General features: G+C 61.7%; 1 protein-coding gene and 1 long non-coding RNA gene across 5 annotated transcripts; both read left to right on the top strand.

The window, feature by feature from the left end:
• Window positions 1-5,646: 5,646 nt before the first annotated feature.
• On the top strand, window positions 5,647-33,466 carry TPCN2 (two pore segment channel 2). Of its 4 annotated transcripts, none has more exons than XM_044260016.1 (25): window positions 5,655-5,786; window positions 8,961-9,025; window positions 9,727-9,803; window positions 10,172-10,349; window positions 12,094-12,210; window positions 15,952-16,058; window positions 16,612-16,684; window positions 18,153-18,252; window positions 19,203-19,268; window positions 19,890-19,954; window positions 20,422-20,522; window positions 21,070-21,151; window positions 21,370-21,456; window positions 22,383-22,502; window positions 22,624-22,683; window positions 24,538-24,666; window positions 25,435-25,484; window positions 26,850-26,949; window positions 29,057-29,128; window positions 30,199-30,272; window positions 30,759-30,840; window positions 30,929-31,011; window positions 31,659-31,740; window positions 32,106-32,200; window positions 32,760-33,466. In XM_044260016.1, the coding sequence occupies exons 1-25, from the start codon at window positions 5,690-5,692 to the stop codon at window positions 32,836-32,838; spliced, it is 2,241 nt and encodes a 746-aa protein (XP_044115951.1). In that variant the 5' UTR covers window positions 5,655-5,689; the 3' UTR covers window positions 32,839-33,466. The 4 variants fall into 4 exon arrangements, with proteins under 4 accessions (XP_044115953.1, XP_044115954.1, XP_044115951.1 ...); XM_044260015.1 differs by having other exon boundaries at window positions 18,150-18,252; XM_044260019.1 differs by lacking the exons at window positions 25,435-25,484; window positions 30,759-30,840; window positions 30,929-31,011; ... (1 more) ...; window positions 32,106-32,200; window positions 32,760-33,466 and adding an exon at window positions 30,434-30,547 and having other exon boundaries at window positions 5,650-5,786; window positions 18,150-18,252.
• A 7,339-nt stretch (window positions 33,467-40,805) lies between these two features.
• On the top strand, window positions 40,806-42,576 carry LOC122914606. Its single transcript, XR_006385807.1, has 3 exons — window positions 40,806-40,890; window positions 41,003-41,155; window positions 41,752-42,576. It is a non-coding gene; the product is annotated as an uncharacterized LOC122914606 (long non-coding RNA).
• Window positions 42,577-65,369: the final 22,793 nt, after the last annotated feature.

The raw sequence follows: 65,369 nt of genomic DNA, 5'->3' as shown, positions 1-65,369 counted from the left end.
AGAACAGGGTTTCCCAGCCCCAGCCCCAGCCCTCTTAAGGCCCAGGAGTGAGAACACATTCGTGCCAGGAAGCCCCCGGCACTAGTCCCAAGTGATTCCCAGGAGGCCTCTGGTCTCCTGATGTTGGTGGGGGGGCTGCTTCCTGCTCCCTCTAATCCACCACCCCAACGCCAGCCCACCACCCTTCAAAAGCACAAACCCCATCGAGTCTCTTTCCCTTGCCTAGATCCTCCAGCAGCCTGCCTTGCTTTTAGAGTGAGATCTGTACCCCTCAGTATGGAAGCCCGGCCAGGTGGGTCTGCTGCTTCCCCCTCACTTTGCCTCAGACCCCTCCTCTCAAGGTCCCTGTCCTCAGCCTGCTGTCACCTACGTGCTACGCCACCTCCTGCCCCAGTCTGTGGCCAGCTCCTTCTTATCCTTCAGAACTCAACTAAAATGTCACCTCCTCCCAGAAGCCCTCCCTGACCATCTCATCTGAAGATGGCCCCACTATGGGTGTGCTTTCTAGAATGGAGATAGAATTCACCTACTATAAAATTGACCCTTTAATTTATTTCTTTTGAGAGAGAGAGAGAGCAAGAGCAGGGGGAGGGTTGCAGAGGGAGGGAGAGAATCTCAGGTGCGGGGCTTGATCTCATGATCCCAAGACCATGACCAGAGCCCAGACCAAGAGTCAGATGCTTAACTGAGCCACCACCAAGCACCCTTTTTAAGGCATAGAGTTTGGCGGGTTTTAGTATATTCACACGGTTGTGCAGCTACCATAGCTGACTGGTTCCGGAACGCTTTCATCACCCTAAAAGAAACTTCGAGCCCATTAGCAGTCCGTGTCCACCCTGCCTCTTCCAGGCTTTGACTCCCCTAACCTGTCTCCGTGCACTTTCCTGTTCTGGACATTCCCACAAGTGGACCTGGCTTCTTGCCCCGAGCGGGTTTGGCATTTCATCTCTTTCTCCAGCTGAACACCATCCCCTTGCTCCCGCACGCTGCTTTTCGTTTATCCGTCCTTCGCCCCTTTGTGCAGAATGCCCTGGGAGCTCCTGCTGTCCCCGCGTGCTCTCCTCGTTTCCCATCTCCTTGCTGGGACACCACCTCTGGGAGAGAGAAGGCCTGGGTGCTGCTGGCTGCACCCGGAGCCAGCACAAGGGAGTGCCCAGCGAGCAGGGGTGTGCATGCCCGTCACAGCGGCTGCCAGTGGGGTGGTAGCATCCGGGCTCCTGGGTCTAGGCAGGCTGGTGCCTCCAGGACCGTGCCCTCGAGCGGCCCCAGCCAACGGCCAGTGTTGTGGGGCAGTTGTGGGAACACCGGGCTTCCTCACCCCTAGAGGGGCTTCTGGTTCGAGGTTCCCACTGGAACCGAGCCCGTTGCTGTCAGCTGGAAATGTGCCTTCTATGGCTTCTTTCCCGTCCCTGACCTGCTTCTCCGCTTGCGTCTGGACAAGCTACTCCAACTCCATGCCAGGGACTGCACCCCGGGCTCCCCTCAGGCCTTCACTGCAACCCTGCGCTCCAGGCTTGGCCTTCAGCTCCACGCTCGCCTGCCCCTGCCCCTGCCCCACTGACCCTCAGCCCCCCACCATCCCTCCCTTGGCTGCCACCCCAGGCAATTCAGTTCCCAACAGGACAGATGATCTGGGTCTCCCCGGATTCTTGTTGCTTGGGTCACGTGTGAGAGAACTGAAAATAGCAGGGGCAGCCTGGCCTGGGAAGTATCTGGTTTTTCCAGAGGGGGTTGTCCCCAGGGCGCTGCGGAGGGGTTAGCTCACCAGCGCCCCTGCAGATGGCCCCAGGCTCAGCTCTCCCTGGCTCTGGCCAGGCTTGGCAGCCCCTGTGTCCCACCCACCTTGTGACCGCAGACGGAACGCGTGGCCTCTCTGAGCCTCAGTTTCCCCAAGCACACCAGGGAGATAATTGCTGCCTTGTCCTCAGCGGTAGTTTTGAGACTGAAGAGTGACACGGGACTTGGGAATCCTTCGTGACCTTCAAACACTGTTGTTTCTCACAGACGTGTAATACAGGGACGTTGGAAGAGTGGGAACGGGGACTGAGGCCCTGTTGTGTGTCCCTTCTCCCTGCACACCTGGGAGTCTGCACTGGCTCGTTAACCCCACGTTATGGGTGCGGAAACCGAGGCCCAGCAAGGCGCCACTGAGCTCACGAGGTCGGAGCTGTGGAGGGATACGAGGTCAGACTTGAACGAGCGCCAAGCACCTTTGGTGTTCCTGGATGGTGCCCAGGCCCGTCCTGCATGCTGTCCGTGCTCCGTAGGAGGGATGAGTGAACGGATGCAGCAAAGCCACCTTTAGAAAGACTGATGTGGGCGCATGCTCACTGCCCGTGTGGCTAACGGGGAGCCCCGCCCTGTGGTGGGCGGTGGGCCGGAGGTAGCCAGAAAAGCAAGGAACATGACCCAGAAGCATCTAGAGCAGGCCCAGGGAGTCTGACCTGTGATGGAGGGTGTCTCCAGGCTGCAAGGACATTTGGGCCCCTCTTGGGATCGCCCCTACACCCCTGCAGCCTCCCTGTGAAATCAGTTGCCTGACACCTTGCCCAAAGTCACAGAGCACCCCCTCTACTCCCCGGCACGTGTTTGGGAACCGAGGGGACATTTCTGACATTCAAACCAAGTTTCAAGCCACCCCCGGTTGGGGGTCTTGGGAGAAAATGCTCTCTGTTGTTGGTGTAAGCCTCCCACAGTGGCCCTGGTGTGAGAGGCATGAAGCGATCCTTGGGCTGAGCCCGAGTCAGTGTCCCCACCAAGAGGACGCTTTCTCCACTGCAGCTTCCGGGGAGCACTGGCAACAAAGAGACATTGGAAACACAGCTGTGTGCTGGTGGGTGGGCTTTTCAATTCCGTGAGTGGACGGGGAGGAGGGAGCAAGGAGGCTGAGGTCCCCTGGTGAATCTCAGGTTTGTTTTCTTGCCTGGAGTTGGGCCAAGCACCCCCTTTCTCATCTACTCTGCACACTACCGGCTCTGACTTTGCCCGGGGGGCCTCCTCGGGGTAGGTCTCGTTTTACAATCGCAGCCGTGCCAGGGCCTAGCGTAGCCTTGCCCCAGGCCTGGTGTGCCGTGGCCTGCCCACCCGGTACTCCTTCCTCTCCTGCCTGGGGTTCCTGTGCTCAGGGATGGAGTGAATGGCTGGTCAGGGCTGTGTTCAGACATGGAGCTTCTAGCCCACTGGGTGAAGCCACCTCAGGAGGAATGCCACTGCCCCCCCCTTCATCCGCCAGCGAGGGGCAGTGACAGGTGTCTTGGCCCACAGGACGGACATGAGGACAGATAATTGTGGTGTGGGAGATGACCTTATGGGCACAGGAATTAATGTTAAAGCCTTGTCCCCTATCGCAGCAGGCATCCTTCTCATTAGAGAGAGAGGGAGCGTGAGAGTGAGCGGAGGGGCAGAGGGAGAGGGAGAGAATCTCCGAGCAGACTCTGCACTGAGCCAGAGCCCAGCTTGGGGCTTGCTCCCAGGCCCTCGACCACAACCCCAGCTGAAGTCAAGAGTCAGACACTTAACTGAGTGAGACAGCCAGGCACCCCAGCAGGCATCCATCTAAGATGACCCCCACAGAGCCCCTCCCCTTGAAGGTGGGCTGACCCCGGTGACTCGCATCTCACCAGTGAACACAGCAAGGGTGAAGGGACTGGGCTAGACGGGATATGACTTCTACCTTGTTAGTCCTCTCTCTCTCTCTCTTTCTGGCTTTTCTCTCTTGTCTGCTCTGATGAAGCTGGCTGCCCTGGCGTGAGCTGCCCCAGGGAGAGGACCACATGGCAGGGAACCGAGGCCCTCGGTCCAACCGCTCCCGAGGAACTGAATCCGGCCGACAGCCACTGACTGAGCCTCGAGATGGGTGCAGCCCTGACAGACCCAACTGCAGCCTGCGGGAGACTCAGTCTTGGAGGCCCCTGGCCAAGCTGCATTCAGGTTCCAGTCTAAGAAAAAGTGAGAGGTCACTGATGTTCTTTTAAACCAAGAAGTTTGGGGATTATTTGTTACCAGCAGTAGACAACCAACACATGTATTTACTTTAAAGGGCCTTAGAAAAAAAGCGTAAGTAGCCCATAGTTTGGGTTTGCAGACATTTATTGATTGATTGCAATGAAACTCAGGAAATGGGTCCGTTTTAATCAGCTGGAAGAAAACCTAAGATAAATAAAAGAGTAAAAATAATAGATAAGAGTGAATGGAGGGGGATTGACAATGACCAAATTTTGATAAGAATTAAGATATTGATGGGACAATAATTTCAAGTCCTTTGTTCCTTTCCCACCTAAGGAGGATGTAATCTTTTTCTTAAAAAAATTTTTTTTTAAAAATAAAGATTTTATTTATTTATTTGCCAGAGAGAGCAAGCGAGCGCACAAGTTCAAGCAAAGGGAGAGGCTGGCAGAAGGAGTAGCAGGCTCCCCACTGAGCAGGGAGCCTGATGTGGGACTCGATCCTAGGACCCTGGGATCATGACCTGAGCTGAAGGCAGACGCTTAACCGACTGAGCCACCGATCAGCTTCCTTCCTGATTTTTAAGAGCCCTGGGGAGGCGGAATTCTGGTTCCTGGTACCGTCAACCTCCCAGCGTCATCCAGCATTGCACGGGTGGTTAAGGTAGGATAGCTGGCAAAAGGATTTGCAGATGGAACCAAAGTTACTAATCAGCTGATCTTAAAATAAGAGTGTCCTGGGTAATCTGATGCATCCACTATACAGGAACCCTTAGAGGGAAAGAGATGTGGCGGAGGGAGAGGCTGGAGAGGTTGGAAGCATCTGGCTGCCTTTTGAAGAGTCTCACTGGAAGCAGGAGAGAGGTTCAGTGCGCCCTTGCTGGCTTTGATGACGGACCGGGCCACGAGGGAAGGAATGTGGTGGTCTCTAGGAGCTGAGAATGACCCCTGGTCGACATCCAGCAAGAAACGGGGACCACAGCCCTAGCCAGCCCATGAGTGAGCCTGGCCCTGACAACTTGACCTTGGCCTTGTGAGGCCCCGATGTGAGGACCCAGTCTAGCCGCTGGACTTCTGACCCCCCGGGACTGAGAGATGATACGTCGAGGGTGTTTTTGATGTATTTCCGGTAATGTGTTACTGCAGCAATGGAAAACAGCTGTATGTGTGCTAATGTTGGAAACACTTCATGTGTATGTTGCAAATATTTTTTTTTCAATTGTGTGTGTCAGTTGTCTTTAAACCTTACCCTTAATTATATTGACTTTTACATAGTTCATTACCAGAGGGTAAACTCAAGTTCCATTTTTGGGGGGTGTCCTTTGCTCGTGACCCCCATGTACCTAGTGCTTACAAGCAAAACACAGATTCCTGGGCTCTCTCCGGAGTTTCTGATTCAGCAGGGCGGGGAGGGCCCAGGAATCTGCCTTTCTAACCCGTGCCCAGGAGCTGCTGACGCGGGTTTTTGAGAAGGCGTTCCTCCCACCCCAACCGTGTCCTTAGAACCCCTCCCTGCGGGTACGAACCTGAGACCCACCCCCTGGGAGGCAGGGCCCGGGAGAGCCCCGCCTCCGCGCCAACCCTCCGTTCCTATTGGCTGGTGGAGAGGGGGCATTCCCTAACGTCACAGCGCCATCAGCTCCTCCTCCGACCTCCAGGGGCGGAGCCGCCACGCCTGCGCAGTGGAGCTCGTGCTGGGCATCCGGCGCTCCCCGCAGGGTTCGAGCGGCGCGCGCGGCGGTTCCATGGCGGACCCCCGCGCGGAGTCGGAGCCCCTTCTGAGCCGTGCCCGGGGCGACGGCGGCCGCGACTGCCCGGCGGGCTCAGCCTCTTGCCGCCCTGGTGAGCGGCTGCCTGGGAAGGGGAGCGGGCCGCGGGGGTGGCGCACGGGGTCCTGTCCGCGCCGTTCGCCGTCGCCACTGCCGTCGCGCCCCGCGGGCCAGGGTCCGAGCGGGCGCGGGGAGGGCAGCCGTGCTCCGGGGGACGGGGGCTGCGCCCTGCGGAGTAGCGGGAGCCCGGGCCGGCCACGCGCCGCAGGGTCGCGCCCTGCCTCCGACCAGCCGGCCCGAGAGGCGTCGCCTAGCCGGCCGGCCGTGCCCCGCAGCCCCATGCAGCCCCCTCGATGAACCTCGGGTGGACCCAGGCCTCGCTGATCGCCTTGGGGGCCCCTAGGAGGCTGCACTTCCGTTTTCTTCCCGGTTATGATGGGGGAAACTGAGGCACAGAGCGGGGTGTTCCCCTGCCCCAGCAAGGTCACACAGCCGGGAAGTGGCTGGGCCGGGGTTCGAGCCCTCCTGGGGGTAGACTGGGCAGATGTTGCAGTCTCCTCTCTCAGTCTCGGTGCTGGACTGTCCCCAGAGGCTGGTCCCCCTTCAGTTTGGGGTTCGAGGGTGGGGGCAGGCCTCCCCAGCCCAGCCCAGCCCAGCCCAGGGAAGCTTCCTCCGTTTGCCCTCTGCAGCTCCCTCTTGCCCTTCCTGTTTACCAGCGGCGCTGCTGAATCCCGAGGCAGCCGCTGGCGGGAGGGAGGAGTCCATCTGTCTCCTGCAGAAGTCCGGCGTTGGGTGCTGGGTTAGGGGTGGAAGGGCCTCAGCCTCATTTTGCTGAGGAGAAAACCAAGGCTCAGAGCGACTCTGGGACCTGTCCAAGGTCAGTGCTGGGCTGCCCTGGGGCTGCTGCTGGTATCTTACTGGGTGTTCCTTCCGGGAGCACTTTCCTTTTCTGGCTTGCATGCTTTCTCTGTCCTGGAGGGGCCCATAGCGTGGGGGCCGGGAATGGCTGGCCTGCCCTCACCTCCCACGGGGGCTCTTAGGTGGGGCTCTGTGCACTGGGTGTTCGAGCGCTGCAGTCGGATCCTCCTCCTCACGGGTCGGGGCACTGTGCTGCTCCGTGCCCTGCAGATCCTGCAGTCAGGTCCTTCTGACCCAGCCTCTCCTCATCTCCCCCAGGGGGACAGTAGCTGTTTCCTCCTCTCATTCCTGGTCGGGGAGTCACCCTCTTTCTGGTCATGGAGAAGTCAAAGGACAAGGGAGCGCCACACTGTGGAAGGGGCTTCTGGAATAAAAGCATCGGGAGCTACAGCAGCCCAAGCAGTCTGCACAGCCCTCCGGTTGTGTCTGACCTATGAGGGGGAACTGAGGCACAGAGGGGAAGCGGCCTGCCCAGAGTCATCAGGGAGCTCGTCGGGGCTCCAGGCAGGTCGTAAAGGGTGGAGCCTGGAACAGGAAGGAGAGGGGGCTCGGGGCAGAGACTGGCCCTGGGCTGCTGGGAGACACAGTGTTTGAACCCCTGTTGTCCTCTGCTGTCTTCGGCAGACGTTCTGCCCTGACGCTCTGACCGGGTGTGCTCGCTGATCCCTGCTTAAGGGAAATAGTCCTCCTGGTAGGGCCACCAGCCTGAGCCAGGGCTCGGGGTCTTGGGAGAACTTGGCCTTGGCAGAACCGCCTGGAGGGCTTAGGGTGAGGCTTCGGCAGGACGAGTGGTGGGTGGATGAGGTGGGCACCGTAGTGCCAGCTGGGGGCAGTGTGGACTTTGCCCAGGAGCACTGGGGACTCGTGGGAAGCTGTGACGTGATCACAACTGCGGGTTTGTGACAAGGTTCCTCTGGCCTGCTGCTGTCAGAGTGTGCAAAGCAGGTAGGGAGGCCTTTCTGAGGTTTGGGGCTCCGAGGCCCAGGCCAGAGGTCTGATGTGTGCGGGCAGTTCCCAGGGCACCTGACACCCCTGGCCGGTTACGGCTTGCCTGGACCTGGCCCCTTCAGTGGCACCCCGCGTCTGTGCCTAGAGCGAGCCCACAGGCTTTTCTTGTCCAAGAAGCTTGCGTGCTTAGATCTCTCCAGGTGGCGATCTCATCTTCTCATCTGGGGTTTGGGTAACTCTGGGCCCCTTTTGGGCCCTCAGACCCCCCTGCCCTGGAGCCCCCCTCAGGGCTATTCACTCACACCATAAGGAAGCTTTGAGGACACGCTGTGCTGACCCCTGCATGGTCCCGGGCTCTGTGGGTACAGCAGGGAGCGGACCAGTGGGCCGACTGATCCCAGTTCCCGGGATGCTGTCAGGGGAAGCAGGGTTCGCATCCTCACAGCCTCCCTGGGAAAACTTATAGGGCTCCTCAGGGTGAGCGCGGAGGTTGTACGTGGGGGGAAACTGAGGCATATAGATGTGGGTGTTTGCTGTGATGGCAGAGCCAGGCTGGAGTCGTGCCTCCTACTTTTGTCCAGGGTCCCCTGTCTCCTGATTGCCAACTCCCCCCACCCCCCTTCGCCAGGAGCCCTGAGGATGGGGGCAGCTGCTTCCCCGGGGATGGGGGCGGAGTAGACAGTGGCCTGCCGCCTGCCCTGCGTCTGGCTTCGGTAGCTCTGCTCTAGAGGCGTGCATGAAGCTGCTTCTCCCCGTCCAGAGCTGCTGACGCAGAAGGACCAGAGGCGACAGGAGGATGTTCAACAGAAACAGCTGCCTGGTTTCGAAGCCCCGCCCTGGGAGCTGCTGGGGGCTGTGTGCTGGCTCCCCCTGACCTCCCCCAGGGCCTGGGCTACCTGGGCTGCACCCTCTCTCCTAGACCGCAGGCCGTGGAGTTCCTCTGTTGCAGAGGTGGCACTTGGCTGTGAGCAGTGGCTGGATCCCAAGGCTGCGAGGACTGACCTTGCAGCCTTTGGCTCCTTGATGGGCTAGGGGTGGGGATGCTCGGATGAGGCTTCAAGCCGCCCAACTTGTCCCAAAGACCTCTCGTAGTCGGGAGCCTGTGGGGCACATCCATCCTCCTGTGCCCTGACACCCCCCCCGCCGCTGGGGGGTGAAGACGGCAGGAGGGGGCCACAGTTGCCTGCTCACGGAGCACACTCTGTGTGCTGGGCCAGGCCTGGGGCCGCTCCTGTGTGGACTTGGTGCTGGGCGAAAGGCGTCTCACTGCAGAGCCTGGGAAAAGAATGCCTGCAGGTTCTTTCCTCGGTCTCCGTGGTCCCGTAGCAGGTGAGCATCCCGTGGTCCACGTTGTCACCCAGTGTGGCTTCTCTCCCCGCAGGTGCTGCGCCTTGGCGGGACCTCTGCTTTGACCAGGCTGCTGTCTTCATCGAAGACGCGATCCAGGTGGGCGGCTCCCGCTCCCAGTCGCTGGGTCTGGGCTGCTCTCCAGGCGTTTGTGGGCACTGGGTGATGGCCGCCCTGCTGATCCCCACCTTGCTGTCCTGGGGCAGGGGCCTTGGTGGCTGAACCGTGTGGTCATCATAGCCGTGACAGTGGGGCCTTTGGGGATGGGTCGCTTGGAATCCTCCCTAAAGTAGGTGGGTGCCAGGTCCTAGAATCGATCACTTATTTTGTTGAGTTCCCTCCTGCTGAGAGCCTGGCCTGTGCCTGCCTCTCCCAGGGCCTATGGAAGACGCCCAGGGGTGGTCAGACCATGCCCCCTGCTGGAAAACAACATCCAGGCTCGGTTTCGGAAATAGGATATGGAAGGGGCCATGTGGGGGCTAGGTGGGGGGGGGCAGCCTGGAGAGTGACACAGTGGGGGGCCTTGCAGAGCAGAGTGGGGACCCTCACAGGCAGGCAGCGGGCGCAGCTGTACGTTAGGAAGTGGGCGTCTGGGCGGGGCCGTGGGGCTTCGGGTGCCCTGCGTGGTCACGAGACAGACCTTTGTCCATGCGTGCCACAGAAGTAGACTCTGGCCTGCGGCACGTCTCTCTGCCTGGGGGCTTGTCGTGGGGCCAGTGGGTGCCCAGTCTGGGGCTGGCCATGCGTGTGGCTCCGAGGGGACCCCCGCTCACACCCCCCCGTGTGATGTTCACTTTCAGTACCGCTCCATTAACCACCGCATGGACGTCAGGTCGATGTGGCTTTACCGGTTGTATTACTCGAACGCGTGCCAATGGTGAGAAGGCCCACGCGTGCGGCCTGGCCGGGTGCGGGGAGGCCGGCCTCAGGGTCCACGCGGGTTCCCCTCCCTATGGCGGAGAAGGAGCCTCTTTCCCCACCTTCTGGGAACGGACCCCCGCCCGGGGAAAGAGGGGCTCTCCCGGGGGTGAGCTCCAGGCCTGGCCTTCGAGCTGTGACCCGAGCACTGGAGGTGACCGCGGGAGAGCGGGCGCAGACCGGGAGACGTGGGCTCTGCCTGTCGAAGCCGTGGGGTCTGTCCTCGCTTCCCGGGCATTCCTCCTGCAGATCCAGTTTTGGCCCAGAGCCCTGCTGGTGCACGCATTTTAATTAGTTTTTGTTGGTTTTTCTTCTCTTTTTTTTCAGGATATTGAGCTTCACCATTTTCTTGATCCTGTTTTTGGCCTTTATCGAGAGCCCTTCCTCGCTCACTAGCACCGCGGACGTCCGCTACCGCTCGGCCCCCTGGGATCCGCCCTGCGGCCTGACCGAGGGCGTCGAGGTGCTCTGCCTGCTGGTCTTTGTGGCCGACGTCTCTGTGAAGGTGCGGTGGGCGCCGTCAGGGGCCAAAGCCCAGGGGTCAGCGCCCTCCTGGCCTGTCCGCTGCTTTCCTGATTCATTTACCCTCCCGGAGCCAGCTGCCTTTTTCTCCGACGGCACTTTGACCCCCTGAGCAGAGGCCTGGGTGGGTGGAGAGTTCTGGTCGCTGAAACAGAGGCTCTGTCTGCGTCCGCCCTCTCCAGACCAGACTGAGTCTTGTCGGGTGCACAACCTTGCGGGACCTCTGGGGGTGGCCGAGGGTCTGGCGGTGCCCTTGTGAGGAGAGACTCCAGTAGAGCAAGGCAGGGCCAGTGGTCTCTCTCTTGCCCAGCCTCCCACCCCCAAGAGAAGAGGAACAGGGGAGGAGGTGGGCGTGGGGCGGAAAGGGGCCTGTTGCCACGAGGTGTGGGTCTGAGTCTAGATTCTGTCTGACCCGAGTCCTTCCAGAAGCTGGAGGTGGGCCCAGCCTCGCTCATTTGAGGTTCTGAGCCGTGTCAAAGGTCGAGAGCCCTAATGGTTTCCCTGTGAGAGGAGCCGGGTCTGGCTGCGGGTCTCGGGCTGCTTTTATCAGACAACTCTGGGGCTGGGCCCTCGGGACACCGCTGGCCAACAGTGCGTGGGGCTGTCCCCAGAGGCCGGGGTGCCTTTGCCCGGCCCCTGCTGGGCTGTCCCAAAGCTGACGCTGAGGCCGTGGGCAGCTTTGCCTTGTTTCTTCAGCCCGTGATGTGTTGAGGGGGTTTGGGGGGTTTTTAAAACTGGAACTGAAAGTGGTAAGACATTCTCATTAGTGCTTTTGAACGGTTGGTGCGTTTGGGAAGTCTCAAAAGTCAGAGCAAGCGTACATTTTTATCTGCGTGCAGTGACATCTGGGTGGCCTGCTGTCCGTGACGTAGCTGGCCAGTTGGCCACAGAGAGAGACCGGCCTGGTTGATTTTTACTGGTTTATTTAACATTTTTTAAAGAAATATTTTATTTATTTGTGAGAGGGAGTGAGTGCACAAACAGGGAGGGGCAGAGGGAGATGCAGATTCCCTGCCGAGTGGGGAGCCTGATGTGGGGCTCAATCCCAGGACCCAGGATCATGACCTGAGTTGAATGAAGACAGAGGCTTGACCGACTGAGCCACCCACGTGCCCCTCAGGCCTGGTTTACAGACGGTTCTGGGTGTGGGCCGGCTCTAACCAGAAGTGGACCATGGGTGGTGTTATAGCCCCTTTTCCAGAATGGTTCTTTTTTTTTTTTTTTTTTTAAGATTTTGTTTTTTTATCTGATAGAGATCACACGTAGGCAGAGAGGCAGGTAGAGAGAGAGAGGAGGAAGCAGACTCCCCGCTGAGCAGAGAGCCTATGCGGGGCTCGATCCCAGAACCCCAGGACCATGACCTGAGCTGAAGGCAGAGGCTTTAACCCACTGAGCCACCCAGGTGCCCCACCAGAATGGTTCTTTTCCAGAGTGGCTCTTGGGCATAAGCTAAGCTGACGGTTGGGATGGGCAGGATGGCTCGGCCCCGTTACCACATGGAAGCAGGCGGGCGTGGATAAGTGCTGAGCCCAGGATCACTGGCTGTCCGAGGTCACCGGCAGGCTGGGTGGGAAGCTCAGCTTCTTGCTCCCCAGGTCACGTGGAGGCCACACTGGCCGCCGAAGCGCCCCTGCTCTGGCTGCCCCAGCCTCACCTGTGTGCGCCGGCAGGCTGGGGCTGGCTGCGGGGCCGCCTGCTCGCCCGCTCACCCCCTGCCCCTCTTGCAGAGCTACCTGGTTGGGTGGGCCCAGTTCCGGACGAACCCCTGGCTGCTGGCCTACCTCGTGGTGCTGGTCGTGTCTCTCACGGACTGGATCGTGTCACTGAGTCTGCTTTGCCAGGAGGTAGGTGGTGCGGCGGCTCGGGGTGGGGAGCGGGGAGCTCTGGGCGGCTTGCCCCCTGCCCAGCTCTGCTCGCCCTTCCAGCCCTCCAGTCAGCCATCGGGCCATGGGGCCGTGTCCCATCTTGCAGAAGGAGGCACTGAGGCCTGGGGAGGGCACAAGGACCCCTGATTCCTGCCTCGCCATTTTCCAGCTCAGCTCCTCCACCGGCTGGGTCCCCCGCTGCCCCGGGGCCTTGCCCTGGCCACGTGCCCAGACCTCTGGGGGTGCTGCAGTGGGAGAGTCCATGTTAGCCGAGTGTCCCATCCTGCCCCCCACCCAGATGCACTGCCCGGTGACCGGATAGGACAGAGCGGGGAGACTTGGTGTGGGGACACCCATGTCCATCAGGAACAGTTGGGCCCACGAGCCTGTCAGGTGCTTTAGCCCAGAGAATTTGTATAGAAGCTTACACAGGCATTGAGTAACCGACAGAGCAGAACGGGGGTGGGGCAGAAGCTGCAGGAAGCTCAGGGGAGGGGCCCCCAGAACTGGGGCCCCACCCTCCAGGCCCTGGAGCGAGGCAGAGCACCCAGACCCTTCCGGAGACTGCAGGAAAGGGAGGCTGGCAGCCCCCGGCATGGGCACTGCCCTACGGCCAGCAAGGAGACGGAGGGCAGTGGCGTGTCCCCCTCCGGCCTCCCAGCCTCTCCCTGGTGCCCTCACTGGCAGGGGTGAGCGGGCTGCCGAAGGGGAACAGAGCTGCTGGCAGGATGGCCGCTCAGCGCCCGCCTCCCACTTCCTCACAGGAAAGAGCTCCGTGAACATGCGCAAACCCACGTCTGTGCAACAGGCAGGGGAGGCTGCGCGCAGCCCCTCGGGTTTGTGTTGTTGCTGGTTGTGGCCCTGACGGATCCTTCTGGGTTCCTCCTGCTCAGGCTCCCCGTGCCCTTGGCCACAGCCAGCTCCCTGCTCCTGTGGCTTCTTCCCCTCGAACAGGGACCCAGACCTTCGTACCTGGCCGGTCTGTGGCTTCAGGGGTCCTGTTTTTGGAGTCCCGGAGTTTTCCGATAGTCTTTCTCCTGGCTGTGCCTCAGGAGCCGCGACCCAGACCTCCCCGCGCCTCTGTGCAGCAGCACTGTCCTTGGCAGTGGGAGTGGTGCTCCCCCCGCCACCGGCATCCCACCCTGCTTTTCGTGACTCTTACGGCACGTCTGTCCACGGGGTGGCCATTTCCAGAGCAGCAGGGCACTGGACTGTGGCTGGGGAGTGGAGGATGGCCGTTCTGTTCTGTCCTGGTGCTTGGAGCCTCTGGTGCACATCCTGGGGCCACCGGGCGCTGCCTCCCAGGGCTGGTGTCCCTGAGCCCGCTTCGTGCCATCGAACCCTTCGGGGTGGGGCGGTGTAAGCCGGGGAGTGCCGTGGGCTGGTCGGAAGCCGCATGGCCCCTGAGACTCAGGTAGTGGTCCTGGGGCACTCCCAGGCAGGGCCCTAACCCGCATGCCTGGCTGTCCAGTGAGGACAGATTGGCGCCCTGCCCAGGGAAGGGGCCCATTGCGGTCACCTGCCCAGCTGCCGCGGCCACATCGGGGTGGGTGGGCGGAGCTGGGCTCTGCTTCTAGAGGGCAGGCCGTCCGTGGTGGCCTTCGGGGCAAAGGCTCGGACATTACAGGACATGTCATTATGTCTTGTGGGCGTTCCCTCTGTCCGTCCACGCACACACTTCTCAGACCTTTCCCCACTGTTTGGGTCTGTTCTTTCTGTGCCCTGACCACCCCACGGGAGTTGTTATCTTTCTCAGTACAGGCAGGCTGGACCCTAACCCGCTGAAATGCTTTCCCTTCAGCACCCCCTGTGGCGGCTTTTCCTGATGGAGGCCGTAGCGCCACACACGGTCCATTTCTGGGCGGGGTCAGCATGTTACCCAGAACCATCCATAGACCAGGTCTGTGGTCCTTCCCTGTGGCCAGCTGGCCGGTCCTAAGGAACTCATCACGGGCACCAGAGGAGGGAGGGCGCAGACGGACTGGGGGCTTCCCCCCTGCTCCGGCCTAGTCTCTCTGTTTCTGCCTTGTGGCCCGGAGGTCAGATCACGTGGGGTCTACCGGTCACTGGGTAGGCCGTGGTCACGACTTTTTTCTCGTGGGAGGCGAGGCATCTGCCGGTTCGTTGGCAGGCTGTGACTCTGGAGGCCTCGTCAGGAGCTTCCCTGGCGCTGGGCCAGCTGCTCATCAGCATTGAGTCCTGCGGCTGTCCCTCCCCGTCCTTCATAAAGGTCACACGTCCCTGTGTCCATGACCCTGATGTGGCCCCAGCATGGGGAGGGCTCTTGGGAGGTGCGAGCTGCACCCTGGTCTGTGATTACAGGCGAGGGTCCAAGACCCTGGGCGCGGGTGCCAGTAGGACCTTCAGCTGCCGCTTGGCCTAGGGAGGGGGCCGAGACTCAGGATATGGGTGCTGAGACAAGGTTCCGTCCAGGGGCCGTGCGCAGGTCATGGGTAAGCTGGGGACGCTGGTTCCTCAGCCCACGGACGCAGGGGGGCAGTGGGCAGAACCCTGAGTGTCTGTTTATTGATGTTTCCTGGGGCTTTCTGGTCCTGTGCTGAGAGCCGGGCCCCCTTCTGACGGTGTGTGTAGCCCAGGGAGGTTGAGTCAGGCCTTGGGCTCCCGTATGCTGTGCACGACCTGGAGGGTCTGCCGTGTGCCCGTGCTGGTGGGACCTCGTTCTCTCTCTCGAGAGAACCTTCGGCCTTGGGCAGGGAGAGGACGCAGTCAGCTGGGCTTCTACGACAGATGCGGGGAGATTTAATGTGACACTTAACACCACGCGGCCGAGGAGATGGGGTGATTGCGAGAGAGGTGTTAACGCTTTCGTATGGAAGGTACGAATCGCCAAAACATCACAAAAAGCAAATAACCACGTGGCTTGACAAGTTCCCCAAGGCGAGAGGCCACAGAGGGGAAAAAGGGGCTCTGGGGGTCAGCACTCGGGGGTCAGGTATGGGGGAGCTGGCCTGAGGCGTTGGGCAGACCCAGGCCCAGAGGTCACTGAGGCTGGGGCCAGCTTCCCGGACAGGAGGACCGGCTGGGGCAGGGGTGGGGCGTGGGGGGCAGGGTCTCAGAATGGGTGGTGTGTTAGCTAGTGGAGGAGGAGGAGGGACACCGGAGGGAAGCCCCGGAGAGGGCTGGGGTGTCCTGCGGACAGTGGGGGTGGGAGGGCCTCTCCTTGGTTCTGACAGGAAGGAAGAGGGGAAGGAGGACACCGGGGCCTGTGCGCGCGCCCGTGTGTGTGCGCGTGTGCCTGCCTGTGTGCGTGTGCGTGGAGGGTGTGTGCGTGCAGGGCATGCCCGCGGGGTGTGTGTGCTTGTGGAGGGCGTGTGTGTGTGTGTGGGTGTGTGTGTGTGCTGGGGCTGCAGGGTGCAGGGTGTGGCCTGGTGGCCGTGTGTGCGGGAGGGAGCGGGGCCGCAGAGGGGGGGTGGGGCGGGGGAGGAGCCAGGAGCGTGGAGCAGTCCCCCACCTCCACCCCGTGGGACAGACAGCTTTGTGGGGCGGTGTGGAGCCCCCCATGGCGCTGTAGGGCTGAAGGGAGCTGGGTGGCCCGTTGGCAGGGGTGGGGGGAGGCTGCGGAGTGGGAGTTGGGGAGCACGGAGGCGGGGGGCTGGGGCCTGGAGCGGCTGGCCGGGAGGGGTCCGAGTGGGTCTGGGGGTCCCCTCGGCAGGTCCGGTCTCGGGCCTGGGTGCAGAGCCGCTTCCCGCTGTCTTCCAGTGGCTGCGGATCCGCAGGCTCCTGCGGCCGTTCTTCCTGATGCAGAACTCGTCCATGATGAAGAAGACGCTCAAGTGTATCCGGTCGTCGCTGCCGGAGATGGCCAGGTGGGCGCTCCGTGCCTGCGCTCCCGGTGCTGCCGTCGGGGGCGCCGGGACTGCGGCCTGGGGCACGACTGGCCCCAGCTTTGGAGGCCAGGGGGTGGGTGTCCGGGGACCTCCTGGCAGCCCCTCCGCGGTCTGGGACCCTCTGCCTGACGGCTGCAGGGCCTTGTGGGTGCTCCTCGGCCATCCCCGCTGGGGCCGTGACCACCTCCCCCCCCCCCCCCGCAACCTGCCTCCGTTCTCTGTCCCCTGGCCTCCCTCTGCCTCCGGTCCGCTTCCCCCGGTGGCTCATGTGGCTGGCCCTTGCTGTCTAGCCCAGGTGGCTGCATGTGGCCGTCCCCTCTGCGAGTCCAGGGGTCCTTGGACCCCCAGACGATGCCCCGAGGGTACCGATGGTCCCTGCCGGGGAAAGCGCTCCCTAAGGACAGGACTGGTAGTGAGCGTAGGTCAGGCTCGGGGGCAGGGAGCTCCCTGAGTGCTCGGGCGGCTGTCCCTAGACCCCGTCCCGCTGGGTGCGCGGGGCGTGGGTCCCGTCTGAGCGCCTGCGCCCCCCCAGTGTCCTGCTGCTGCTGGCGCTGCACCTGTGCGTCTTCACCATGTCTGGGATGCTGCTCTTCACAGGCGAGAAGGTACCGTGTTCCGCTCTGTCCGCGCCGGGAGCCTGGGGCTTTGATGGACGGGTCGGCCCTGTCCTCCAGGTAGCTGTTGGGCCTGCAGAGCGGGCGGACCGGTTAGGCCGCCTGCCCTGGCCTCGTAATGGGGGTCGGCGGTCCACCTAGACCCCAGGTGTCTCTTCAAAGGGCCAGTCTTCATGTGCCTGTCCCCATGGCCTCACGGGCTCAGGGCTGCGCGGCCTGGCTGCTGCTCCCTCTCCTCCCTCCTTCCCTTCCTCCTCTCTCCTCCCCTCCCTGCCCTGTTGCTGACCCAGATTTCTCTACACCCCTGTAGGTGGAGGCCCCCTCAGACTGGTGCTGGGGGCCACTGGGTGGACTGTGCCACCGTCCGTCCCACGGTGCCCGTCTCCCTTCTCCGGCTGCGGGCTTTTGCCCACCCCAGATCCCCTTCCCTTCCCACTTGCGCGGCTTCTCCCCCCCCAGCGGCTTCTCCCCCCGCCAGCGGCTTGTTGCCGTGTGGAGGCGTCTGCCGCCTCTCACCCCGGTCCCCGCATGCCGTGCATCTGTGGTCCAGTGTCTTTCCTCATGGCCTGGCTAGGGTCGTGGTCATCCTGGGGCTGGAGCTGTCCTGCATCTCTGTCCTGGGTGTGGCCAAGGGTCAGCTAAGGCCAGTTTCTGTGGAGTTTGTGGCGGTATTCGGGGGCTCAGACTGTCCTGTCCGTGAGGACTGGAGACTGTCCTGATTCTGGGAGAGCTGGAGCTCCCGTGTGTGCACACGCACGTGTGTGCGTGTTTGCACGTGCCTGTGTCCATAAGTATATTTCGAGTGTGTCTGTTTTTGTGTAATTGTGTGTGCTGTGTGTCTCTCTACGTGGGTATGTGCTCTGTGTCTTTATGTGTGTGTGTGTGTGTGTGTGTGTGTGTTCATGTCGTTAACCGGGTGTGCTGTATCTCTGTGTGTGCTCCAGCTAGGGTGGCTGAAGGCTTTTCCCCATGGTTCTTTTTTTTTTTTTTTTTTAAAGATTTTATTTATTTATTTGACAGACAGAGATCACAAGCAGGCAGAGAGGCAGGCAGAGAGAGAGGAGGAAGCAGGCTCCCTGCCGAGCAGACAGCCCGATGCGGGGCTCGATCCCAGGACCCTGGGACCATGACCTAAGCCGAAGGCAGAGCTTTAACCCACTGAGCCACCCAGGCGCCCCTTCCCCGTGGTTCTGAGCAGACCTGCTTCGTGGGCCCGTGGCCTATGGATATGCAGCTGCCCTGGGCACTGGCTCTTGGGCCCAGAGGCCCTGAGTTAGGCTCCGTCTGGCCACGAGTGCAGAGAGGACTGTAGGGAGGTGACGGGAGGTGCAGGTCAGGGTGCAGCCCAGGTGCTGGGGTGCTGACCCCACAGTGGCTGGAGCTCTGCCGGCCGCAGGCCATGGCTTTTGGGGGACAGAGGCCCGATGGCCCACACAGCTGCTCTGTTTGCTCTCAGCAGGGCGATGGGCAGGACCGGGAGAGGCTGATCTACTTTCGCAACCTGCCAGAGGCTCTGACCTCCCTCCTGGTGCTGCTGACCACGGCCAACAACCCCGACGGTGTGTGAGGGGGGCACGGGGCCCGGGGCTGGGGGGATGAGGTTAACCCAGAGCCTCGACGCGGGGCTCTGGGCGGCCGGAGCGCATCAGGCTTCTCTGTCGCTGGGTGGAGCGTGGAAAGGAGGCCATCGGGTTCTGTCCCTCGCTCAGTCCTTGTTTTTCTTTCCCTGTTTGTCTTTTCCCGTCTCGTCCCGTCTCCTTCCCTCTCTCTTCCCTTTTCCTCCCACTTCAGCTCCTTGCTCGCTCCCTCTCTGCCTTCCGCTCTGCTCCCTTCACCTTGTCTTCCCCGACACCTGTCTCCACGGAGAAGCTGAGAATGAGCGCGGTGACAAGTGCTGTGCTTGGCTGGTTCCCTGGTGGCTTCCTCTTTGAGGCCCAGCCACTGTCCCTGTTGCCACTCAGGCGTGGCCGTGGGGTACAGCTCGTCCCTGAGGTGACAGGCCCTGGGTGTTTGGTGGCTGTGGTGCTCACGTTTGGGGCTGCTGCTGGGGCACGGGCGGTGGCCAGGATGGGGTGCCGCGGGCCTCTAGGGCCTGGCTGTGGCCTGGCCGCCCTGGCTGGTGACTTTCGTCTTGGGCTGATGCCCCCTTCATGGAGCCCTTCCCGGGAGGGCAGCCCCTAGCTTCCACGCCCAGGGAGAGCTGTGCGGCGGGACCCCGAGTGTTGTCCCTCCATGTCCTGTGAGTCGTAGCAAGTCACCCAAGGGAGAGCTGAGCTTCCGCGAGTGGGGAGTTCCCAGGGAAACGGGTTTCAGCTTCGCGGAGGGGAGGAGCAGCCTCGGAAAGGAGTGCGGTCCCCGCTGCAGGGGTGTGTGCGCAGAGGTGCGCGGGTTGGCGTTTGGACGGGACCCAGAGCCCCCCGTCTGTTGAGGGCACGTGGTGGGGCCGTGATGGGGTCAGAGCGGAGGCCGAGCTTGTGAGCGTGTTTCCGTTTCTCCGTTTTCTTCCCAGTTATGATTCCTGCATATTCCAAGAACCGGGCCTACGCCATCTTTTTCATAGTCTTCACCCTGATAGGTGAGTTCGGACAGATCTGAGGGGTCACTCGGGACGAGATCCTGTCCCTCGTGGCAAGATCCTGAATGCTCAGGTGTGAGTGTGCCCTCCTGACCCTGTGTCTTCGCCTCAGTGTGTCGTCTCTGACCAGGTGACTTCACCTGAGAGTGTCCTCCCGTGACTTCTCTTCAGCTGCCTTCATTGCTGACCTTGCTTTAGTTTGCCTTCCCGACCGTGTGACTGCGCTTCCGTGCGTCCTCCCCGACCCTGTGACTTTACCTCAGCCCTCCCTGCTGACCGCACTTGAGCGCCCTCCCGACCCTGTGACCCTGTGCTCTCTGACCTGTGACTTCTCCTTAGCGTGGCCCACCTTGTGGTTTTCAGTCGTGACCACGGATGGCCTCTGTCCTCGGTGCCTGTGGCTGGGCAGGCCCGATGGCCGCATGTTCATTAGACAGGGACGGGGAGGCCCGCGTGTTGACTGGCGCGCCCCAGGCCCCTGGCGGGAGTGATGGCCTCTCCCTGCCCTGGGCCCCTGGATGTCACCCCTCCCCCGCCCTGGGCCCCTGCACCTGCTGCTCCTTCCAGACTCAGCACCCCTGTCGGTGGTGGTCCCCACTGACTGGCTTTTTCCACTCGAAGGGAGCTTGTTTCTGATGAACCTGCTGACGGCCATCATCTACAATCAGTTCCGGGGCTACCTCATGGTGAGCCGGGCTGCTGTTCCTGCAGCTCCGGGAGGAGCGGCCCCCGGAGGCCAGGCGGGCCACGACCAGTGGGGCGGCCCTGCGGTGAGGGGTGGCCGGGTGGGGGCTGGGCCCCTGGGGTGCCGGGGTGCGCTGTGGTGTCCGGTGGTGTCCGGCTCCCTCCTTTGGGGGGAGCAGGAGCCGCGTCCCATCCTCCCTCCCCGGGGCCGTGCTGTCGTCACAGCCCCCCAGGGGCCACTTCCCTGTTGCAGCCGCTCCAGGGCGGGTGGCCCCGAGCCCCCTGTGCGGGAGAGCAGGGGTCCCCGGCATGCAGAGCAGAAACACATCCTAGCGAGTCCCTGGGCCGTGAAGAGTCGGGCCGTTCCCCTGGGGCCTGCGGGGGCGAGGGCTGCTCCCTCGGGGCATGGGGCGGGGGTGAGCGGCCAGGGCAGGCCGGGCCCCGCCGCTCAGAGCCCTTGTCCCCGCAGAAGTCCTTCCAGACCTCGCTGTTCCGGAGGCGGCTGGGAGCGCGGGCCGCCTTCGAGGTGCTCTCCTCCGTGACAGCAGAGGGAGAAGCCCACCCCCGAGAGTGAGTGCTGGGGCTCCCGGGCGCCCTGCCTGAGCCGGGGGTGGCAGGGGGGGTGCTGGAGGGGCCGCCGGATGCTCCGCACGGCGTTTCCGGGCAGCGCGTCTGCCGAGCCCCCCGCGGCCGCCGCCTGACGCGAGCGCTGCCTCGGACTCGCGAGGACGCCGCGTCCCTGCTGCTGCAGGGCTCTGTCGCCCTCCCGGGTGACTCGCTTGTGCTCCCGACCCCTGGAGCCTGTGGGCTGCCGAGGGCCGCGGGGCCTGCGCCGGGCGCGGAACCGGTGGGGCCTGTCAGTGGACGGCGGCCGCCTGCGTGGCCCGTGAGCCGCCCCGGCCTGTCGCCGTCGTCCCCGCGCCTCTGCTGAGCGCCCGCGCTCCTCTGGAAGGCGGGACAGGGTCGCCTGGCACTGCAGATGACGGGACCACTGACGCGTGGCGGGTCTCAGAGGCCCTCGTCCGTGCCGCCTGCCGCGCGGCTCCGGCCAGAGTTGGGGGCGCCGCGGCGTGCTGAGCTGGCGGGGCTCACTGGGGTGCGGGTGTTTTTTCCCCAGAGTCGGGGTGCGGCCCCGGGACTTCCTGCAGGTGCTTCAGCGAGTCCAGCTGGACGGCTCCCACACACAGGCCGTCATGGAGGTATTCGGGCCCCCCTTCCCCCGGCCCTCCCTAGCTCGTGCTTCCGGGCTCCGCCCAGAGGTCCCCTTGGCCACCAGCCCCCTTTCACCACCAGGGTGTCGTTTCAGATCCGCCGGGGCTGGTCTGGGCCGGGTGGGGCTGGGGACGCCGCACCGTCCTGTCCCGGGCCTGCCCTCCCCTTGGCCCGGCTGACTGGGGTGCGTTTCCCTCCTCTGCAGAAGGTGCGCTCCTACGGTGGTGACCTGCTGTCAGCCGGCGAGTTTCAGAAACTCTTTAATGAGTTTGACAAAAGGGTGATTAAAGAGGTAACCGGGGCCAGGCCACGTGGGGTGAGTGGGGAAGGTTGCAGAACCTGTTGGCTTCGATCCCTTGGGTGACTCTTAGTGACCAGTGCCAGGACCTGCCTTCCCAGGGATTCCAGCCCCTGGGATGGTAAACGGCTCTTGGAGGGTGAGTGGGGAAGGTTGCAGAACCTGTTGGCTTCGATCCCTTGGGTGACTCTTAGTGACCAGTGCCAGGATTCCAGCCCCAGGGATTGTAAACGGCTCAAGGGATGCCTTGGGCCTTCCCAGGGATTCCAGCCCCTGGGATGGTAAACGGCTCTTGGAAGCCGGGGCGGTCTTGTCAACCTTATGCACTTCACAGACCACAGGGACTGGCCTGGGCCAAGTCTGACCCAGAGGAACTGTCCACACGGTTTTCCCTGTCTTCACGACAGACTCTTACCTGCTTCTGTGTGTCCTTCCCCAGGACGGTCCGAGTTTGTCTAAAGCCTTTGTTTTGGTCCTTGACGCCGATTTGTCAAGTCCCCAGGTGGCCCTTGGCATCCAGCTCAGCCCTGTGTCCACCGAGAGCCCTGTTCCGGGTTAAGCTTTCAGTCACTAGGGCGTGACTGTCCCATACTCTTTCACAAAGGCTTTGTGTCGTGTGGGAAGTGCTTGGCATATATTCAGATGGTGGCTGCGTGTTCTGTCGTGGTTTACGTGGCGGTCCGTGGCCAGTTAGAGTCTCTGTAGTTCTCTCTGACGTTAAAAGATGACCGTGATGGACATCTTAGCGTGTGCAGCGAGTTCCGTGTTTGAGATTATTTTGTTAGGCTGGAAGACAGAGATAAGAGAGGAGTAGGAAAGAGCGGAATCCCAGAGTAAAGGGGGTCGGGCCCTGCTGGGCTGCCGGCCGCCGTGGCCCCCGCAGGCACGTGCTGCTGAGCCCGTGTGCGTTTCCTCCCCAGCCCCCGCCGCGGCCCGAGTACCCGTCTCCCTTCCTGAGGAGGGCCCAGATCGTCTTCAGCCACCGCTACTTTGACTACCTGGGGAACTTCATCGCCCTTGGGAACCTCGTGTCCATTTCTGTGAGTGCAGGCCCACCCTCGTGTGGATGTGGGAGGCGCCTTGTTGCCCCCCCTCGACCGTGGCCTTGGCACCCGGGCGCCGGGCCGGGCTGGCGAGCTGCCTCCCGCTCTGGCTCTGCAGGTGTTCCTGGTGGTAGATGCAGATGTGCTGCCCGGGGACCGAGACGACTTCGTCCTGGGGGTGAGCTCTGGGGACGGGCGGCCGGCAGGCGTTCGCCAGGGTGACGGGGAGTCAGCAGGAGCGAGAGGGCACAGCCTCCCCCTCCCTGGGGCCCTTGTGGGGCAGAGCCGCTCCTTCCACTGTGGGGTACCCCCACAGGACGGTGGAAGAGGTGGCCGGGCCCGGGAGGGGCTGGAGCGGCAGAGGCGGCAGGTGAGGCCGCCGGCGTGTTCCGGCTTCGTGTGGCCCTGGGATGGGAGCTCCCCCACCCGCTTGCTGCTGAGCCGGTTCTCAGCCCTTTCTGGAATGGCGAGCGCCCCTCCTAATGCTGCACAGTTTTTTCAAACTCTGTGAGAATGGTAAAAACAGTGTTTTCATGTTGAATTTTAAGCAAGACAGCCCCAGTACCCCCACAGTACTCAGTGCCGGCACTCCAACAAAGCAGGTGTTTTATATATATATATACATATATATATGTATATATATATAAAGATTTTATTTATTTATTTGACACAGACAGAGATCACCGTAGGCAGAGAGGCAGGCAGAAAAGGAGGGGGAAGCAGGCTCCCTGCCGAGCAGAGAGCCCAATGCGGGGCTCGATCCCAGGACCCTGAGATCATGACCTGAGCCGAAGGCAGAGGCTTAACCCACTGAGCCACCCAGGCGCCCCCAAAGCAGGTGTTTTAAAGTTTACTTTGACGAAAGATCTTGTGAACAATTTTAAAACTGAAGAAAGTGAGTAAACGTTCTCTGATTACGTAGGAAAAAGCTTTTATCTGATATAGAGCTGACCCAGTGCGTCGTGCATATTAAACAGAGACTAGACTTCATCGTGGCTTCGAAATGGGAAAAGTGCCTTTCCTGACCTGACGCTTGAAATTCCTTTGTCTTATCCTTCAAGTCCAGTTCTCAGCTTTCTTATTTCCATTGTATTTCCTTCCTGGACGACACCGGGGGGCTTCTCAGGCACTGGAGAGGCGACTGGTTTTTATTCCTGATGAAGTCAAGTTGGATACAGTTGACTTGTATCTTACCTTCTTTAACAGTAGTGGTTAAGGACGGGGGTCAGCGTGATTGGGAGAGACGTGAATACTGCGGGGGGTGTTGGGGTGCCTGCGCGGTTCCTTCCTTTTCTGCACTTGATAATAGCTCGTGATACGGGGTCAGGAATGTTCTTCCTGCCTTAACGGTGACCTCGTCACTGGTGTGAGTGAGGCAGCATGGAGAATGTGGAGTTTAGGCTGGACAGCGGGGCGAGGTGACCGCAGCGGCTGTCTGACCCCACGTGTCCCTCTCATGGCTCTGTGCTCGCTGGGGGAGGGTGCCAGGAGGCTCCCAGTAAGGAGGGAGTCCCTCTGTATTTTACTGACTGGCTTCAAAGGGGACAGTGACACAGTGGCCTGTGGTGACCTTCGAAGATAAGACCTCCTCTGTCCCCCCCCACCACCAGGGGCTGGGAGGACCCTGCTGAGAGCCAGGCACGTCCACCGGGGAGGCCACTGCCCATGTGCGCTGTTAGAGGTCGCCCTGATGTTCCCATGGAGAGTGGCCAGGAGGGGTCAGGACAGAGAACTGGGGGCGTGGGCTCGGGTGGCAGCCGTGGGGAGGGAGAGATGTGGCCACACAGGGGCTGGTGGGGTGGGATGGCGGGGGTGACCCAGGCTCTGCAGGCCCCGAGGGGATGGAGGGCCAGGAGAGTGGCTGTGCCAGCGTGGGGTCACTGAGGGGAGGTTTGGGGGCAGGGAGAGGTGGGTGCTGGAGACGCCCCGTGGCGGGGGGGGCGCGTGGGAGGAGCAGCCCTAGGCGCCCCGAGGAGCCAGTGAGGGGCATGCAGGGGCCGGGCTGCCTGCTAGGTCCCTGTCTTCCTCTCAGATTCTCAACTGCATCTTCATCCTTTACTACCTGCTGGAGTTGCTGCTGAAGGTGTTTGCGCTGGGCTTGCCGGGCTACCTGGCCCACTCCAGCAACGTGTTCGACGGCCTGCTCACCGTCGTCCTGCTGGTAAAGTCGGGGACCGGCCGGGCTGCCGGCCTCCCCGGGTGGGCGGTGTGCTCTCCGCGCCTGGCTCTGCGCTGTGTCCATCTCAGGCTGTCCCTCCGGAGTGGAGGCCCCCAGGGATTTGGGCTCCTGCCTCCAGGGACAAGGGGCTTTCCCCAGTGTGAGCTGCATGGGGGGCCGCCAGCAGGGGCCTGCAGGAGGCTGGGTTTCCGCGGCATCTGAACGCGGTGGGGGCAGGCTGCCTCTCCTGCCCTGGAGCGGGGCCTGGAAGGAGCCTGAGGTCCTCACCTGCTAACCAGCCCCAGCCACAGACCTAAGGATGGTGGGACCTTGGGGAGGACGGAGGGCGGGGTGGGGGTGGGTCTTGGGCACCCCCCAGAACCCACGGGAGTGGAGGGTCACGTGTGGTATGTGTGTCACGGCAGCCATCCTGTATGGTGTTTATTCGTGTTTGCTGTGGGCCCTTTGGGACAGGAGCAAAGACAGTCTGAGAGGAGGGCCTTCCGTTTGCCCTTGACCTGGGTCTCCACCAGCCTTTCCGGTGTCGTGCCCTCTGGGTGTGCGGGCCGCTGGGTCCCGAGACCTCGGTGTCTTTCTCAGCCACAGGAAGCCCCACATTTGGAACCAACCCATGGGGACAAGAACGGAGCTCTGACTTCTTCCCAGAGCCCTCTGGTGGGGAGTGTGTGACACACGAGGTCTAGAGTTTGATCGAAAGCCGCCCAGATGGGTGTTGCTGTAGCGATGCCTTCTTTTCTTTTGTAATTAAAGGTTTTGGAGATCTCAACTCTGGCTGTGTACCGATTCCCACACCCGGGCTGGTATGTGACTGGAGAGAACCGAGGGAGGCTACAGCAACCAGCACCCCACCGAGGCCCCAGGGGAGGGTGGCCCGCGGCCCGGGCGCCCCGGTCTGCCTGCTTGTGCTGCTCGGCTCCAGGGCAAAGCCCCCGGGTGTTAGAGGGAATACAGCTGGGCGCTTGGCCGGCTGAGGACTGTGGAAGCTGTCCCCTCCCCTCGCTCTTGGGAATAGGTCCTAAGTCGCCGTCAGAATGATAGCGTTCCCAGAGCTGGGACAGGCCTTTAGAGGGCAGCGGGCTCAGCCCCAGAACCAGGATGGAACGTGCGACCCCGTGTCCCGGGCTGTGGAGACCCGCATCTTAGGGCTTGGGTGACTCCTGAGTGCTGGAATAGGGCTGGAGGCCGTGTGAGTGACGTTGGCGTGTCCCCTCCCACTCTGGGCTTGGGTTAAGTGCCCTGGAAGTTGGCAGGGACAGGGCTGCTGCGTGAGCCCCACTGCCCCCGCAGAGCAGTGCGGATGTCTGCGCCGGGGTCCCAGAGCGCCTCAAAGTGTGGCTTGTGGAGGCTGTCAGGGGGCGTTGCCCAGAACGTGGTGGTGCCAGCCAGTCGCCTTGCCGACCCCGGGCATCCTGGCAGCCCTGGTGTCTTGGCAGGTCTGTGGGCTGCCTTCCTCCTAGTGGAGCAGCTGGAAGGTGCTGGAGACAGGGAGTGGGGCCAAGAGACTTGTTTTAGGGTCAGCTGGCCCAGGAAGGGTCTCTGTGGGGCAGACAGGTCGGGCTGGACCTGCCTTCGGTGGTGTGGTGGGGCATGGCGACCACAGGGCCACCCCCCCCTCATTTCTGAAATGCACACGGAACCCGCCGGGAGCATGCGGGAGTCCCAGGGGAGTGTTGTGCGGGGAGGGGGGGCGGTTTCCACTTGGATGGAAACGAGAGCCCCCGAGCCCCTGAGGGACACCCGGAGGGGCCGGGTACAGGATGGGGTCACAGGATAGGGGATGTGGCTCAGGAGCCAGGGTCAGGCGACAGGGTTAGGAAATGAGGTCAGAGGATAGGACCGTGGCTAGGGTCAGGGGTCAGGGGTCAGCGCACCGGCTCAGGGACCAGGTCCCTCCTGCTTGTGCCAGGACCTGAGCCAGGTGTTCCAGCGTTGGAACCTGAGTGCTGTCCTGGGTAAGACGAGGGGTGTGATAGCCCGTGCCGTCCTGGGCCGTCAGGAGTGGCCGTCCTGGCTCTGTCCTGTGCCCGTGACAGAGGCCCGCCCCACCCCCACCCCCGCCGGCCACTTGCTCTCTGCATCTGTCTTTGTCTGAACACGCATCTCCCTGTCTTCCTATTGCCGGCGTCTCGAGGCTTTCCCAACCCGTGTCCCGTGTGTCTCTCCAGGAAGCCAGAGACGCTGGGCCTGCTGTCGCTGTGGGACATGGCCCGGCTGGTGAACTCACTCATCGTGGTCCGGTTCCTGCGCATCATCCCGAGCCTGAAGGTATGTGGGCGTCTGACCTCCCGGCTCCCACCCCTGCATTGCTCTGGAGAGTGGCTGGGCCTGGGCAGGGCCGAACTGAGACCAGGACGGTCCCCCTGGGCACCCTGGTCCCCTTGGGCTGTGTCCCCAGCTGTGTGCTGCTGCTGGGCGGTGCTGGAGGGCAGTGTGAGCCTGAGGGCAGCCCAGCCCTGCTTGCCCGGACCAGGACAGGAAGGGCCGGCGCGGGTGGGTGGGTGTGGGGCACCTTGGGCTGCCGTACGAATAGCTCTGTGCTTTGAGGCCATCGGTGTTTGTGAGGGGTGGGGGCTGGAGCCCTTGGGGCCAGTGTGTTCCTGGGTGTCCTGAGGTTTCCAGGAGGGCACTGGTGTGGGCCTTTCGTGGGTTCTGGTACTGAGGGCCAAAGGCGGGATTGGCCCAGGCGCTCCCCTGCAGGTGCCCCAGTACAGGAGTGGGCGTGTGATTGGCTGGTGCCAGTCTGCTCGACTCCCAGGCCTGGTGGCTCGGGACTGTCTGTAGGCCTCATCGGCTCCTCCTGTATCCACAGGGAGGGACACCAGCCTGAGGGGAGGGGAGCTCGGTGAGCAGGGCCTTTGGGCCCGGAGCCCACCCAGCACAGAGGGAGAGTTTGCTCCTCCTGTCCGTTTTCCCAAGAACTTTTCTGGAGAGAGAAAACCAAGGACATCAGAGACCTTTCTGTGTGTCCAGGTGCTTCCCCCGGGCTCGTCTGTCCTTCCTGGGAAGCTGCCCGCCTGTGCCACTGGGGCTCCCTGTTAGCTAGTGGGTCCTCCTGTCGCAGGGTGGCCTGGCGGCCCTGGGTGTGGATGGGGGGGGCTGTGCCCGGTGGTCGCGCACGCCACACCCCATGTGGTCACACATGAGCACACGTGGGCGCACGTTCTCAGACGGCACCTGTCACTGCGCGGACGTGAGCACATCTGCAGCGTTACCACAGACTCCAGCCTCATGCACACGCTGAACACGCACGCGAGCGTGTGCGCAGTCCCACGTGTACACACATGCAGAATGTACACGCGCGCTGCCGTGCCCACACGCTACCTGCACACGCACGCACGTGGCTGTACGCACACACGGTGACCGGCACGTCCAAGCGCGGCTGTACGCACACACGGTGACCCGCACGTCCACGCGCGCGGCTGTACGCACACACGGTGACCGGCACGTCCACGCGCGCGGCTGTACGCACACACGGTGACCCGCACGTCCACGCGCGCGGCTGTACGCACACACGGTGACCGGCACGTCCACGCGCGCGGCTGTACGCACACACGGTGACCCGCACGTCCACGCGCGCGGCTGTACGCACACACGGTGACCCGCACGTCCACGCGCGCGGCTGTACGCACACACGGTGACCCGCACGTCCACGCGCGCGGCTGTACGCACACACGGTGACCCGCACGTCCACGCGCGCGGCTGTACGCACACACGGTGACCCGCACGTCCACGCGCGCGGCTGTACGCACACACGGTGACCCGCACGTCCACGCGCGCGGCTGTACGCACACACGGTGACCCGCACATCCACACGCACGTGCACACACGCTGGTTCTGGGTGTCGGCGTCTGGGGTAACGGGCTGACGGGAAAGCTATTCTGGGGCTCAGGTTCCCGTGTCGGGGAGCGGCCCTCAATAGCCGGGGTGCCTGGCTGGGCGTCTGAGCCCCTCCCCAGGCCTGGCCGCGGGGAGCCGCACACCTCACGTCCGCACTTCTTTGGAGTCTCCGGACCCGGGAGGCGCTAACCCAGCCTGCGCGGGCGCTCGGCAGCGCGACCTGAGCTCCCGCGGGTGCGGGCTTCGCCGAAGGGGCTGCGGTTGAGACCGTCTGCGTCTGGGTGGACGGCGGTGCCTGTGTGCGGTGTATGTGAGTGTGCGGTGTGTGTCTGTGTCTCGGGAGGGATGGATGTGGCTGTGCGAGTATGCGGGTGTGTTTGTGGGCGGCCGTGGGGTGCGATACCTGTGTGAACGGGCGGCGGCTGACCGGCGCATGCGTACGGGTGTGTGCGTTTCCGGGTCAGGGTAGTGGGCAGGGTTGGCGCCCCCTCGGGGGGGCCAGGAAGATCAGGGCCTGCCATCCTTCTGTCCTCAGCTAATGGCTGTGGTGGCCAGCACCATCCTGGACCTGATCAGAAACATGCGGGCTTTTGGCGGGATCCTGGTGGTGAGTCTGGCCGGTGGGCTCTGGCCAGCGGGGGATGGGGGTCGGTGGGGAGGAGGGGGTGGTGCGGGCACGAGTGGAGCCGCCTGTGGGTGCCGGTGAGTCTGAGCCCGAGGCTGGCTGGCCGCTCTGGAGGAAGGAGGGCCCTGTGTTAGGGGCGGCTCTAGGGCTGCATCGGCCCCGGAGGCCAGAGCGCCCCCTGCCGTTCCCCAGCGTGGACCCTGGGGCTGGTCCCGACCACGCTGCCGTTCCCTGCCGGAGGTGCTTCGGTCACTTTTTATTCCCCGATGCGTGTTGATTGTAGGCCATACTGGGACACTGATTTTGAAAAGCGTGAGAGGCATTAGGGATCCCCGAAGCCCATGCAGACCCCAGATGGGGCTTTGGTCAGTCCTCCGTACGCAGTGGGATCTCAGGAACTCCCAGCCGTGGTGGCGGAGAGCAAACCACGGCATCCCCCCAGCTCCAGACCGAGCCTTGCCACTGAGCTGCTGTTGGCTCTGCCCTGTCGCCCCGCCCAGGGGGACCCCTGGTGCCGCTCTAGGCCCGAAGCCCCGCAGAGGAGACGGAGGTCTGAAAGGGACTGGATTAGCCCAGCGCCCGTGCCCCTTCCTTTTCCCCTGGCACGTTGGGGCTGGGTGGGGACGGGTCAGGGGCCACTGGTAGCCTCTTCTCTCTGCGGCGTGAGACTGCTGGGTGGTTTCCTTGCACGTCACCTGCTGGGGAAGCTTGGCCAGTTCCTACCTGCTCCTCCCTGGAACCTCTTCTCCTAAGACCACCCAAAACAGGGGCCTTCTCACCTCTCTTCCTGCCGCACCCGTCCTGGAGAAGCGGCGGACAGCCCTGCTTCCTTGGCCCCTGGGCCCTTGCCCCTGGCCCCCGTTGTTCTCTGGCTTGCCCGGTGGTGGCGGCTCCTCCCTCCTTCCCTCTGGGGCTGGTGAGAGTACTCGGGAGGAGAAGCCCCAGCGTTCCCTTGGGGGGAGCGGGGCGGGGCACAGCGGCGAGGGCTGGGAACATGCTGCCCTGCGGGTCCGCCTGCGGGGGCCGCTGAGCAGGCCCGGCCCGCCCCCCAGGTGGTGTACTACGTCTTCGCCATCCTGGGCATCAGCCTGTTCCGCGGCGTCATCGTGGCTCCTGGAAACGGCAGGTGAGGTGGGGCCTGAACGTCCCAAGGGGAGAAGTGCCTCTTGGGGGGGTGGAGGGGCGTGGGGCGTGGTGGGGGTGTGGGGGTGTGGGGGTGGCTCCCTGGGAGTGGGGGTGTCTCCTAGTTCCTCCTCCTCTGTCTCCCCTCCTTCCCCACCCCGCCAGATGCCCTCACCCAGCAACTCTACCAAGTGTTTCTGAAGCCTTGTGGTGGCTCCCACCCCTGCACACCCCAGGCCAGGCCACACGCTGGTGGAGGGGCCCGGAGCCAGAGGCGGATCCCGCTGTCCCGAAGCTCTGTTTCCCACGCACATCTGCAGCCCTCGGCTCCTGGCCGCTCTCACGGCACCTCCGGACGGGGCCTCCTTTCCTCTCCGGCCTCTCCGGGCCCAGAGGGCTTCCAGCTGGGCAGGGGCTCAGGCAGGGCTGGGGCGCCGCGGGGTCCGTGTCCTGGTCTCCATCCCCGACCCAGCTTGCCGTGTCCCCGCAGCCTGAGCCCTGACAACAGCTCGGCACCCTGCGGAAGCTTCGAGCAGCTGGAGTACTGGCCCAACAATTTCGATGACTTTGCGGTGAGCCCTGCACCCCTGGTCCTCGGCGCCCTTGCCCTCCCGTTGCCCTGTCCCGGCCCCCCTGGACCCCGTGTCTGCCGCCCCACAGGCTGCCCTCATCACTCTGTGGAACGTGATGGTGGTGAACAACTGGCAGGTGTTCCTGGATGCCTATCGGCGCTACTCGGGCCCGTGAGTGACTCCGCCCCGTCCCTGCACAGTGTGTCCCCGGCCGGCATGGCCCTGCCCTGTCCCCGCTCAGTGTGACCCTGGCTGGCACTGCCCTGCCCTGTCCCCGCTCAGTGTGACCCTGGCTGGCATGCCGCACCCTCTCCTCTGCACAGTGTGACCCCAGCCGGCACTGCCCTGCCCTGTCCCTGCGCAGTGTGACCCCGGCCGGCACTGCCCTGCCCTGTCCCCGCTCAGTGTGACCCTGGCTGGCATGCCGCACCCTCTCCTCTGCACAGTGTGACCCCAGCCGGCATGGCCCTGCCCCGTCCTTACGCAGCGTGACCCCGGCCGGTCCTCCCCTGTGCTGTCTCTGTGCAGTGTGACCCCGGCTGGCACAGCCCTGCCCTGTCCGCTGCGCACTGTGACCCCGGCTGGCATGGTCCTGCCCCGTCCTGCGCAGTGTGACCCTGGCCGGCACGGCCCTGCCCTGTCCCCTGCACAGTGTGACCCTGGGTGGCACACCCCTGCCTCGTCCCCATGCAGTGTGACCCTGGCCGGCACGGCCCCACCCTGTCTCTGTGCAGTGGGACCCCAGCCAGCATGCCCCTGTCCCCTGTCCCATTGGTACCGCTCCCGGTGGCCCATGGCTGGCCTTCTTGTCTCCACAGGTGGTCGAAGATCTACTTTGTGTTGTGGTGGCTGGTGTCATCTGTCGTCTGGGTCAACCTGTTTTTAGCTCTGATCCTGGAGGTACCCGAGATCCCTGCCCGGCTGTCTCAGGGGTGGTTGCTGACTCGCCACAGACGGCTTGAGGCTGTTGGCCGGGCCTGTCCAGAACGGGGCGGGAAGGGGGCTGTGCTGGGTCCCGGCATGGTGCTGCTTGAGCTGGCTGCTGGGAGCCTCTTAGGATGTCCTTGACATTGAGCCTGTGGGGAGGGCTGGGGGAGACCTGTCAGGCTCCTGCAGGAGTGAGTGGCCGTGTGGGGCCCTGGATCCCAGCATCCGGGAGGGGCTCGGATCCCTGCACTGGATGCCTGGCTCACACTGGAGGGGAAAGGGCTGGGTCACGTGGGGCTTACACCCACTGGCCACCCTTTCCTCCTCCTGTTTGTCAGAATTTTCTTCACAAGTGGGACCGCCGCAGTCACTTGCAGTCCCTTGCTGGGGACCCGGACAGCACCTATCAGACGAGTGCAGAGCTCTTGTTCAGGTGTGTGGGTCAGGAAGGGTCTCTGGGGAGGGGAGGAAGGGAGGGCGAGGCAGGAGTGGGCGGGGGGGTGTCCTTTGTCCTCTGTGACGGCAGCATTCCTCCCGCCAGTTCTGCGTTGGGATCAGGGTCTGGGCTTCCTGGCGCTGGGGCTGGGACCTGTCTTGCTCTTCGATGAAGTTGTTTAAGACAGCATTCTCCGGTTCTGTTCGTCTCCGGGGGATGCTGTTGGTGGGTGGGTGGCCCTTACCTCCCCGTGGTGCAGGACAGCGGGGTCGCCCCGAGAGCTGCGGCCACACCTTTGCTCCCTGCACCTGCGCTGGGTCGTCGCAGCTCCCCTGTGCTGGCACTGGCCAGCCTGGAGGCCCCCCCCGCCCCGGCTTCCAACCCCGGGCTTTTAGGAACGCCCTGCACACGTCCTGGAGTTGGATCTAAGTCCCCGTGCTCGCTTGGGCACGTGTCTGATGATTCCTAAATGAGGAGCAAGGCGGCCCACCCTCCCGCAGCTGCCCGAGCCCGCCCTCTCCAGAGCTCCCTGCACATCTTCTCCCCGATTCCCCAGGGAGGTCCTGGAGGAGCCGACCGAGGACGAGCTCATGGAGAAGCTGAGCCACCATCCGCACCTGCGGCTGTGCAGGTGACGTCCAGGTGCGCCGTCCCCGCGAGGGCGGCAGGGGCCCTGTGGCCTCGGGACTGACGCCGTTGTGGGAGGAGGCGGTGGCCACCCTGAAGGAGAGGAAGGAGAGACTTTCCATCGGATGGACTAACGGACCGAGGGACGGGCGGAACTCCTCCACCCGCCCTCGGCTGGGTCTGAGAGCGGGGGCCCCGGGTCGCTGCTGATCCGAACCACTAACCACCACCAGCTTTTCTCGGTGGCTCCCGGGTGGGCTGCTTGAGCTTCGTGCGGCATCTGGGCCGCGCCGCTCTCTTCGTAAGCTGGCTGCGGCAGGACTCCGGCTTCTCTGAGTCCTGGAAGGGGGGACTCCTCAGGGACTCTCAAGACTGAGCAGCGGGAAGCCGCGGCCTTCCTTCCAGAGCCTGTGATTTCCGTGGTGCCTTCACTGCTGGTGGCTTTCAGGGACCAGAGGCCCACCTGGGGCCCGTGCAGGCCAGCCAGCAGCATCCCAGGGCATTAGGTTTGGGATCCTGGTGGTTTTACGTGAGAAGGATCTTAACCGTTTTATTATTTAATGGTTCGTGTGTGTGATTGGGTGTATTTCTTTGTGGGTCAGAATGCCAATAATTTTTATCCTGAAGTCTTGCAAAGAATGAGGATGTCATTCTTTACTGGGACACAACTCTGTTCCTACTTCTCTGGAACAGGGTGGCCAGGTGAGGTGGTTCAGGTTGTGCATTACAAACCTGGGGGCAAGGGTGTGTCCAGCCACTGGCACATCTACCCATGGCGAGGGCTCTTTTTCTAATTTGTGTAAAGGCCCGTATGAGCCAGTGGTGGCTCTCCTTTACGTGTCCACAGGGGTGTGGCAGAAGAGGCTAGTAGGCCAGGGAGGAGGGAGAGTGAGTGATGTGTGGCTGGCCACTTTGTCCCTTGAGCCACCGTGGTCCGGACTAAGAAATGGTTTTCTCGTTTCAAGGGCCGACTCGAGTGATGGGTGGGAGCTGCTGGAGGTCTGTGGAGAAGGACTGGAGTCCTCGCGGACACGGACAGTAGCTCTGGGAGTGGTTAGCCGTGTCTGCTGTGGGTGCTGACCCCTCAGGGGCCGGGGGCCGAGAGCGTGGGTGCAGACTCCACGGCGGGGAGCGATCGCCTCCGTCTTCCCAGCTGCTCTGGGAAATGGGATTAGAGGAAAGTAACTGGAAAAAGGAGCTTCTAAGATGTCCAGAAACCCCAGCGCTCTGGGCTGTGTTTCAGGGGCCCAAGAACGTCGTAGTTTCTGATCTTGGAGTTGGTCTGAGATCTGGCGCCTTGACGTTGCTGCCCCTCAGGTGTGGGGGCTCTTTGGGCGCTGCGAGGACTCTCCCAGACCTGTCCCCTCTGCAGGCTGCCTTCCGGGAGAGCTGGTTTTGGGCGGGGGCACCTTGTGGAGCAGTGGGTTTGAAGTGTGCCCCCAGCCTGTCTCGGCAGAGCCCTGCTGGCCCTGGGGACAAGGGTGAGGCCCCTTGGTCAGCTGCTGTGCGCACCTGCGGTGGGGTCATTCCTCGGCCCCTGCCCTGAGGTCTGAGCGCCATCTGGTGGCAGGATCTGGTTCACATTTAATGCAAGCTGGACCCCATGACCCTCGGGGGGAGCTCACGGCTTTCCCCAGGCCAGCTGGAGGCGGGGAGCCCAGCCTCACTGTCTGGGCCGCAGGCTTGGCCACCTGCAAGAGCTCGTTGCAGAGGCTGCTTGCCAGGTGGGATGTCACGTTCTCTGCCCTGCCTTGTGCAGGTCCCTGAAGGTCTGCCTTCCTGCTTCCTGGCTTCTGTGCAGAGAAGTCCCCTCTGGTCGTTACCGTCACGTGGTGCCGAGTTCTGGATGACCCACGTTGGGCTCTGGCAGACCGTGCTGTTCCGAGGTGGCGCTGCCCTCAGGATGGGGTGACCGGTGCTGGGGCCATCGGGCTGGTGTCTGGGATGCTCTGGGTCAGGGGCACTGACTGTCCCATCTGTCAGTTTCAGGTGGCATCGGCTGCCAGGCCTTTGTCCCCCTGAGACTCGGGGCTGAATTCCCAGTTGAGTTGGGGCTCAGGTTTTGGTTAAGGGGAGCAGGGCTGGTGGGGGTCTCCTGGTCTGCAGCGGTCCGGGTGGCTCCCCCCCCAGTCCTGTCTCCTGGTCTGCAGCAGTCCGGGTGGCTCCCCCCCCAGTCCTGTCTCCTGGTCTGCAGCGGTCCGGGTGGCTTCCCCCCAGTCCTGTCTCCTGGTCTGCAGCGGTCCGGGTGGCTTCCCCCCAGTCCTGTCTCCTGGTCTGCAGCGGTCCGGGTGGCTTCCCCCCCAGTCCTGTCTCCTGGTCTGCAGCGGTCCGGGTGGCTTCCCCCCCAGTCCTGTCTCCTGGTCTGCAGCGGTCCGGGTGGCTTCCCCCCCAGTCCTGTCTCCTGGTCTGCAGCGGTCCGGGTGGCTTCCCCCCCAGTCCTGTCTCCTGGTCTGCAGCGGTCCGGGTGGCTTCCCCCCCAGTCCTGTCTCCTGGTCTGCAGCGGTCCGGGTGGCTTCGCCCCCAGTGCTGTCTCCTGGTCTGCAGCGGTCCGGGTGGCTTCCCCCCCAGTCCTGTCTCCTGGTCTGCAGCGGTCCGGGTGGCTTCCCCCCCAGTCCTGTCCCCAGCTCGGGTGCTGCACTGGGTAAAACCCATTTGAGAAAGGGCATGTGCTCGTGTGTCTCAGATGAGCCCTTGCAGCTCTGGTGGGGCTCGTGGTGGTTTTTGTGGCTGTGGGGGCTCGGGCCCACTGGTCCCTGGAGTCCCCCAGGGCCACGCAGGAGGGTGGGACACCTGGAGTGGTATCACTGCCCCGGGGAGGTGGGAGGAAGCAGGAGCAGGAGGCCGCTGTGCCCAGAGGAGCCCTGTGGCTCGGGTCAGGCTCTGAGGAGGGCCCTGTGTGTCCGCAGGCTGGGGAGCCCTGGGCTGGGTGTCAGCGAGAGGCGCCATGGAGGCAGCTGGCCTGGTGGAGGGGGGCAGGCCCAGGGGGAGAAGGGCACAGGCTGGGGTGCCCGCTGGGGAGGGGTCGTGGGTGGGATAGGGTGGTGTGGGTGTCTGTGGGCCCAGAGCCGCACACACCAAATAGCAGGGCCTTAGCTCCTAGTCATTGATGGCCCCGGAGCGTGGGCAACGCTGAGACCTGGGGGGGCTCCCAAGCCACAGCCTGCCTGGGAGGCCTGGGTCCTGCCCAGCAAGCACTTGCAGCCTCCACGTTTTGTGGGGGTGGGGGTGGGGGTGTCTCACGTCCCCCCTGCCCAGCTCAGGGCCATCAGCTGCCCCGGGCCCCTGAAGGCGAGCTGCTTCCAGGCCCTGCACTGACTAGGAGGGCTGCGACGCTCTCGCTCTCGTGCTGAGCTTCCCCGTGGAGGCCCCTGCCCTCTCTGGGGAGCTCTGGAAGGACACAGTTGCCATTTCTGGGGCGGGGGGTGGAGGTGGCGGGCGGAGCAGGAGTTGTCTCCTGTTTAACAACAGCACGGAGGGAGCTGCGACTCAGGAGAAAGTTGCAAGTAGAGCTTTCTTCCGGAGTCAGCGGAGGGGAAGCTGTGGTTCCGGTGCCCTTCACCCTCCCTGCTTCAGGGAGGGCCTCCCGCGGACGGCCGCGCGGGCACGGGGTCGCCGTGGGTTCCTGCCGGCCGGCGCTCACTGAGTTCATGGCCGTTCTGAGCCTCCAGTCCGGTCCTTGGGCCCCCAGGGTCGCCAGTAATCTTGCCAGACAGGTGACCTCGGCCCTCGTGAAGGCCGCGCAGTGATTGTGTGGGAAGGTCCCCAGGCTGGGTTTACGCAAGCTGTCCTCGTGAGCTTGATTCTGCGGTTTTTGCAGGAATAGCCCAGAAGCGCATCCTGGCGGGCGGTGTGAAGTTTCCGTTTGCCCCGTGGCTGTGCCTTCCCTGTCACTTGTGGCGGCAGCGGCTGCCGGGCTGCCCTGCGTCAAGCTGCTCCTTCTCCCTTTGCGACGAAGGGGGTGCTGTGAAGCTCTGAGTGTCCACCGCCCCAGACTTCGCCTAGTTCCTGCTCCTCCCGCGTTCCTCTGCGCGCACCTGCTTCCTTCTGCTCGGTGGGCGTGTGGAGGCTGTTGCTGGATTTTACTTCATGCCCAGATTCTCCCTCGGCCAGTGGGAACCACTTCTTCTGGCTTTCGTGTCCATTTGCTGTCTTTGGAGCGCTGCTTTGCTTTGTGGCCTGAAAAGATGTTCCGGGCTCCTGTTGCGTCTTCTCCGGCCCAGCCCCGGAAGCAGCCGTTGCTCCAAGGGGCCCTGCTCCTTTCGGCGGGAATAGCATCGAGGAACCAAGATGTAGGTGTGAGCTGTGCCTCCTGCTATTGGGGTGTCGCTGTACGCAGGTTCTCTTGGTACATGGAGCTAGGGAACGTGTGCGTGCATCTCTCTGTGTGACTGTCTGTCCGTTCATCTCTCCATCCGTCTCTTGGTTCTTCTGTCTGTCCAGCTGTCCATATGTCCATCCGTCTTATGGTCCATCATCCATCCGCCCATCTATCCATTTGTCCATCCATCCATCCATCTGTCCATCCATCCATCCATGCATTGGTCCATTCTTCCGTCCATCCATTCTTCCATCTGTCCATCCGTCTGTCCATCCATTCGTCCATCCATCCATCCGTCCGTCCATCCATTTGTCCATCTGTCCATCCATGCATCCACCCATCCAGTCTTTTAACAGCTACAAGATGACGTTAATACCTCCATTTTGAAACCAACACCACAGGCTGCGTCTGGTTTTCTCTCTGCGGGTTTGTAAGCCCTTTATTTCTGAATGGCCCCCGTCCATCTGTAAATACTCCTCTCCCCTTGCCGCTGCCGCCTCTTCCCCACAGAGATGCCCTCCGCGCCCCATGTGGGCGCCCTTCAGATGCCCTCCAACCACAGACCTCCAAGAATGAGCTTTCTAGATGGAGATGGTACTGGCAGGCTTTTTAAAATTAGGAATAGTAAAATTAGAACCTGGCCAGCTCATTAAAACCAAGTAAGTGAAAAAAGTAAACATTAGAAGAAATATTTCTATATATTTTTAAAGATTTTATTTATTTATTTGACAGAGATCACAAGTAGGCAGAGGCAGGCAGAGAGAGAGAGGGAAGCAGGCTCCCTGCTGAGCAGAGAGCCCGATGCGGGACTCGATCCCAGGATCCTGAGATCATGACCTGAGCCGAAGGCAGCGGCTTAACCCACTGAGCCACCCAGGCGCCCGGTGTTTCTCTCTATTCACAAATAAACATGATTGTCCAAATAGAAAGGCTAAAATTATTGAAGAGTAAGAATCCAGCAAAATAGCTGTCCGAGTAATACACTGAAATCAGCCGCTTTTCGAAACACGAGCAACAAACTCCTGTCTCCTTTAAAAGATACCAAACAAGGTACTATGGTACTATCTACCCGAGAGGAAAGCCTTCGGGGTCCTTAAAGATACTCTGAATGTGGGATATTCAAGGTCTGCATATGGGAAACTAAAATGTCGTTCACGTCCAGGGCTGTGGACTCTTGGCGAGGGGCGTGTGCTGGGTCTCCTTACCGCCCGATCGCGGCCCTGCGGGCCCAGCTGCGCTGGCGCTCTTCACCGTGGGGCAGGGGCTGTGCCCCACCTGGCTTCTCTGGGAAGAGCCCTTGCCTACGCTCGTTCAGGTTGTCAGCCCGAGTCTGTTTCCGAGGCAAGAGGGCTGAGGCTGTAGGTAATAGCACTTGGCGTGACCCCATTTCCTCGTTGGCTGTCCACGGAGGGTGGCTCTTAGGAATTGGAGGCTGCCTGCGTCCCCTGCCCCACGACCTCCAAACCTCAGTCAACAACAGAGGACCTGCTGCAAGTCCAGTCTCTCCCCCTTCGTGCCTCTTCTCCAGGAAGAGTCCTGACCCCTTACACACTCGCCTGATTAGGTCAGGCTCACCAGGGTGCTCTCCCTTCCTTGAAGTCAGTGGTGTCACAGATCAGCACCCAACCCTAGAGGTGAGTCACGGGTCCACCCACACCCGGCGGGAGGAGCATGTACAGGGGTGAGGGTCACGGGGGGGGGGTCATCTCAAAATTCTGCTTACCACAGCTGCCCTCTTCATGGCTGGAAAGCGTTGATATTGTCAACATGCCCGTTTCCCCCCAGTTAATCCATGGACCTGTTAAAATTCTACACAGTGCTAATTTTTTGACAAAGTTTGAGAAGCTGACTGGAAAATTTACATGAAACTGAACATGCAAAAATAGCCATGTTGCTTCTATAGACCGTATGGTTGAGGCCCAGGGCACCAACCTGGATTTTTAAAATCTTTTTAAAAAAAATGTGGTTGAGGACCTTTGCCAGTGTCCGGACTCACTGTGAAGCTATGGTGACCAGGACAGCCCGACCCTGGTGTGGGGGCCAATAAAGGGAGGGAATGAAGAGCACAGAGTTGCCAGCAGCGAGGGGCTGGGGCAGCTGGGAGGCCCGTGCACCCCCAGGGGCTGGAGTGGCCTCAGTCAGTGTGTGCTGGGCTGGCAGGTGCAGAGCCGTGGTGGCCGTGGCTGGGCCGGCAGCTGGATGGGGCCCAAGGACCTGGGCGGGGTCTGCTGCCGGGACCTGGGAGTGGGGTCTCAGCAAGCGGTTTGGGGCCTTTCATGTGGTCTTGTCCGCTTGGCACAGCAGGGACGAATCCTGTCTTTCACCAAAACAGCCAGGTTTGGGTTTTCTGCCTCAGAGATAATTGGTGGTTCTTATTATTAAAAGGTTAGAACAATCCTTTTTTTTTTTTTTTAAAGTGGAAGGCAGGCACACTCTGCTGCTCTTAGATTTTAAGAAGGGGGCGTGGGGCTCGACAATGCCCTTCACATCAAAGTGGCCAGCAGACACCACGGGCAGGGTGCGGGCAGCTCAGCCCCGGCCCACTGATCACACCGGAGGCCCCAGCCATTCTGGTACCACAATTGGAGCCGCACCAGGGCAGCGGGCCCGCACCTGCGGGAACCTGTGCGGCCTGGCGGCTGCCCTGGGTTTAACAGCAGTTGGCTAATCCGTGTCTGGGCCTCGGCAACACCTGTCGCCAGGTGAGCCAGACCCGCCTTCCCCGCCTCCCTGGCCTTCCCCTTTCCCTCTCAGCTAACGGGCAGGTGGACGGGGCTCCCTAACACCGGACTCCGGGGCCAGCAGCTCTCAGAATCCCCCGGAGGTGGCTCGCTCTGACAGAGCCGTGAGCCACAGCCCTGGTGATCTGATTGGGGTGACCGGGGTGGGGGTGCTAGGAGCCTGCGCTGCTGGTACGTTCTAGGGGATGCTGCTACGGCCCCAGAGACCAGAGCTGGAGAACAGCCGGCTCAGGCAGTTAGCTTTTCTCCCTCCTTGTTTGCTTGGTTTCCCCACTGTTGTCGGTGAATTATAAAACAGTACGTTGTTTACAGAAACTGTTTACAGTTACAGAAAGGACGCCTTTCTGAGTGGTCCTCTCTGGGCAGAGGAGTCAGGAAAGGTGCTGGCTTCTGTCCTGGCAGGCAGAGTCCAGGCAGCACCACGTCCTCCCTGCCACCCCCCCCCGCCCCCTTTTCTGTTGCCTGGGTTCCAGGTCTGTGAGCAAACAGCACAACTGGACATGGAGAACCTGGCTGGACCCCAGGCTGGGCGAGAGCTCTGCCCGGGTTTGGGGGAGTGGGTGCAGCGGGCAGGGACACAGACCAGGACCCTGGTCCTGCCTCCGTGGGGGTCCTACCACCCTCCCCCTGCAGCATGATCATATGCTCTCCGTGCTGTTCCCTCGCCCTGTGGGGCAGTGGGTGTTTTCATTCCTTCCTCTGTCCCCAGGGCCTGGTGGTGTCTGTGTGCGGCTGATGCTCAGTGAGTATCTGTAAGGGGAAGAATCTGGAGCTCTTGCTGCCGTCGAATGCCGGGAAGAACAGACGGCGTCTTACTTCCGACACTAGCATATGCGCTGCGGGGCTGGGATCTGTCCGGCGTGGACGCACAGTGGGATGAGAGCGGAAAAGGCTGAGGGCCAGGAGCAGGAGGAAGCGGCTGCACGTATGCCCGAGGAGGACCCACACCCGCCCCAGGCCTGCGCGGAGCTCCCCGGCAGCCTTGGGGAAAAAGGGAACAGGTTTCTGCCAGAGGCGGTGGCGGGTGGCTGGTTAGTGCGAGGCCCAGTGGGGGTGGAGGCCTGCTGGGTGGGGCTGGGGCCCACGGCCTCGCTGTGCTGGGCTTGTTTCCAGGTCTTCATGGGGGGCCCACGACGGGAAGGTTGTGAAAGCCGTGAACACGTAAAGGGATTCTCAAGAGACCAAAGCAGTGATGATAATTAAGATGAAGAACCGCGATTTGGGCGGCGGCTTCCCACGTGCTTTTCTGAGCCCTTCACGAGGCAGGTGTGGGCTTGTTTCGTCCCATGGGGTCACGGGCTAGGGTGGCGCTGACAGATGGGTAAACCGAGGTACAGAGTACAAAGCGGCGGAGGCCCCCTGGCTGTTCATGGCACTGCCTCCCCCTGGCCCGGCCTCCACTCTACCCCCTCCATCTCTCCGCACGTCCGCGCTGCGCGTGCCCGAGACAAAAGTCTGTGATGTTTGTAGAGACACGCCTGTGGCGTCAGACCGTCCTTCTCTGCACGCGGGAGGGTCCCGACGGTCCCCACGGGGTGCGGGAAATGACAGGCATGACCAGGGGCGCTTTGGGGGGCAGGCTGGGCTCCTTGTGATTTCCTCCCACTTAGCACCATCCAGAGAGGCTCCCGGCGCCCGGTCTGGGCCCCGCCTGCCGCGCGCCGTGACCTTGACGTGCAGTTAGCCTTCTGAGCTCTCGCTCCCTCGACTGGAAAGGAGGTGGGGGGCTGCGGACTGGGATAATGACGCTGAAGGAGCGGGTGTGCTGACCCCGGTGGGTTTTCGAACTTCAGACCTCTGTGCTCCTTGGAGGTGGGGAAACTGAGGCACAAGGTTTTTTTTTTTTTTTTTTTTCCTTTTAGGAGCCTGTGCCAACAGGTGGCCAGGCGGAGTGTGTGCCCAAGGCTGTCATGAAGGCAGATTCGCTCAGCCCTGAGGAGCCTGTGACAGGGCCTGTGCCTGCCCACGGGTATGACACTTGCTGCTGGACCCCGGACAGGCCTGCACACATCTCCATCGCGGTGGCCTCTCACCCCCCACGTGGCCCGCCTCTGGCCCCGGGAAGCCTGCGGTGGTCCTTGCCCCATCGACTAGAGGCTGGGGTTGCTGTCCTGCTGCACTGGCCTCCATCACTGTCCCCAGCGGCCCTCGAGGTGACCCCGAGCCCAGCACATCGTGTTGGCAGCTGGGGGCCGCACCATGGTGGCAAAAGCCGTGCCCCTTCCCCTCTGGGCACTTTTGGTCTCCTGCGAGCAAGAGGGCTTCGGAGATGGGGGCTGGTTTGTATCCGTTTCCTTGGTCGCTCCGTTCCCGTCGGCAGAGTGCATCTCGGGTAGTCTTGCCGCCCGGGTTCCGGTGGAAGGTCCCTGATAGCGCCCCCCCGTGCTGTGTTTGCCTAGAAGCAAAGCCAGCAATGCCCCAACCTGTTACTCTTTCCTCTCGATGGTACCAAGGTGGGCGGCTTGTCCCTTTGACCGTGTTGCAGTCGGACCCTCCCACACTGACTTCTTCCCTGAGAAAGGTGTTTAAGGGAAGGACAGGACGTCTACCGGGCGTCCCCCAGGCCCAGGCAGGAAGTGGATTATGGAGAAAGTCGGCACGAGCAGCTTTAGAATAAACCGGAAAGTTTCTGGTTGGACAGACGGTGGACGTTGGTTGCCCTTGCGGTGCCCGGGGTTCGTCAGGCAGCTGCCGAGTCTGTGGCCCCTTCTTAGAAAAAGGTCTTAGAACCGTACCCTAAAACACGTGGAAATACAAGGAGAGTAATTATATGGAGAAACTGCTAATGGGGCATTAACAAATCCAAACGTGGGACAGCCTGCCCACTGCTAATGGGGCATTAACAAATCCAAACGTGGCCACAGCCTGCCCCCAGTTCACAACATTTTGAGATGTGGGCCCGGGTAGCCATGTGATGGGAAGGTGCCTGGATTTCTGCTCAGGAGGGCAGGAGCTCTCCTGATCTCTGTGGTTTGGTTTTGCCACCCAAGTCCCCAGGTCCCCGGAACCACGGAGGTCCCGGAACCATGGAGGTCCCCATTGATTTCCTGCTGGGACTCCCCCTGCCCCCACCTTCCCTGAGTTATGGGGACACAAGTGACTTAGTTCTGATTTCGGCCAAGGCTGAGGGCATTGGCCCCACCCCGCTGCCAGGAGGCCTCCCCAGCGCCCCCATCGGGTTGAACCCCCTCCTGCTCCCACCACGTTTTCTGTCTGGTCTAGCAGGTGGCGGGGGGCCTGTGAGCACCCAGGGTCCTGGAGGGTCTCAAGCCTCCTCCATCCCCATAAATGAAGTAAATCCCGACGGGCGTGACTCCTGACCCAACCCAAACTGAGTTTGAGTCAAGAACGGACGTTCTGTGGTCTCATTTCAGTGGCTCTCAAACGTGAGCTGCATCAGGACCTCCGGGGGGTCTTGTGGAACCCAGGTCGCTGGGCCCCACTGGAGGGTCTGATACAGCAAGGCTGGGGAGACCAGCTGGGGAACATGCATTCGGAGCCTGTTCCCAGGCTGCTCACACGGCTGGCTAGGGCCAGGCACTCAGTGGGGGTGCCCCTTCCCCTGTGCCATGAGGACCAGTGGAAGCCCCCCAAAGTCCAAGTCCTGACCCCTGCCCCCCTGTAACTGTGCATGTGAGCTCACGTGGAAATAAGGTTTGGCAGGTGTAACTATGTGAAGGCGCTTGAGACGAGATCCTACTGTCTTTCGAGTGGGCGCTAGATAGAATGACAAGCATCGGTGTAAGGAGAGATCACAGATGTGGGAGGGGCCACGTGACCACGGAAGCAGTGGTGGGAGGGAAGGGGCCACAAGTCCAGGGATGCCTGGAGGCTCCAGATGCTGAGGCAGGAGGGACCCTGCCCCAGAGCCTCTGGAGAGAGCACCCGGCCTACACCTTGATTTCTGACTTCTGCCCAAAAGTGGGAGGAAATCCTTTTGTTGTTTATGGTCACAGTGGCCACAGGACACTTGCACAGCCCCGGACAAGAGCTAATGAATGGTGGTTCTTGTGTTTGCTGAGCTCCATGAGGCTTCAGATGACGAACCCCAGACCTTCAAGGGTACCAGTGCTCAAGGGAAGAAGCAGTGTGGACAATGTCCTGCTCCTGCTTCCCACTCATCTCCTGGAGGTGACCCAGAGCACCCTTGAGAACACGCCTAGGCCTGCACTGCGTTGGTCCAGGGCTCTTGTTAGGGCTGCGACCCAGGGACTGCCAGAGAGGGCATCTCCTTGGTCTTGTTTGGAAGCAGAGTCTCCAAGGCGAGGCCTGGCTGGGGAGGCCGGCTGGGTGGGGTTTGTGCTTCGGGGACTTTCCTCGGGGCTGTGGCAGGATCCTAACAGCCTGCTCTGGGCCCAAAGGCGGGGATCTGTGAGGAGGCATGTGGCCACAGGGCTCTGTAGTGGCCCCTTCTCCCCTCTGCCCTTAGTGTCATTAGTGTGGCCTGGGGTGGAAGTAGCCTCAAGGGGCTGTGGAACTCAGGTTGGGCAAGGAGACGGGTCTCGGGCCACGCCTGGCATTTCCCCTCGATGCCGCTGGGGCAGAGGGAGGAGTGGGCACTGCGGACACGCTCCCCGCATCGCCATGGCCCGTGAGCTGCTCTCCGGCCCCTCCCCTGGCTCCCGACAGGCCGGTCTCCCTCTGCACTGGGTGCTGGGCCCGAGGCTCCCCTTGTTTCCAGGGTGGGGGGCACCTTCTGAGGAAGCCAAGCAGCAACCCCCCCACCCCGCCCCCCCCGGAGGAGGTGTGTGCAGAGAAGCAGCACCAGCACACAGACCCAGGACCGGAGGATGGGCTTGGGTGTCCCGGCTGGGGCAGGGCTTCCTGTGGTCGGGGCCGGGCCACCTTGTCAGTCCCCCGGACACCTGCGAGCCAGCTTCGGTGACAGGAAACGCAGGTTCTTCATGCTGCCCCTGCTGGCAGTGGGCTGGGGGCCCCAGGTGTGATTTGCATACAGGTGAGGGCCCAAGACAAGGCCCCGGGCGCCCAGAGGCAGGGCCAGGTAGGACACACACACCTGGAGGGAGGTCGGGCGGCACACACGCAGTACTGAGGCTGGCCAGCGGGGGGCAGCAGAGCTCCAACAGCAGGTGTCCCCTCGGGCTGGGCCAGGACCCAGCCTCCCTCCCTAACTCCAACCCCAGGCCAGGGGGAACAGGGGCAGCTACCCTGTCTGGAACTTCTTTCCCTCCATTCTCTGCAAAGGTGTGTCTTCCCACAGACATCCTCGACCCCCAGGCCCATGCTGGGGATGTCCCCCGGCTGCCCCAGGCTTGGCTGCCTCTGCAACGTGCTCTCATCACTGTTTTAAGTGGCCTAAGGGATGCGTGGGACCTGCGTGCCTTTAGTGTCCTGGGGCTGCCGAGTCCATACAGACATCTGCTGAGCTGTGGGTTCTGGTATGGAGGGCAACCTGGCCCTCTCGAGGGCAGGCGGTGCGGCTGCTTGAGCACGGAGGGCAGGGTGTGCCACGGAGCTCGGGGACCCTGAGCAGGCGGGGCCCTGGCTTGGTGCTCTCTCGGGCAGAGCTGACGCTTCTGGCTAGGTCTGGAGGGGTCTCGGTGCCCGCCCCGCCACCGGCCCACGGCCCACCCACGGAGGCAGCTTGGACTCGTTCTCCCCGGGTGGGGACATTTCTGTGACGTGCCCACATCTGATGTCCCCAGAGGGAAACTGGGTGCTAGGGGGGTGGGTGGCGTAGGTCCTGCTGGGTGCTCTGTCGTGGCTCAGAAGACCTGGCACTTCTGTGGGTTCTCTGTTCACGTGGCCTGGTTTGCCCAGAAGTCTGCCTCCTCATCATGAGCCTCCCCACAGCTTCTCGAGCCTATGCCCCAGGGCTTTTACACATGACACCACCCCCACCCTGACAGGATGACCGACCCTCCCCTCCCCCACCGGCCTTGACTTTCTCCTTGTCCTGTTGCCATCGGCAGATTGTCAGGTGCGGAATAGACTCTGTTTACAGTTTCCGTGTCCTGGAATGTCAGCTCCACCAGGGCAAGGACAGTATCTTAGTCACTGCTGAGTCCCCAGTGCTCAGAATATCACCTGGCACTTTGTAGGTGCTCCCCAGATTCCTGGGGGCTAAGGGAACAGATGAATGAACGAGTGGACTCCGGAGCCTGGGCCCAGCCCCCGAGGCCTCCCTGCTCTGCCTCTGAGCAGCCAGGGGTGGGGGTGGGAGGGCAGAACGCTCGCTTGCTGCCTTGGGCTCCAACACCATCACGCCTGGTCAGCAGAGGGGCAGGGGCTGAGAGGGGAGTGTGGCCACTCTGGTCCCCCAGGGGCCAGACAGCAGGTGGCCTGGGAGACCCCGAGGTGGGGGTGCCTGGCTCAGCTCCTGTGGGTGGGAGGGGGCGCTGTGGGGGTGCACCCAGGCCCTGGAGGAGTGGGCTCAGGGACCTAGGACAGAGCTAGGGCCACAGGCCCTGAGGAGACAAGGGGGCAGATCCCATCTCTCTGCCCAGAGCCAGGCCCTCCTGAGGCCAGGTGCTGTGGGACAAGGACAGGAGGGGAGTGGAAGGGACCTAAAACCACATCCTTGGAAAAAATGACCAAGTAAGCTTCTGGGTGCTGGGCCAGCCTCAGAGCAGACCCGGAAGGACCCCTGGCTTCCCCTTCCTCTGGGGGACAGTGCGCCAGGCATGCCCCTGCATTCTCATTTCTGTCTCACGGGGGCAACTGAAGCTCCGAACATTCTGGAAGAGCCCCGTCCTGCCCCGTTCCCCGTACATGTCTAGGCTGCCTCCTTCCAGAAACCAAAGTGCCGGCCGCTGTTAAGAGCAAAAGGAATTAGAATTATGTCAGGGTCTGCCTGGGGTTAGGGCCACCCCAGGGAGGACAGGGAGACTGGTGTTCACGCAGAAACAGGGGCCTCTTGTCATCATTGAGTGTCTCAGGCGGCGTGTGGCGGTGGGCTTGTGGAAAGCGGGCGGATTCTCGTTCCAGAGCCCCAGGCAGGCTGGCCGAAGGCAGGGGACAGGCCCGACATGTGGTCAGCTCTCGGGCTCCGGGAGGGCCTTGCAGGCCCCTCGCTCTGATCAGATGCCTTTGGCATTGTTTTGAGATGCAAAGAATGTGTTCCACTGGCCACATAGTTTTGTCGCATAACTAAAGGGCAGTGACTTTTCTTGACCACAAGGCAGTGAAGGTATGCAGGACGGGCTCTCTGCTTCGGCCTGGAGGCAGTGGGGGTGGCGGCCAGGGGAGGGGAACTCCAGGCCGGACACAGGGAGGGGTGCGGGAGGAGAGAAGGGCCCCTCCTGGCCAGGGCCACGCTCCGCCGGCTGCAAGCAGGGAACCCGCCCCAGAGCGGCCATCCTTCAAGGCTCCAGGATCCGTGCTTCTGGGTGGAACCTTCTGGCACCCATTTTTCTCTTTTTTTCCCTCCGGGATCAAAATTCAGCCACATCCCCGGTTTATAGATAACGTGGCAGGAACAGGATGTACACGTGTTGGGGGTGGGGAGGGAATGGGCGGCACGGCTACTCCCCCAGGCACAGGGGGCTGCGGTGTCGGACTAACTTCCCGGGGCACCGTGACAAGGTGCCGCTGACGGGCTGATCTGAAGCAACAGAAATTGGGGGTCCCCGCCTCTGGAGGCCAGCGAGAAGTCTGGGATCCGGGTGTCTGTAGGGCCGTCTCCCTCGGGAGGCCCTAGCAGAGGGTTCTTCCGACTTTTTCCAGCTTCGGGGAGCCCCGTCCCCACAACCCCCACCCCTGTGGCCACACAGCCCCCTCCCCTGCGTGTGTCTTTCTTCTTCTTGTAAGAACACCAGTCATCAGACTAAGGGCCCCCCTTCCTCCAGTGGGAAGACCCTGCTCCCACAGAAGTTCACACTCCGAGCTTAGGTGACGTGAATTTGGGGGGACACAATTCAACCCGAAAGAGGAGCTTTCTCTTGGACAAGCATTCGCCGGCGGCAGCTCTGCCCCGGCTTCCCCTGGTGGGCGCCCCAGCCCAGCCACGTCTCCAGCGGCCCCGCGCTAGGTGTCGGGAGGACAGAGGGCGGGAAGGGTGCAGGGAGCCGGGGATGGCGGCAGGGGTGGACTGTGGAGTCCCATCGGGTTCCAGTCCTGGTCTTGCCAGATGGTGGTTGTTTGGCCTGTGAGTTGCGGAACCCACTCGGGCCTCGGTGTCTGCATCTGTGAAATGGGTCTGTTGCTTCTCCTCCGGACGGGTGTCACTTGCCGACTCTCTGAAGTAAATGGAAAGGACAGAGAAGAGATCGTTCGAGTGGGACCGGAAGCAGGGTCTTTGGGAACAGCCGAGGGTCCCCATGCTGCCGTCCACTCGCTGCACAAACCCTTTGCACCTTGGTTGCTTTCTCTGTAGAAGGGGGTCGTCACCTGTGCAGTGAGGCCAGGTAAGAGGGGCGCGGGAAGGTGAGTGTGGGGCTAACCGTCCACACAGCTCAGCCCCGCTGGGTGGGAGATGGTCAAGGACAGTCTTACGACTCTGTGCCTCCCTCCCCCCTGCTGACTTTGGTCCTAAAACAGGTTTTGTTGGCATTGTTCCTGCAAGTGCCATCAAGACAGACCTGGGGGATGATTCTAATTATCAGCCACATCCCGAGATGAAATTGGTCCTAAATGGACCGTGGGTGAGTCTGGAGGGGCAGAGGCCGGGCTGCCAGGACGCTGGGCCATGCGGCGACCATGGCCGCAGAGCCCCCGGCAGGTTTGTCTGCAGCCAGGAGACAAACGTGGGCCGTGTGATGGGCGGGCCCCCCCGCGTCCACCGCCCCGCGAAAAGCATGCGTTCATTCGGGACGGCGCGCCTCCTTCCAGAAAGTGGATCCCAGGGAAGGGGATTAACTTCTGGTCTTTTCACTTGTAACTTCACTTTTCCATGGGAATCCCTTGTCCCCGCACTGGTAAGACTTCCTTCTGGAGGCCGCCACCATGTCCGCTGGCCAGGCCTCCGGTCCCCCTGGCTCTGTGCGTCCTTGCTCTGGGCCTCTCTGTCAAACAGCTAGTGAACCCCGCACAAACCCCAGTGTCCTGGGGGTGCTCCTGTTGGAACGGGCCCCGCCACGGATCTTCTGTGATGTGGGGCTCAGTGGGGCATGCCCGTGGTCGGTCCCCCGCTGCCAGGACGTCGTCTGGGTGAGCAGCCCCAGCCTCACCCCGCCGCCGGGGCCCCCACGGCTCCCTCACCTGGCACAGAGAAGCAAGGATAACCAGGAGAGGGACTTTTGATCTCGGGATGGCTGGCACCTTTGCCAAGAGCCCCCAGATGTCTCTGCCTGGCTCAGGCCCAAGCCAGCTTCGCAAAGGGCAGCTCCTTCCAGAGAAGCTTTTGGGAAACACCTTTGACAAATGGCTTCACGCGGCGGCCTGGAGCGCTGGGGACCCAGCCACAGGGCTCCTCCTTGGCTCCCAGCCTGGGTCCCAGGACGCGGGGCCATATGGCAGGTTCAGAATGTGAGCCAGGCCCCAACATTCCTGCGTGGCGGCCCGGAGGCCCCCCACGGCCACAGCCCACTCCCCGTCTCTGCCAGCCTGGAGTTGTCCTGAGTTTCCAGTGCACTTGGGGCGGGAGGGCTCCTACACTTAGAGGCGAGCACAAGCCGTCAGGGCGTGCAAAGTGCCACGGGACGCCCCCTGACCCCCACGGCCGCCGCGCAGCAATGCTCCCCTAGCCTCTGACACGCCTCTCGGAGTTGGGGACGCGGCCGGGGCCCGAAGTTATTTTCGTCCGGCTCAGCCAGGCCGATGGTCTTTAATGAGGCCACCACGAACATTTCCTTGTAAGCTCGTTTTAAGGAAATGTTTGCGCACTGAGCACTTTCCCACAGCTGTGGGACAATGTGCTGTCCCTTGCCAAGGATCACTTTTGCCATCCTCGTCTTTCCTGTAGCTGGAGGTGGGCCTGGAGGCCCGCCAGGCCCGCACTGCCAAGCCGCCTCCATTGATCATTATCAGGATGCGTTTGATTCCTATCTGACGGAGCGAGAGGCCGGCGCTCGGAGGCCCTGCTCTGCCTGCGGGGTCCGGGGGGCTGCGGCTGGCGGCGGGACGGGCGCTCGGGCCTGGGGGGGGGGGGGGGGGGTGACCGCGCTGGCTTGGCCACGGCCGTGTGAACCGGCAGCCCAGCCATGCGCCCAGGTCTTTGAAGCACTTCCAGTTTGCCCAGCTCCGTACGCCCAGTGCAGACCTTTGCATTTCCAGTTCATCCAGATCCACGGAGCAAAACCAACTGCCCAGTCCCCCTGAGGCCTGCTGGCCCTGCCTCCCGGGCCTGTGCGCCTAGGGAGGCGTTTGTGGGAAGGTGCCTCGGGGCTATCCCCTGAGCCTGTCCCAGTCTCCTGCCCGCCGTGGGGACCGGCTTCCTTCTCAACATCTTCCTGCTTGGGGCCGCTTGGAGGCCACAGCCCTTGGGCCGGCCCTCTGCCGAGCTGTCAGGATGAGGACCTGCCATGGGACAGGGACACCGCATGGCAGCTTGGGGGTTTTCAGGAATCACAGCCTCTGGGCGGAAGAAAGGGGGTCTGGAGCGCAGACGTCCAGGCAGAGGCAAGGAAGCCACGTCTGGTGTGCGTGTGGCTGGGGTGCTGCCGACGGAGGGGTGGGCAGGCCAGGGGCACCTGCTGTCCAGTGAGCGAATGACCAGGAGGGTAAAGTGTCGAGCAGGCGTGTTCTAGATGGGGAGTCCCTCATGCTTTTGGAAATGGAGAACTTTACACAGGAAGGGCCTCTGGAGGCCTTCACGTCAGACCCCGTTGTCTTGGGAAAGCTAAGACCCACTGAGGCAAGGAGCAGCCTGGGCCGTACAGGGAGAGGCCCCCCCAGGCCCACTTGGAAGGGGTCCTCAGATCTCTCACAGAGCATACCTCAGGGCCTGGGGTACTGTTTTTGTGCTGAGGAATACTGAGGAAGGCCCTGCCATTTATGCCACTGTGTTTGCTGAACACCAGGGTTTGCTGAGCACCATATCGGCCCAGGGATGTGTAGTGAGCATGGCAGGTGCTGCCCCTGCCTGAATGCTGCCCCAGATCACCTCTTCCATCTCAGCTCACATCTATGAAGTGGGGTACCTATGACCCCCACTCCTCAGTGCTGTGGGATGGTCATACCTGGTCACACCCACACCTTCCTCATCAGGGCTTTGCCTGGGGTGTTTGTCAAGGCTCCAAAAAGGTATGTCTAAGTCCCAAACCCCAGAACCTGTGAATGTGACCTTATTTAGGGAAGAGGGTTCTTTGCAGATGTAATCAAGTTAAGGGATCACAAGATGTGACCATCTTCGACGATCCACATGGGCCCCAAGTCCACTGACCAGTGTCCTTATAAAAGACGGAAGAGAAGAGAAGATACAGAGAGGAGGAGCCACGGGACCATGGAGTTGGGTGGGGTGTGTCCAGACGCCCGGGCGTGCTGGAGTCCCAGGAGCTGGAAGAGCAGGCAGGACCCTCCCCCAGGGCCTCCAGAGGAGCGCAGCCCTGCCCAAACCTGGATCTTGGACTTCTGGGCTCCACACTGGGAGAGAATATATTTGTTATTTTGAGTCACCCAGTCTGTGGTCACGCACACATTCTCTCTCCCCGACACGCTGCCCACACCCTCTGATCTCTCAGGTGGCAGCTTGGCTTCCTGAGAGGAGGTCCTGGTGCCCATCAGAGCACCTGCTCCTGTCCCTTTAGGAGCCCCACTGCAACCCATAACCACACAATTATTGATCCTTTAATGATCAGTGTGTAGTCACTTATTGGTTACTCTGATGACTGTTAATTATTATTAAGTGAGTGGATACCTCTTCATCCACCCATCCATCCACCCACCCATACATCCATCCATCTGACTGTCTGTCCATCCATCCATCCATCCATCCTTCTTATCCATCCATCCATCATCCATCTGACTGTCTGTCCATCCATCCACCCATCCACCCATCCACCCATCCATCTGACTGTCTGTCCATCCATCCACCCATCCATCCATCCATCTGACTGTCTGTCCCTCCATCCATCCATCCATCATCCATCTGACTGTCTGTCCATCCATCCACCCATCCATCCATCCATCCATCATCCATCTGACTGTCTGTCCATCCATCCACCCATCCATCCATCATACATCTGACTGTCCATCCATCCACCCATCCATCCATCCATCCATCCATCCATCCATCCTTCTTATCCATCCATCCATCCATCTGACTGTCTGTCCATCCATCCATCCATCCATCCATCTTATCCATCCAACCATCCATCTGCTCAATCACCACTTACTGAGCGCCCACTGTGCACCAAGACTGAGAGAACAGAGCCCAGGTGGGGGAAGTGGTGAGAACCAGGGAGCATCTGTTGTGCCCGATGGTGGTGGTGTGCAGCGAGGGTTTGGGTTGGGCCAGGGGTGCTGCTCCATTTCTGGTGAGTCAGGGAAGTCCTTTTGAATGAAGGGCCATTTCAGCAGAGACCTGTAGGAAGGAAGGAGTAGGGAAGTCACACAGTGATCTGAAGGAAAAGCCTTCCAGGTAGGACGTGCAGCTTGTGCAAAGGGCCTGAGGAAAGCCTGGTCTAGGTGCTGAGGCTTATGCAGGAGGCTACACCAGGGGGCAAGATCTTAGGGGCGGAGGCACGTGGCCAGACCCCGTGGGCCTCATAGACCAGTGTAGGGACTTCACTTGTGTGTGAATGAGTCCAACCCCTGCAGGCGTGAGCGGAGGTGGGATTGGAGAAGATGCCCATTACTAAAGCTCGTCCTGACGGCTGTGGCATCTGTGGCCTTTGAGCTGGACAGTCTGGAAATGAACACTCCCAGGAGCCATCCTGGCCTTGGGCTCCAGAATGGAGAAATTTGTGGAAATTTCTGGGAGACACCAGGAAACTGAGGCTCGGAGAGGAAAGTTCTGCCTCTGGGTTCCTGTGCCGGCAGAGCCTAGAACCTGGTCCTACATGAGCTTAAGGGTAGAGCTGTGACCTGTCTCTGTGCACCCCTCCCCCACAGTCTCTGCACCTGACGTAGAAGGGAAGATTGAGAAGCCGGGACATCCCAACCTCTGCTCTGGGGGTCGGGAGTGGAGATTAGGGTCCCTGGGCAAGAGGGCTTTGAGCTAGAGGTGGGGTTTGGATGTGGGAAATGGAGGTGTAGGTATTCTAAGTGGGGGAAATATGTGAGCAATGCCCAATGGTGGAAAAAGGAGGCCAAGAGGGTGGCCTCTGGGAGTCTTTGCTTCTAAGACGAAGTGAGGGAGATAGGGCCTACCAGGGCCTGCTGAACTGAGGTACTCGCTTGGCCCTAGAAAATGCAGATTATTCTACTAAGACAATTGTCTTTTTGGAAGATAACGAATGTTATCCACCCATCCATTCACCCATCCATCCATCCATCCATCCAACATCCTTCAGCCCATCTTTCCATCCATCCATCCATCCATCCATCCACCCATCCAAACCTCCCTCTCTCCTTCTCCTTCCATGCATCCTCCAACCCTGCATTCTGTGGCAAGCATTCTTCTAGGCTGGGGATATAGGATAGACCTGCTCTCTGCTCTCAGCACTGAACGGTAGCCAGAGACACTGAGCGAATCATTCTACAACTAATTCCACTAGAATCGCGAGGAGCACCAGGAAGGAAAATGCAGCGGCCCCTGAGCGGAGAGCTGGGGTCTTGTCTCATGGGATGGTCATGGTGGGCTTCTCTCCGCTGAGATGAGTTGGGGTAACCTGGTCAAGGGAGTGGAGAAGAGCCATCCTGGCAGGGGAAACAGAAGATGCCCAGGCCCCTGAAGCAGGAAGGTCTTGGTGAGGTAGGAGGACCATCCGGAAAGCCAGTGCATTTGGGGGAACAGTGGGGGCCCACGTGGAGGCTGCCCAGGAGTCCGGGGACCTAGGTCTTGGGTCAGGGGATGATCTGATGACACCGACATTGTCTGAGCCCCTCAACTGCTCTGCGGAGGGGGCAGGCTCGGTGTAGACCCCTCTACTTTCTTCTACGCTGTTTGCTTTCTCAGAAGGTGACTCTGAAAGGGGACCTCAAGGTCAAGATGGGCACTTGGAGGCTTTGGATGCCGAAGCAGTTTTACTTTGACCAAGTCAGCTGAAGGAGCACGTGGGCCTAGAATGAGGCGAGTGTGTGTGCTGGAAGCGAGTTCACACGCTCAGAACTCCTGTGGCAGGATCCACGCGGCTTTTCCCTGTCTGCTAATGGTACAGTCTGTTCGGACCTTTGGAACATTCCTCAGCTTTTATTTAATGTAGGAAGAATCATTTCTGGAATTAGCATATAAATTGGCCAAAGTCAGCAGCTCTGGAGAAGGCACTTTCCCCGGGTGTCGGGGCGGGATGGTGGGGCCGGGGTGGGGGGCGTGAGGATGAACCCGTTCTCCTTCAAGGGGCAAAGACAAGTTCTGTTTACAAGCCTCTAGGCTGTCTCCCAGAATATGCAACTGGGGAAAGGGTACGTGTCCCCTCAGCAATGGCCTCCGAGAGGCGGGGGAGGGGGATGGGCTCGGCCGTGAGGCAGGAGGTGTGACCCGGTGCGTGGGAATCTTTTCCAGATAGATGGCTTGCTGAGGGAAACTTTTCCCACGAACTGCCTCATAGAACAAGGTTATCGAAAGGGGAAACCCAGAAATGTTCCCTCCCTGGTTGTCATGTCTGGTCTGGTCGGGGGCAGATATTTGACACATTTTATAGCGCTAGTAGTTCTCGGGCTTTTGGATAGGGGTGACCAGTTGATCATTAACTGTTTGCTACGTGTGGCATTCCAAATTCTGGCCCGAGAGAGCTCTGTGCCGCGTGCCGATTCCGCCTACCCATTGGGCCATGGCCGGGCGGGCGGGCTGCTCCCCGAGGCCGGGGGCTGGGGCCCGGCAGGGACGCTTGCTGGTCCTCTCGATGGCCCCGGCGTCCCCTCCCCGGACCGGGTCCCCTCTTCCTCCTGGGCCTTCCCCACGGCCAGTGTTTTGGGGTTTCTCTCCCTCCAGGAGATTCCTGCCCAAGGGCAGTGCTTGGCCTGGTCGAAACTCTCCCAAACGGCTCCTCGCACCGCAGAGTCCGGCCCCTCGGCCGAGGTGGGAGCCGGGAGGTGACACTTGCGACCAGATGCTCATTTTTTACATTCACTGGATTTTTCTACCGAACTTCCAGAAACGTCCTTTTCTTGCAGAATCCAAAGGCAATTGCGAAGCATTAAAAACACGCTCCCTGGACCACGACCAGCGCCTCTCCCCGGCCCACGACCCCTCACTCGGCTCAGCTCGCTGTCCTGCCTCCCTGCCCTGCCTTGGGCCCCCGGCCCCCACCTCCGAGCCTTCCTGGGTACCGAGGTCTCCGGGGGACACTTTCAGATGGCAAATCTGGTCCCTCACCAGGGGCTTAGAACTTTCTGTGGCTCCTTGAGAAAAAGATCTAACAGAAAAGCTCCAACCCCTGGTTTGCTCCTCGAAGGTCCTACCTAGCTCGCTCCCCTCCTTTCCCCGCTCTGTGGCAAGGGGGCTCCGGGGACACCCCCGGGCGTGGCGTGGCCGTCCCTGCCCTCACCTGTGCACCTGCAGCTCCCACGTGCAGACGCTCCCGCTCAGGCTTACAGGTGCCACGTCCCACGGGGAGATGGATCCAAAGGCAGCCAAGAGCTGGGACCCAAGGGTGCAAGGGCATGGCCAGGGGGGAGCAGCCTGACCTGGGCTTGGGCCTGGGCCAGCGGCTGTGTGACCTTGAGCAAGTTACCTGGCCTCTCTGAACCTGGCTTCTTAGGCCTGGAAACAGGAGACACAGTCGCCTGTGCCTGCCACGGGCCTGGCAAGCGCTCAGTGACCAGGTTTTCAATGCGGTGGCCGGACCTTTGGCAGGTGGAGCTCAGAGCCCAGACTGGGAGTAAAAAGCCAAACTTGGTGCCAGGAGGGGCATTGTGGGAAGATGCTGTTTTGTTTCTCTGCAGCCCGCATGCAGGATGGGAGTTGCGGGGGGTCGGGGCGTGCGTCGGGCACGGGGTCCCATTCAGCTTTGCCCCTCTCCTGCTGGGTGACTTGGGGCCAGAACCTGGCCTCTCTGGGCCTCTGTCCTCACCTCTCAAGTAGGGGGCTGCTTCCACGCCCTCAGGGGCTCCCTTGGAGCTGCCCATGGTGATACAGTGGGGTCCTCTGGGGCCTCAGGCCGGACCGTCCCTCGGCCACTCTGTGACCTCCAGCTCCCCTGCAAGGCCGGCCCGATCACAGAGGGCCCATGGCCTAAAACCAAGACAGACCCAAAGCATGATTTCCTTTCATGGGCAGCAGACTTGGGGTAGGAGAGAAAGTGCTAGAAACAAAAGGGCCCTGAGGCAGGATTGTTCCACGGTGAATGCTTGAAGCTGCCTTTCCGTCCCCGGACCCTGACTCTGCGAGGACCCACCTGTTCGAGATGCGGGCGGAGGCTGTGACCAGCTCGGTCCGATGGGGCCGGGGAGCCGCCAGGCACACAGCCACGGCTCGGACCAAACCGGGGAGGCAGTGCTCGCTTATCGAGGCTTTACCCTGGGGCACCTGGGCCGAGAACGTCCTTATTTAAGTAGAGCCTGCCCCAAAGTCCTGGCGACACCCCCCATCCCGCATCCCTGTGAGATATCCCCCAGAAAAGGGAAGAGAGTGTCCCTGTTTCGATGAGAAAAACACGGTCTCCTTGGGTGCGAGCCCAGGCCGGGCCCCATGGAACATTCCCATTTCATGGATGAGCAGCCTGAGGCCCGGAGCAGGAGAGCGTGGCCCAGGTCAGCCGCTGACGTCTAGGATTCCGAATCTCGGGTGGGATCTGAAGCCGGCGGGGGCTGACTCTCCAGCTTGCCTGTGACCCTGACCCTCCCACCTTCCCCAGCCAGGGGATGCCTCCAAGGGCGCTCGTGGTTTCAGGGAGCGCTGGGGGAAGGCAAGGGAAGGGGGGGACAGGGGTCTCCGCAGAGGACACCCCCACCCCGGTCTCAGGATCCTTCCCCAGCGGCTAGGAGCTGGGGTCCCAGAAGGAATTCTGCCGAGAGAGAGCTTTTTCCCCTTGAAGGAATCAGAAGCACACACACACACATTCCTCCGAATCAGGGGTGTGCCAAGCAGGCAGGGAGGGCAGGGCCCCTGGACCGGCCCGCCGCCAGCAGTGCGGGCACATGACGGCCCTGAATGCTGCTGGCAGGAGCTCAGGCCGGGCGTTTGCAGTGGGCGGCGGTGCCAGGGGCGGGGGTGGGGGGTGGCCTTTCACCAGCTTGGCACCTTGAACATGTGACGGTCGGGGCAGCCCGAGGGGTGCCTGTGTTTGCTGAACCTTCCGGGCCTGGCCTCTGCGCCCACACTCGCCGGTCCAGGGAGCTGGGGGAGGCGGCGTGAGGGGGGAACGCGCAGGCTTCGGCATAGCCAGGACATGGGATCCCAAGTGGCTTTTTATAACTCCCCCCATTTCGCCGGGAGAGGCTCTTGGCAGTTTCCACAGCGCGGTCACCACCACCGTCCAGCTCCACGTTAGTGAAGGGGCAGCGTGGGGCTGTGGGGATCGCGGGACCCCCCAGCGTCACACGGTTTCCTAGACGCCGAGGTCTGGATTCCTGGCCGCACCCCTGTGTGTGCCGTGGTTCCTTTAGGAATCGTACAAGAAATGAGCCGGCATATATGTGTGCTGGGGGAGGTATCAGTGTCCTGGGGCAGCCGTAACACAGGACCACAGACAGGGAGGCTTAGAGCAACAGAAATCTCTCTCTCCCGGTTCCGGGGGCCGCAAGTCGGGCCGGCAGGGCCGTGCTCTCCCTGAAGACTCTGCGGTGGGGTGAGGGGATCCTTCCTGCCTCTTCCAGCTCCTGATGGTGGCCTCACCCCTGCACTCCCTGCCGCCATGTGCTCGAGATCTCTCCTCCATGTTCACTTTCTCCTTCCCCTTAGACACAGAAACCTTACGGGGTCTTCGTGGCCCTGTTAATAGGCTGTTTCCCAGCCTCCCTCAGCTGGAGGAGTGTCAGCTCCCTTCTGCTGTGTAACGAAGCACTGCAAACCGCGGGCCTTAACACAGCCAGGATTTAGGATTTCTTGTCATTCTGCGTTGGCTGGGCGACTTTTCGGGTGACCCAGCTGGCCTGGCTGGGGCCGTGTGATCCGGGATGGCCTCATTCCTATTTCGGGGCCTCGGCGGGGACGGCTGGGCTGCCGTAGGTGCCTGATGCCCCTCTGCCTGTGCTCTCACCTCTCGGAACACTAGCCTGGGCTTGTTCCCACGCCAGCTGGGTCCCAGCACCCAGAGGACAAGCCTGAAGCGGAAGCTCTTTTCCAGCCTCTGCTTGTGTCCCTCCTTCTGTCCGGGGATGAAGCACAAGGCAGGTCACAGGGCTGAGCCGAGATTCTGGGGTGGAGAAATAGACTTCACCCCTTGCCAGGACGCGTGACAAGGTCAAACTGTTGGGCATACAGGGGCGTGTGTAGAGGGAAGCATGAGCAAATTGGGAGTCACTACCGCCACGAACTGCCACTATGTGCTTCAGTTTTGGCCAAGGAGGTGTAAGCAGTGTGGGTCTTCCAGAATGTGTCCTTAAAGGGAAACCCCTTTCTTTCCGTCTTCTGTCCTGCTGCTTGGAATGTGCATGTGAGGGCTGGAGCTCCTGCAGCCATATTGGACCAAGGATGATCACCACACCCTAGAGCTGGTGAATCAGCAAGTTGAAAGGAGGCTGGGATCTGGCTAACTCCTCGGAGTCTTGGACTGCCTAGACTGCACATGGCAGCAGTCACCTGTGATCACATTTCATGCCTCTAAGGGGTCTGGGCTTCTTAGGGCCGACAGTCTGGGTGCCTCTGGGCTTGGGTGCTAGGGGCAGGACTGAGGGAAGATGGGCTTTGAGGACCCGAGACCCAGTGGCGCAGGTGGGGAGCCCTGGGTCTTGGGTCCTGCCCATCTAACATGACGCAGTGGCTCTGATGCGTCCTTGCTCTACGACCGGAGGATCCGAGGCCTGTATGACTCAGGCCATCCAACCATGGAGCCAAGTTCAAAAGCACAGACCTGGTGTGGGTTGCAGTCTGGGGCCAGTGGACCAGCCTGTCATTTATACCTCTTCGTCTTTCCATCCTTCATTCATTCACCCACCTCTGCGCTCACCCCCTTGTTCATTTGACACTTTGTGAACCCGTCCCCTGGGCCAGGCCCTGCCCCCAGCGCCGCAGACAGCACGAGCCTGCGGAGCTGGCCTCCTCCGCTTGCTGCTCCAGGTTTGTGGGCTCAGGTTTGTGGGCTTTTCCAGCCTCTGCTTGTGTCCCTCCTTCTGTCCGGGGATGAAGCACAAGGCAGGTCACAGGGCTGAGCCGAGATTCTGGGGTGGAGAAATAGACTTCACCCCTTGCCAGGACACGTGACAAGGTCAAACTGTTGGGCATACAGGGGCGTGTGTAGAGGGAAGCATGAGCAAATTGGGAGTCACTACCGCCACGAACTGCCACGAGTCAGTCATTGGCCTCACAAGATAATGCTGTCTCTTGGGGATGTGACCCCTGCCCAGAGGCAGCTCTCGGCGAGGGAGGGCAGCCTCCTGGAGAAGGCCCGGGGGTCTCCCAGGGGCGGCGTGGGCATGAGCGGCTGTGACTTGCTCTCTGCGTAGGCCTGCTCTGGACGCGGGGTCTCATCTGTAGAGCAGGGACCCTGGTGCCCCGACGGGGGGCTGGTGAGAGGACGTGGCTGTCCCGCGGTCAGAACGTCATGCTGGGGCCGCTCCCCGGCACGACTCGTGCTTCAGCCAGTGCCCTGTGGGCACCGCCCGGGGCTGCGGGCTGGGGCTGCAGCCGGGTGTCCTCCTCAGGCTGCCGTGGCGGCTCACGGGCCCCGCAGCCAGCTCAGGCAGCCGTAGCAAACTCCCCAAACCCGCGGGCTCGCACAACTCCTAGGATGCACGGTCCCCTGGTCCTGGGGGCCGAAGCCCGAGACGCAGGTGTGGGCAGGGCGGGGTCCCCCCGAGGCTTCTCTCCTCGTATGTGGACAGCCGTCCTCTCCCTGGGTCCCCCTGGGGTCGTCCCTCCGTGCGTGTCTGTGTCCTGATCTCCTGTCATAAGGGTGAGGGCGCCCCCACCCCATGGCCCCACTGTAACTTAATTTCCTTTCTAGAGACTGTCTCATCAGAGGCTCCAGGGCTTAGTGCTTCAGCATATGAACTTTTGGGGAAACCCAGTTCAGCCCATAACATGTCCCTGGGGCGGAAGCTGCCCGGCCGGGGACGGGGAGACACCGGCTCTCCGAACATGGTCTGGGAGACCCCTACCTGCTTGGGCCAGGACGGCGAGCGCTGGGCACAGCAGGTGCTGCCCGGGGAAGCAGACAGACTGAAGCTAGTGGACGGGGACTCTTGAATTCTGCCATCGGTGTCTTCTCCCTCAGCTCACTGCCTCACCAGGCATCCTGGGAGTCCCCACTGCATGTTGGACAAGGCCGGAGACCCCCGGGGTCAGAGCACTGGGTGGAGGGGGCCTGCAGGCTGGGGGAGCGCCGCGGTCTGGCGGTGCCTCGGGACTCAGGACTCCGGGCTCCAGTCCTGACTGGCCACTTACTGGCTCTGAATGGCAAGCTCCATACCTCCCTTCGCCTCAGTTTCCTTGTCTGAGGGGTGAGTCACCGTGGAGCCTCCCGGGGTGGCTGGGGTGATCTACACGGGCCCGAGAATGGGGTTTATCCTCAGGTCGCTGGTGGCGGCGAGTAACAAGGATGTGCCTGGGGGTCACCAGACCTCACGTGACTGCATGGGCTTTGACCCCACAAAGTATTCTGCTATGTTTATTATCTCGACCCTCAAAAGGACACTCCGGATGGCAGGAGGGCCCCACTCTTCCGGTGGCTTAGCAGGGGGTGGGGGAGACCAAGGTCTGGACAGGTGAAGTGGCCGGGAACGGTCCCCTCCGCCCTGCCCTTCCGTCGGTGGCAGCCCCACCCCGTCTCCTGTTCCTGCCCGTGTTTGTTGGGTCCAGCGTGTCTCCCGGGGAGTGGCCCCCCACCCCGGGCTTCTCCCCAGAGGTGTGGTGGCCACCCTCCCTGACAGCGGCCTCCTTGTCCTCGAAGGGAAGAAGCAGAAAGGGCCTTTGGGCGAGTCGTGTGGACCCTGCCTGTCTCTGCAGATGGCCCTCTGGTGTGGCCTGGGTCCCCAGCGCCCTCCCTGCCCTAGGCACCCCTTGTCCAACCCCTCTCTCGCCAACAGGAACTCCAGGTCATCCGCCCTTGCCTGTTCCCCACACTGGTGGGGCCTTCTGCCCTTGGCCCATCTCCACCGGCCCAAACCTCACAGTCACATCTCTGCCCTCTCAGGGACATTTAGGGACATCCTTGTCTCAGGTCCCTATGCCCTGGTTTTTCCAAACACCCTGTTCCCCACAGCTTCTCTCTGTGTCCTTGGCTCTTGGTCCTGGTTGTGGTCTGCCTTCTGCCCTCTGCCCTTGCCCTTTGCCCTTTGCTGGCCTTGACCTTTGTCCAGCATGGGGCAAGGTGGGCTGACAGAGGCGCGGCAAAGGCAGGAGCCAAGAGACCGCTGGTGGGAAGTGAGGCCCCGCCCATCTGTCTCCATGGCATCCCTGGAGACCCTGGGGAGAGCGAGGACAGACGGCAGGGCTCAGAGGGCAGCTGGGCCAGCCTTGGATCGTTAGGGAGAGGGAGGATTCCAAGTGGCGGGAGAATTTGCAGTCAAGGGCAACATGCCCAGGGCACCAGAGGACACAGCCCTCAGTTCTGTCAGGGCTTGAGATGGTAGCGGGAGATCAGGGAAGGCTCCCAGGAGGAGGTGACTTTGAGGCTTTGAGAATTACATAGGCGTTCACTAGGGAGACTAGAGGTGGGTTTAGGGAAGAGATAGACACCCGACTGGGGGGCCCTTTTGGAGCCCAGCAGTGGCAGAAGGGTCTCCGACCTGGTGGGCCCTGGGCACCTGTCGGCCGCGGGTCATGCAGCCGGTTTGAGGCAGAGCCAGGACTGGAACCAGGTTTATCTGCCCCCACATCTGGCACGCATTGTTCTGCAGCCTGACACTGCCTCTGAGCAGCCAGCCCAGCCCTCCTGGGCAGTTAAAATGCAGTTGAATGTACAAAGTGCAGTTTACATACAAAGATGGCCATGCCTGGGCAGGTGGCTGAGGGAGAGCACTGTTCGAGGAGCCCGGAATCCCTCCCTGAGTCCCCAAGTGACCTTGGGCCAGTGAGTGCCTTCCCCTCCTGGCGTGTGCACGTCCTCCTCTGGGCGCTGCTCCGACGGCTCCGACGGGACCTGGCTGGGCTGTGGACGATGGTGCCCGGGGGCTGGTTCCAGGCTGCTGTTTACTCGGGTTCTGCATGGAGGATTTGACCTCACGCCCGCGACCCACCCTCCGGTCCAGCTCCGCCTCCTCTCTGCTTAGCTGACTCACAGCTCTGCTATGTGTCCTGCAAACACTCTGAACCCTCGCCCCGCAGCAGGGCGCTCTGTGCCGGCCGATGTAGGCCACACTCTGGGCTCCAAGGAGGACGCGTTTGGGTGCCCCAAGAAATACCCGCCATCCTCCATGTGCCTCTCCCTGGTGACGGCGTGCTCCCATATCTGGGACCTTATGGTGCGGGGTGTGCCTCTGGGTCTCCTGTGGAAGTTCTCCTTCATTCTTATCCTGACCCATGGTGGGGTAGGGCGGAGGGACCCAGAACCCCTGGGTCCTGTCCCTGACCCGTTCCTGCTGGCCCGGGTCCTGGGGCAAATCAAGCCACCTCCCTGGGAGAGAAACCAGTGGTTTACAGAAACAGCGGCCACAGAGCCTTGCTCCTACTGACCTCTTCTGTGTGACCCCAATCTAGATGGGCCGAGGAGGGAGGCTCTGTTTGAATTCAGGGGGGCTGGAGAGCGGAGGTGGCTTTTGAACTCCCATACCACTGGGGCCCTTGGATCCCCACCAGTGGGAAGTCACACTCAGAGTCCCCGTAATCGTCGAGGTCACTCCCTATGCGAATCTTCTGCACCCCACTCCAGCCCAAAGTCAAGGTTGGGCCTCGGTGGGGATTTGAACCTGGGGATCAGGACCCCAGATTCTGCAAGCATTCCAACTACGCCCCGAGGTTGGTTGGCACCTGTGACCTCTGCTGGAAGCCAGCTTGGTGGCGTTGGGGACGTGAGGGCAGAGCCTGGTGCTTGTCAGACGTTCGAGAATCCTTGCTGAGTGAGGGAGGACATGTGGAGTCCTCGGTCGTTCTCCTGCCCTCTCTCCCGTCTTTCCTGCGGAAGCGTCGAGCTCCGGGCTCCCTCTGGAGACACTTGCCCCCCCCCACCGCTACTTCCCGGGTCAGCTCACAGTCACCCACACTTCCTGTTGCTTTCTCCCCATCCCAAAGGACTCCCGGGGCCCCTTTGTCCCACTGCTGGGCTCCCATGCTCTGTGGAGAGTGGCCCGAGGAGACTGTCCTGGGTTGGGATGTGCTATGGGTTAGGGGAACAGAGATTGGTACAGACGGTGGCCTGAATGCCAGGGCAGAAGGTGGCTGAGTGGCTGGAGCCAGGACCCACAGCTCCCGGCCTTTTTATGCAAAGCCTATTGGATTGGAGGTCCTGGAAATACAATATGAACTCGAGGGGGATATACATTTTTTTTCGTAGCCACATCTGAAAAGTAAAAGAAAGAGGTAAAATGGATATTAATCACATTTTTATATCACACGAGCTATCCAAAATATTATTTCAGCATTGTAATCAGATCTAAATTATTAACAAGATTTTTTACATTCCTTTGCATGGACTTAATTCTCCGAAATCCGAAGTATTATTTTTATACTGACAAGCACATCTCAGATCAGACCCTAGATGTCCCACATCCTGCCATGGCAATAAAGTTACGTTAAACAGCCTCTTTACGTTGCCTCGGTTTTTCAATTTAAATTAGTCCAAATGAAATATATTGAAAAAACACATTTTCGGGGTCTGACCCGCTACAGACCATGTGTTCCACAGCCGTGCGTGGCCAGGGGCTGCCGTGTCGGACGGCGATGTTCTGGAAGCTTCTGGGTCCTCCTCCTCCTTTTCCCTGTCCAGCCCCCTTCCCTCTGGCTCGGGTGGGCCCGGGCTCACCTGAGACACTCGCCTGTTGGAGGATGGGGTTTTGGAGACATTGGACGGGTGATAAGATGGGGGTCTCCAGGCTTGTGGGGGCCCTTCCCCACCGGCTGGATTGTGATGGCATCTGTCCGGGGGGCTTGACGCCTCTCCCATTTAGTCTCTATCTTGTATGAGCATCAGTGATTACAAGTCAGGGCCAGACATGTCCCTGACAGTGGTTTACATACAGATGGCACTTAATAGTGGCTTGGTGCATGAACGGTGCTGGTTGTGGTCTCCCCGGGTGGAGCTGCCTGGCGCTGCCTTTTCTCTTTCCCGCTACGGGGGTCTGGCTGACCTTCCTCGGGACCTCTACATTCTGGGGTTGTGCATCCCACGCGTGGGCGACCCTGGCCTATCACGGGGGCTTGCTTCTCCCCGCACACAGACTGAAGCCCATCCTCCTGATGATGTCCTGGGAAGCCGCTGCTGCGTGAACCCCATTTTGTGCATGGGAAAAACGAGGCCCGGAGCTGCCCAGGGCTACAGAGTTTGCAGCCGGCCAAGGTGGGCTTTCACCCCAGCTAGGTGGGCTCCCGCCCTCCTGACGACCACTGAGTACTTGTCTCCTCCGACAGCGCAGATCCCGGTTCCAGTCCTGGTTCTGCGGCCTCCTGGCTCTGGCCTCGGTTTCCCTAACGGTTCCCTGAGTGGGCTGGACCCTGGAAGGCTGAATTCCTCCCAGCTCTGGGGCTCTGCGTCCATTCTTGCGTCTTCTTTTCTAAGTGATTTTATTTTGGTGATGGGGCCGAGGGAGTGTGGGATTGGGGGACATGGAGGGGGGCCGGAAGCCCATCATGCTGCCCAGCCCCTGCGGGAGGAGAGGCCCAGCACACGGCTCCCGGAGGCCAGGCCAGGCAGCCTGCCCAGCCGGATCCTGACGCTGGGAGAAGCCCGCGCTGCGTCTTGGCACTCAGGCCTCGCAGCTGCCGGGGGCTGGCCGCGCGCGCGGTCACTGGGCTGGCGCGGGTGGCCTGGCGGTCGGGGCGGGCGGGGGGGTGACGGGGGCCCCCGCATCCATCACTGCCAGCAGCTCCTGCGGGTCCTGCCAAGTCGTGGTGGAACCGGGCCCAGGTGCCAATGTGCTTGGTAACTGGATTGCTATTTGAAAAATCAAAGCGGTGTCCAGAAAATCCAACCTTCACATTCGTACCGGAGCCTGGAGACAGGCGGTGGCAGCCCGCGTGCGGCTGTCTCGGCAGCGTGGCCAGTGGGAAGGTGCCCTCGGACGGAGCAGATGACGGCAGGGAACGCTACCCACCCAGGCTCGGGAGGAGGGAGAGGAGGACGGGGATCGCGGGCTGCGCCTGACCCCTTCCCGGCCTGCGGAGGGAAACACTGTAATTTCTTTAAAAGTCAGAATTTTTTAAAAATGAACTTTCAGGTTGAAGGAGATGTTTTCATATATGTACTGGGTTGAATCGTGTCCCCCTAAAATTCACGTCCTCTGGGAA

This window comes from Neovison vison, chromosome 7 (assembly GCF_020171115.1).
Source record: "Neovison vison isolate M4711 chromosome 7, ASM_NN_V1, whole genome shotgun sequence".
Taxonomy (NCBI): domain Eukaryota; kingdom Metazoa; phylum Chordata; class Mammalia; order Carnivora; family Mustelidae; genus Neogale; species Neogale vison.
Note: the sequence above shows the minus strand (reverse complement) of the source record. Positions and strands in the feature narration are given on the sequence as shown.

Bases quoted from the DNA above. Each gene is read 5' to 3' on its own strand.
- TPCN2 (XM_044260015.1), top strand. From the start codon at position 5,690: ATGGCGGACCCCCGCGCGGAGTCGGAGCCCCTTCTGAGCCGTGCCCGG. The intron at 22,684-24,537 runs GTGAGCTCTGGG...TCTTCCTCTCAG, and splicing joins GAGACGACTTCGTCCTGGGG to ATTCTCAACTGCATCTTCAT. The intron at 31,741-32,105 runs GTACCCGAGATC...CCTGTTTGTCAG, and splicing joins TTTTAGCTCTGATCCTGGAG to AATTTTCTTCACAAGTGGGA.